Below are 72,089 nucleotides of genomic sequence, written 5' to 3'. Positions count from 1 at the left end.
TCCACAGTATGTAAATGCCTCGACAGAGAAGGCTTTCATCTGAATATGAATGGAGGAAGAAGAGACTGAGGGAGAGAGATCAAGAGAGAGAGAGAAAAGCCCGCCCCCCTCAGACAGGACACAATCAAACTGATTAAAACAACGCGATATGTCCCATCGTCTCCCATCATTTTTCTCTTCTTCATTGTGTTTAGCATAACCATAACAATAATAAATGCTATTTTGGTCATATACAGCAAACAGTTTACATGAACACAGAATTGAATTTGGTTTGTGTTTAGTCTCGTTCTTTGAAAGGAGTAACTTCTGAAGGGATCTAATGAGTGAGTTGAATTGACACCCGTCTCTATGAATGAACATCAGGAAGTCTAATCAGAGAGCAAAGCAAGTCCTAAAGACCACATCAAAATGAGACATCCCACAGGGTGTGAATCAGCCACGCTAATCGCTAAAATGTTTATTGTATTCTACTGAGTCATTTACTTTATGTTCATATCCTTATCTTTAATTATTTCTTATTTTTGTTACATTGTCCAGAAGGAACCTGCAAGTAAGCATTTGGTTGGACAGTGTATACCATGTGTATCCTGCACATACAACCAATAAAACTTAAAACTTTAAGTAGTAGTCACACGGTCACATTGACCTAGGTTTCATCCCTGCCTTCCTCCTTTGACACAGGGTTTCACCCCTGCCTTCCTCCTTTGACACAGGGTTTCATCCCTGCCTTCCTCCTTTGACACAGGGTTTCATCCCTGCCTTCCTCCTTTGACACAGGGTTTCATCCCTGCCTTCCTCCTTTGACACAGGGTTCCATCCCTGCCTTCCTCGTTTGACACAGGCTTTCATCCCTGCCTTCCTCCTTTGACACAGGGTTACATCCCTGCCTTCCTCCTCTGACACACAGGGTTTCATCCCTGCCTTCCTCCTTTGACACAGGGTTTCATCCCTGCCTTCCTCCTTTGACACAGGGTTTCATCCCTGCCTTCCTCCTTTGACACAGGGTTTCATCCCTGCCTTCCTCCTTTGACACAGGGTTTCATCCCTGACTTCCTCCTTTGACACAGGGTTTCATCCCTGCCTTCCTCCTTTGACACAGGCTTTCATCCCTGCCTTCCTCCTTTGACACAGGGTTTCATCCCTGCCTTCCTCCTTTGACACAGGGATTCATCCCTGCCTTCCTCCTTCGACACAGGGTTTCATCACTGCCTTCCTTCTTTGACACAGGGTTTCATCCCTGCCTTCCTCCTTTGACACAGGGTTTCATCCCTGCCTTCCTCCTTTGACACAGGGTTTCATCCCTGCCTTCCTCCTTTGACACAGGGTTCCATCCCTGCCTTCCTCCTTTGGCACAGGGTTTCATCCCTGCCTTCCTCCTTTGACACAGGGTTTCATCCCTGCCTTCCTCCTTTGACACAGGGTTTCATCCCTGCCTTCCTCCTTTGACACAGGGTTTCATCCCTACCTTCCTCCTTTGACACAGGGTTTCATCCCTGCCTTCCTCCTTTCACACAGGGTTTCAATCCCTACCTTCCTCCTTTGACACAGGGTTTCATCCCTACCTTCTCCTTTGACACAGGGCTTCATCCCTACCTTCTCCTTTGACACAGGGTTTCATCCCTACCTTCTCCTTTGACACAGGGCTTCATCCCTACCTTCTCCTTTGACACAGGGTTTCATCCCTACCTTCTCCTTTGACACAGGGTTTCATCCCTACCTTCTCCTTTGACATGGTACATTGTGGTTGAGCATGATGATCAGCTTGAGTAAAATCTGAATCAGAGGTCAGTGAGCAGGAGAGCAGACCTCCTGACAGGTTGAGCCCTGAATCAGAGGTCAGTGGGAGGAGAGCAGACCTCCTGACAGGTTGAGACCTGAATCAGAGGTCAGTGGGCAGGAGAGCAGACCTGCTGACAGGTTGAGCCCTGAATCAGAGATCAGTGGGCAGGAGAGTAGACCTGCTGACAGGTTGAGACCTGAATCAGAGGTCAGTGGGCAGGAGAGCAGACCTCCTGCCTGGTTGAGACCTGAATCAGAGGTCAGTGGGCAGGAGAGCAGACCTGCTGTCAGGTTGAGCCCTGAATCAGAGGTCAGTGGGCAGGAGATTAGACCTGCTGACAGGTTGAGCCCTGAATCAGAGGTCAGTGGGCAGGAGAGCAGACCTGCTGACAGGTTGAGACCTGAATCAGAGGTCAGTGGGCAGGAGAGCAGACCTGCTGTCAGGTTGAGCCCTGAATCAGAGGTCAGTGGGCAGGAGAGTAGACCTGCTGACAGGTTGAGACCTGAATCAGAGGTCAGTGGGCAGGAGAGCAGACCTGCTGACAGGTTGAGATCTGAATCAGAGGTCAGTGGGCAGGAGAGCAGACCTGCTGTCAGGTTGAGCCCTGAATCAGAGGTCAGTGGGCAGGAGAGCAGACCTGCTGTCAGGTTGAGCCCTGAATCAGAGGTCAGTGGGCAGGAGAGCAGACCTGCTGTCAGGTTGAGCCCTGAATCAGAGGTCAGTGGGCAGGAGAGCAGACCTGCTGACAGGTTGAGCCCTGAATCAGAGGTCAGTGGGCAGGAGAGCAGACCTGCTGTCAGGTTGAGCCCTGAATCAGAGGTCAGTGGGCAGGAGAGCAGACCTGCTGTCAGGTTGAGCCCTGAATCAGAGGTCAGTGGGCAGGAGAGCAGACCTGCTGACAGGTTGAGCCCTGAATCAGAGGTCAGTGGGCAGGAGAGCAGACCTGCTGTCAGGTTGAGCCCTGAATCAGAGGTCAGTGGGCAGGAGAGCAGACCTGCTGTCAGGTTGAGCCCTGAATCAGAGGTCAGTGGGCAGGAGAGCAGACCTGCTGTCAGGTTGAGCCCTGAATCAGAGGTCAGTGGGCAGGAGAGCAGACCTGCTGACAGGTTGAGCCCTGAATCAGAGGTCAGTGGGCAGGAGAGCAGACCTGCTGACAGGTTGAGCCCTGAATCAGAGGTCAGTGGGCAGGAGAGCAGACCTGCTGACAGGTTGAGCCCTGAATCAGAGGTCAGTGGGCAGGAGAGCAGACCTGCTGACAGGTTGAGCCCTGAATCAGAGGTCAGTGGGCAGGAGAGCAGACCTGCTGACAGGTTGAGCCCTGAATCAGAGGTCAGTGGGCAGGAGAGCAGACCTGCTGACAGGTTGAGCCCTGAATCAGAGGTCAGTGGGCAGGAGAGCAGACCTGCTGACAGGTTGAGCCCTGAATCAGAGGTCAGTGGGCAGGAGAGCAGACCTGCTGACAGGTTGAGCCCTGAATCAGAGGTCAGTGGGCAGGAGAGCAGACCTGCTGACAGGTTGAGATCTGAATCAGAGGTCAGTGGGCAGGAGAGCAGACCTGCTGACAGGTTGAGCCCTGAATCAGAGGTCAGTGGGCAGGAGAGCAGACCTGCTGTCAGGTTGAGCCCTGAATCAGAGGTCAGTGGGCAGGAGAGCAGACCTGCTGACAGGTTGAGCGTTCACAGGGGACCAATGAGAGCGCTCCGCCAAGTGAACAGAACAAAGTCAGACGGATTACATGGACTCATTTGTTGACTGGAGTCAATAACACCAGTCACTTAGACTCACATTTCCACCCTACGGTCGTCACTGGCCTGGCAAAGGCGCCCATTCAGAAAGTGCCATGTTGTCCTCTCGCTCCACACGCATGCTGGCTCACATAGCAGCGGGCAACATTGATTTAGTGTCTCTTTCCACTTGGCTTGCAGCATTGTCATCATCCCTTTGGTGGGGAGCAGAGGAGGGGTTTCACTTTTTACCGAAGGCTTTTATCTGCCTTTTGTCCAACCACTGTTTGGATGTAGGGAACATGGACTTTTAAAGCAAATTGCATAATGTGGATGAATAATAATAATAAAAAAACATAGCTAAATAAATTGTCACTTTGTCGACCTTAAAAACATTATTTCAAATCAAATCAAATTTGATTTGTTACATGCGCCAAAAACAACAGGTAGACCTTCCCGTGAAATGCTTGCTTACAAACCCTTAACCAACAATGCAGTGTTAAGAAAATAGAGTTAAGAAAATATTTACGAAGTAAACTAAAGTTAAAAAAGTAACACAATAAAACATCAATAACGAGGCTATACAGGGGATACCGGAACCGAGTCAATGTACGGGGGTACAGGTTAGTCGAGGTAATTGAAGTAATTTATACATGTAGGTAGGGGTAAAGTGACTTTGCTTTCTGGTTAAAGCTAATTGGACAAGAGCAGTGTATGTGTGTGTGCGCGTGGGTATTCGTTCCAGAGGAATGCTTGAGATATAGATGGGTTAGCTGACAACGGCATGAAAACGATGTGCGCACTTCAAAGGGGTGGAAGTCTGTGTATTGTTCTCAGTGGCGGTCGGTGGCTTTTATTAAGATGAGGGAGGATGATTCTTTTTAATGAGCATGGCCTTATTTCTATTACAGCACATTGGATGACTGTCATTCATATTCCATTAACCCAGCTCAATGTAACATCAATATGTTCAGGCTGCTGTCATTCATATTCCATTAACCCAGCTCAATGTAACATCAATATGTTCAGGCTGCTGTCATTCATATTCCATTAACCCAGCTCAATGTAACATCAATATGTTCAGGCTGCTGTCATTCATATTCCATTAACCCAGTTCAATGTAACATCAATATGTTCAGGCTGCTGTCATTCATATTCCATTCACCCAGCTCAATGTAACATCAATATGTTCAGGCTGCTGTCATTCATATTCCATTCACCCAGCTCAATGTAACATCAATATGTTCAGGCTGCTGTCATTCATATTCCATTCACCCAGTTCAATGTAACATCAATATGTTCAGGCTGCTGTCATTCATATTCCATTCACCCAGCTCAATGTAACATCAATATGTTCAGGCTGCTGTCATTCATATTCCATTCACCCAGCTCAATGTAACATCAATATGTTCAGGCTGCTGTCATTCATATTCCATTCACCCAGCTCAATGTAACATCAATATGTTCAGGCTGCTGTCATTCATATTCCATTCACCCAGCTCAATGTTACATCAATATGTTCAGGCTGCTGTCATTCATATTCCATTCACCCAGCTCAATGTAACATCAATATGTTCAGGCTGCTGTCATTCATATTCCATTCACCCAGCTCAATGTAACATCAATATGATCAGGCTGCTGTCATTCATATTCCATTCACCCAGCTCAATGTAACATCAATATGTTCAGGCTGCTGTCATTCATATTCCATTCACCCAGCTCAATGTTACATCAATATGTTCAGGCTGCTGTCATTCATATTCCATTCACCCAGCTCAATGTAACATCAATATGTTCAGGCTGCTGTCATTCATATTCCATTCACCCAGCTCAATGTAACATCAATATGTTCAGGCTGCTGTCATTCATATTCCATTAACCCAGCTCAATGTAACATCAATATGTTCAGGCTGCTGTCATTCATATTCCATTAACCCAGCTCAATGTAACATCAATATGTTCAGGCTGCTGTCATTCATATTCCATTAACCCAGCTCAATGTAACATCAATATGTTCAGGCTGCTGTCATTCATATTCCATTAACCCAGCTCAATGTAACATCAATATGTTCAGGCTGCTGTCATTCATATTCCATTAACCCAGCTCAATGTAACATCAATATGTTCAGGCTGCTGTCATTCATATTCCATTAACCCAGCTCAATGTAACATCAATATGTTCAGGCTGCTGTCATTCATATTCCATTAACCCAGCTCAATGTAACATCAATATGTTCAGGCTGCTGTCATTCATATTCCATTAACCCAGCTCAATGTAACATCAATATGTTCAGGCTGCTGTCATTCATATTCCATTAACCCAGCTCAATGTAACATCAATATGTTCAGGCTGCTGTCATTCATATTCCATTCACCCAGCTCAATGTTACATCAATATGTTCAGGCTGCTGTCATTCATATTCCATTAACCCAGCTCAACGTAACATCAATATGTTCAGGCTGCTGTCATTCATATTCCATTAACCCAGCTCAATGTTACATCAATATGTTCAGGCTGCTGTCATTCATATTCCATTAACCCAGCTCAACGTAACATCAATATGTTCAGGCTGCTGTCATTCATATTCCATTCACCCAGCTCAATGTTACATCAATATGTTCAGGCTGCTGTCATTCATATTCCATTAACCCAGCTCAACGTAACATCAATATGTTCAGGCTGCTGTCATTCATATTCCATTCACCCAGCTCAATGTAACATCAATATGTTCAGGCTGCTGTCATTCATATTCCATTCACCCAGCTCAATGTTACATCAATATGTTCAGGCTGCTGTCATTCATATTCCATTAACCCAGCTCAATGTAACATCAATATGTTCAGGCTGCTGTCATTCATATTCCATTAACCCAGCTCAATGTAACATCAATATGTTCAGGCTGCTGTCATTCATATTCCATTAACCCAGCTCAATGTAACATCAATATGTTCAGGCTACTGTCATCCATATTCCATTAACCCAGCTCAATGTAACATCAATATGTTCAGGTTACTGTCATCCATATTCCATTAACCCAGCTCAATGTAACATCGATATGTTCAGGCTACGACATGATATTCGAATTTCACCTATACCCATCATGAGGTTGCTACAACCTAGCATATTAATTAAAGTTTACAATGAAGGTGCATAGGTCGAGAGAACTTTGAGTAATCAAGGTGACAGACATTGACACATTCAATATACAGCCTTGCACACTCTTGCCTGCATCTCGCAGATCTAGGGTGTAATCATTAGTCCAACAGTTGCAAATGAGAGTTTCTATTGAACAAATTCAGGTATATTTATCCCTGTTTCATTCAGTTTGCTTCCGTTTAAGAAATGTTTTTCCACAGAATCAGTGGAATGAATACACCCCTGATCACACACAGTTCACTTTCATAGCAGCAACATAAAAACAGCATGATCACTTTGCTCATTGTATAATTCCTTCTCGCAACCATCTACAGGCTCTCCTCTCAACTGTTCCCTTTGCATGTGGACTTCAGTGAACAACACATCAGCTGTCAGTGACCAGGCAAAAAAAACTTTCCTAGCCAAACCTTCATATCGTGACCACTAACTACTACACACAGCCTACATCGTTGTCACGTCATAGTCAACTAGAATTACTAGCACAAACGTGTTAGTAAACCCGCTACAATCATGTAGTACAGTGTACAGTCAGCAAGCAGTTTAGCAGTTACACCAGCAGGCACCAGTGGCAATAAATTAATAAAACCAAAAGCTTGCCTTGACTTGGAAGAGTTCCAGTGTTGAATAGCCATAGCCAGCTAGCTACATAGCATCCCTCTCTGTTTGAGCCAGGCGCTTGAGTGGGCTAAACTTGCTTGCTGCATTTTCTAGCAAACTGAAAGTTTAAAAAAGACAACCAAATATAGCTAGCTCTCATTCTCTCTCTCTCGTGCTATTCTCCTTAATTTTTTAAGAAATGTATTTGTTCCAAACTTTTCAACTATTGTCTTTCTCTAGCTTTGAGTCAACTATTCTCCACATTTTATGCACTGCAGTGCTAGCTATCTGTAGCTTATGCTTTCAGTACAAGATTCATTCTCTGATCCTTTGAGTGGGTGGACAACATGTCCGTTTATGCTGCAAGAACTCTGATAAATTGGGGGATGTCCTCCGGAAGTCATAATTACTGTGTAAGCCTATGGAAGGGGGTGAGAACCATGAGCCACCTAGATTTTTTATTGAAGTCAATGTACCCAGAGGAGGACAGGAGCTAGCTGTCCTCCAGCTATACCATGGTGTTACCCTACAGAATTATGCTGAGGCAACTGTAGGCCTTCATTGCAAAACAGTGTGTTTTAATCAATTATTTGGTGACATGGATATATTTAGTATAGTTTTATCTAAAAGGGATAACTTTAAAGTTTCACTATTTTTATTTTTATGAAATTCACTGAGGAGGATGGTCCTCCCCTTCCTCCTCTGAGGAGCCTCCACTGGTTGTTGTGATTCTGGATGGCCAGATAGCTAGCAACAATGACAAGAAACTGCCATGTGGGAAATCGGCAGTGGCTCGTTTCAGCTAGTTTCATCTTGTCCTTGATACCATATCTTGTTTTGTGGTGTTTTGACAGATGTCACGTCGATGTTAAAATGGCAAACATTTGTTAGCTTGCTAACCAACAACTGTATCTATGTATTTGAGAGACAAGTGCTCATTGTGCAACTTTAGTTTTGTTTTCAATAAGCATTGGAGACAAAATATAGTTTACATGTTGTCAACAATCTAAGCCAATCCTGTCTGTTTTGCCCCATAGTTGCGCACGCGTTGCTTTTGTTGCTGAACAACCATCGAGTCTATTGTTCACACTGACGGATGATGTCTGGGCAAAAGTTTTACTGAGGAAATGAATAGGGACCAAGAGGAAGCCCTTGCCAGTATCCACCCTCTATCTGCTAAATAGGAGAAGGGAAAGATAGATGCTAGTATAAACAGTGGAACAGCAGTAAACCATCTGATTATACATGAAGCAAAGTAGAAAGTATTTACTTTACACCTACATGATTGATTACTGTTGGATGAAATGATATCATTATGTTTTTGCCCATTGGTTTCATTTGCTGTTTAGAAAAACAGATGAGAAAAGCAGAGAACTTTGTCATCCAAATATGGAGCAGCATAGTTATTAGTTGGGTGGGTAGATGTCTCCAAAATCACACTAGGGACGGGACTGTTTCCAAAACAGTCAGTGAATTATGTAGTATTCTGTCCTTACGATACGTAAGTATTACAGAAAAGTGCAAGATGTTATTTTCTTTAAAGACGTCAAATGATTACCAAGCACCTGCAATAAGCCTACTCAGATGTGCAAATGTTTTTCCTCACACCATGACTAGACCGGCCACGTTGGGTGCGCGAGCGTTGAAAAATAAATGTGCACATACATGTTATTCAATCATTTTATGCACACTGCTTGCGCGCATCAATAAGTGTCTGCATTGCCAAACGTTAACATGCTGACCACACCACTCGCGTCGCGTGAGAGAGTGTTGCAAAATAAATGAACACATACATGGTATTCAAACATTGCACCCACACTGCTCGCAGGCGTCTTCGTGGCCAGATGCTAAAATAGAAATTGGTTATATTTGTGACTGTGTGCTGCAAGTCCCATCTCCTCATTGGTTTTTAGGAGCATAGAACCACGTGGGTGATTGAAAAATGAACTGAGGTCCACACTCCAGTCCAGTTGGTGGTGGTAATGCACCTTAAAGTTTTTTGTCAACCACCATACAAAGTCCAAAGAAGAAGAAGAAGCCTGAAAGAGGAGAGATTACTAGAAACAAACTCGGTTTACCCTTTTATCTGTGGATTAATTATTGGAGTAGAGGACCTTGTGCATTTCAGGTAAAATTACAACCCAATGTTTATATCCCAGGACAAATGAGATAGCAACAGCAAGATAGGGGGCCTAGTGGTTAGTGTGTTGGGCCAGTAACCGAATCCCCAAGCTGACAAGGTAAAAATCTGTCATTCTGCCCCTGAACAAAGCGGTTAACCCACTGTTCCTAGGCCGTCATTGTAAATAAGAATTTGTTCTTAACTGTCTTGCCTAGTTAAATACATTTTTTTTAAAAAGCTAGCTAAATTGCCATAAATGCTTCATGCTTTTCGACCTGTCCCCAAATTAATATAGTTTGTTCAGAGTTTGTTTTGATGTTTCAACCTGCATGTCCTGATTGCGTCTGGTGTGGGTAAACAAAATCAACATGCACGCAATGGCGTGCGCGGACGCACTGACACGAACAGTCTAGTCAGTATGTAAAGGTGCTGATTAACTGAAAATGATGTAGGGCGATGAAACAACAGAAGCCAGCCATTCATTTTTAATGGAAGAGAAGAGAAGTGGGCGGGGACCATTGGGTGATACAAGCATGGGCGAGGGATCGTGAACAGGGCGGGAACTACATTTGGGAAAGGTGAACTGACCAATCGAAGCTCACTACAGCTTCAAGCCCCTACTGGATTGCACGGTTGGGGTCAATTCTGAATTGAGTTATGAACTACTCTTCAATTCCAATTATATTCTTGAATTTGAATTGTCCACACCCCACATGAAGCAGAAGTTTATTTGAATTTGAATTAAAGGAAGTAGAATTTAATTAAATGAAATTACAATGGATTTATTTATTCTACACATCACCACACAAATATTTAATGTTGAAACCTTTCATTTTTAAACTCATTCTCCTATAACAATTTTAGGATTTTACAGTGGCCTGGAAATATTCCAAAATCATACCGTGGGTTGTTTACAATAATTCATAATTCCCTTAATGTTTTGAAATATGAGATTTCTTTTCCAGAATGCATTACATCAAACACTGCAGTATGGAAGGCCAATTGGGAGGTCGGTTAATCCTTGAGCGAGAGGTAGCCATAGGCCTGCCGGTTTTTATTTGGTTTTATAGTAGTTAACCTCTTTATTTGGTTTTACAGTAGTTAACCTCTTTATTTGGTTTTACAGTAGTTAACCTCTTTATTTGGTTTTACAGTAGTTAACCTCTTTATTTTATTTTAAAGTAGTTAACCCTTTAGATTGTTTTACAATTGTTAACCTCTTTAGTTTGTTTTACAGTAGTTAAAAGCTTTAGTTTGTTTTACAGTAGTTAACCTCTAATTTTCAACCGGTCTATCAGAGTGTCTTTTTGTAAATATTTTGACCACGCTAATCAATAATCCTCTGGTCTAACCGACCCATGGGAGTCAGGATGGAGCTGGTCTAACCGACCCAAGGGAGTCAGGATGGAGCTCGTCTAACCGACCCAAGGGAGTCAGGATGGAGCTGGTCTAACCGACCCATGGAAGTCGGGATGGAGCTGGTCTAACCGACCCATGGGAGTCAGGATGGAGCTGGTCGAATCGAACCATGGGTGTCAGGATGGAGCTGGTCTAACTGACCCATAGGATCTAAGATGGGGCTTGTCTAACCGACCCTTGAGAGTCAGGATGGAGCTGGTCTAACCGACCCATAGGATTTAGGATGGAGCTGGTCTAACCGACCCATGGGATCCAGGATGGAGCTTGTCCAACCGACCCATGGGAGTCAGGATGGAGCTGGTCTAACCGACCCATGGGAGTCAGGATGGAGCTGGTCTAACCGACCCATGGGAGTCAGGATGGAGCTGGTCTAACCGACCCATGGGAGTCAGGATGGAGCTGGTCTAACCGACCCATGGGATCCAGGATGGAGCTTGTCCTACCGACCCATGGGAGTCAGGATGGAGCTGGTCTAACCGACCCATGGGATCCAGGATGGAGCTTGTCCAACCGACCCATGGGAGTCAGGATGGAGCTTGTCCAACTGACTCATGGGAGTCAGGATGGAGCTGATCAAACCGACCCATGGGAGTCAAGATGGAGCTGGTCTAACCAACCCATGGGAGTCAGGATGGAGCTGATTTAACCGACCCACAGAGCTGGTCCTGGATCACGGTTAGTTCGCTGTCCTCAGGCACACACACACATCCAACACGGTCCGTACACATACTTTCATGTTAATGCACACGCCTATTCAGGTTACAGAACAATTAGGTAAGCCTAGGGCTCCAAGGCTCATCGAGTATAATGTAACAGTAGGTTTGTCCAATCGGTTCCGTAATACTAGCAATACCTAGCATGCTGTCGGTATGCTAGTAACCACATGGTGAGCCATTGTGGGCGAAGCTTGAGTGGCTAGGTGATGCATCGCTGATAGTTAACATGGTTCTATTTGAGATGCTCGACACGATACAAGTCTCACCTCTCCCATTTCCTTATTAGTTTTCCTGAAAATACAAACCCATGTGGGTGCTTGATCTAACTAGGTTTCCCTTTTTACTCTGGGTCAGTTCTACAACGACCCATCTAAAGGACCATAGTAAACACGCACACCATCAACCAATGTATCACATTGCTTAGGGAATATATAGTTTGGAGAGTTTTCACACATTGGGAAGATGTCTCCTAGACATCAGATTAAAATGTTGATGTCTGGCCGACCATACAAACGATGTAGAACTGTAGAATTTAGAATGTATGTATTCTAATAAAAGACGCCTTGCCAACGAGCAAACAATGTCTAAACGGCATCTTCCTGATGTATTCTATATATGTTGTGTCTATTTTGGGAAGACGAATGTGTGCCATCACATCACAGTCAATCTCCCAGGACAAACTGCTAGCAACAGCTAACTAACTAAATGTGTATGAAAGTTTAATATGTGTTTCAACCTGCTCATAAATTAATACAATCGTTTCAGTTGGTTTTGGTGTTTTAATCTGCATGTCATGATCGCATCTGGTAGGGATAGATAAAATGATAATGCGCACGATGGCGCATGCGGATGGGCCGGTTTGGGCACAGTGTAAGAAGTCATTCTGCATTGATAATTTCTTGTTCACTTTCCCATAATGTAGACGTATTGATATTGTTAAAGTAGATCATAAATATGGTCTTTATGGTGGAGCGTCATTTTAGCTCCATCTAAACATCATCTATCATCTAGTATCATGAAATAATCTGTAGCTCTGCATGTAAATGCTACATGTGACTTTTTTGTGACTTTTATCAACCGACAACCTCAACACCAGTGCTAATGGGAATATACCAATATTCCAATAAAATACGAATATAGCAATAACATTTTAGAAGTGCTCCTTGAAATAACCGTCCACCAGATTATTCATATAGCAGCAACAGTCCAGAGAGAGAGAGTTCAGTGGGTGTTCAGGGTCAGAGTAGCTCTGTTTAGACCAGAATGGTAACTGTGGTCTAGTGTTGATGTTATGGTATGTCCTACAGTCGTTGGATTTTGGCACATAGGATGGGAACTTCCCTTTTCTGTGAGGATGTGTGAATTTCCAAGGAGCTCTGACCCAGGCTACCGTTGGAGCCGTCAGAGGACCTGGGATGAATGAGTGACACTGAGAAAAAATGTCCTCTGAGACAGACAAATGGCTCTCACTTTCACCTCTTTGACAGCACAGGATATAGTAGCAACAGACAAAGAGAAAGTGCATTTCATGGAAAAAGTCCACCAGAATAAAATAAAAAATTGTCCAACAAATAGAATACTGTTCTGTTTCAGGGACAAAACATAAATTCCAAAAGTATACGTTCTTAATTATAAAGAAACCAGTGAAAGTATTGAATTGTATTTTTGTATTTTCCTCTCTGCTGGAGCTGAGCTATGAGGATGAGGATAAGGCACTCTTGCCAATATTTACTGACTGAGTCAGGAAGTCCTGTTCAAGATCATCATCATTAATTTGTTTTACAAGTCGCCTGAGAAGAATACAGTGAGACACTAATGCAGAGTAGTGTGAAAATGGACTCTAATCTAAACCCATTTATCATAATCAAACATGTCACGTTGATATTCAGCAGGAGTAAATAAACTGGAACATTACATATATTTGTTTCCCTTGATCTTATAAAGCACATATTAAGTATCAGAGTTCATGAAGTTTATGGATAAAAACCTGCCAGTAAGTTCTGAAAGGATTTTCCTTTGTTTATCACCATTATAAACACTAAGTGAATTCATGTAATCACTGTTATAAACACTAAGTGAATTCATGTAATCACCATTATAAACACTAAGTGAATTCATGTAATCACTGTTATAAACACTAAGTGAATTCATGTAATCACCATTATAAACACTAAGTGAATTCATGTAATCACCGTTATAAACACTAAGTGAATTCATGTAATAACCGTTATACACCCTAAATGAATTCATGTAATCACCGTTATAAACCCTAACTGAATTCATGTAATCACCATTATAAACCCTAACTGAATTCACATAATCACCATTATAAACCCTAACTGAATTCATGTAATCACCGTTATAAACCATAATTGAATTCATGTAATCACTGTTATACACACTAATTGAATGCATGTAATCACCATTAAACGCTAACTGAATTCATGTAATCACCATTATAAACCATGATATCACCAACTACTTCTCTGATGGAGTTCAGTGTGTCAAATCGGAGGGCCTGTTGTCCGGGCCTCTGGCAGTCTCTATGGGGGTACCACAAGGTTCAATTCTTGGACCGACTCTCTTCTCTGTTCGCTGCCGTTCGCTGCCTGCACCCGCACGCCTGACCAGCATCACCACCCTGGATGGTTCCAACCTTGAATATGTGGACATCTATAAGTAGCTAGATGTCTGGCTAGACTGTAAACTCTCCTTCCAGACTCATATCAAACATCTCCAATCGAAAATCAAATCAAGAGTCGGCTTTCTATTCCGCAACAAAGCCTCCTTCACTCACACCGCCAAACTTACCCTAGTAAAACTGACTATCCTACCGATCCTCGACTTCGGCGATGTCATCTACAAAATTGCTTCCAACACTCTACTCAGCAAACTGGATGCAGTTTATCACAGTGCCATCCGTTTTGTCACTAAAGCACCTTATACCACCCACCACTGCGACTTGTACGCTCTAGTCGGCTGGCCCTCGCTACATATTCATCGCCAGACCCACTGGCTCCAGGTCATCTACAAGTCCATGCTAGGTAAAGCTCCGCCTTATCTCAGTTCACTGGTCACGATGGCAACACCCATCCGTAGCACGCGCTCCAGCAGGTGTATCTCACTGATCATCCCTAAAGCCAACACCTCATTTGGCCGCCTTTCGTTCCAGTTCTCTGCTGCCTGTGACTGGAACGAATTGCAAAAATCGCTGAAGTTGGAGACTTATCTCCCTCACCAACTTCAAACATCTGCTATCTGAGCAGCTAACCGATCGCTGCAGCTGTACATAGTCTACCGGCAAATAGCCCACCCATTTTTACCTACCCCATCCCCATACTGTTTTTATTTATTTACTTTTCTGCCCTTTTGCACACCAATATCTCTACCTGTACATGACCATCTGATCATTTATCACTCCAGTGTTAATCTGCAAAATTGTAATTATTCGCCTACCTCATGCCTTTTGCACACAATGTATATAGACTCCCCTTTTTTTCCTATTGTGTTATTGACTTGTTAATTGTTTACTCCATGTGTAACTCTGTGTTGTCTGCTCACACTGCTATGCTTTATCTTGGCCAGGTCGCAGTTGCAAATGAGAACTTGTTCTCAACTAGCCTACCTGGTTAAATAAAGGTGAAATAAATTAAATTAAATAAAATCAATGATGTTGCTCTTGCTGCTGGTGAGTCTCTGATCCACCTCTACGCAGACGACACCTTTCTGTATACCTCTGGCCCTTCTTTGGACACTGTGTTAACAACACTCCAGACGAGCTTCAATGCCATACAACTCTCCTTCCGTGGCCTCCAACTGCTCTTAAATACAAGTAAAACTACATGCATGCTCTTCAACCGAACGCTGCCTGCACCTGCCCGCCCGTCCAACATCACTACTCTGGATGGTTCTGACTTAAAATATGTGGACAACTACAAATACCTAGGTGTCTGGTTAGACTGTAAACTCTCCTTCCAGACTCACATCAAACATCTCCAATCCAAAGTTAAATCTATAATTGGCTTCCTATTTTGCAACAAAGCATCCTTCACTCATGCTGCCAAACATACCCTTGTAAAACTGACCATCCTACCGATCCTCGACTTCGGCAAATCCACCATTCCAGTGTTTTAGTTGCCACCATGGACTTTTTTTTGCCTTTACCTCCCTTATCTCACCTCATTTGCAGACATTGTATTTAGACTTGTTTTTCTACTGTATTATTGACTGTTTGTTTTACTCCATGTGTAACTCTGTGTTGTTGTAACGGCTGTTGTTGGTGGAAGAAGGTGAGGACCAAGGTGCAGCATGGTATGTGTCCATATTTATTCAAATGAACACGGAAATAACAAAATGACCAAAGAGAAACGACCGAAAACAGTTCTGGCTGGTGCAGACACACAACAGAAAACAATCACCCAGGAAACACAATAGAAAACAGGCTCCCTAAATATGGTTCTCAATCAGGGACGAGATCAACGATTGACAGCTGCCTCTGATTGAGAACCATACCAGGCCAAACACAGAAATAGCTAATCATAGAAAAACTAACATAGACAACCCACCCAACTCACGCCCTGACCATACTAAAACAAAGACATAACAAAAGAACTAAGGTCAAAACGTGACAGTTGTTGTACGTGTCGAACTACTTTGTTTTATCTTGGCCAGGTCGCAATTGTAAATGAGAACTTGTTCTCAACTTGCCTACCTGGTTAAATAAAGTTGAAATAAATAAAATAAAATAAAGAAACACTGAATCCATGTTATCACCATTATAAACACTAAGTGAATTCATGTAATCACCATTATAAACCCTAACTGAATTCATGTAATCACTGTATACACGCTAACTGAATTAATGTAATGACCTTCATAAACCCTAACTGAATTAATGTAAATCACCGCTATAAACCCTAACTGAATTCATGTAATCACCGTTATACATGCTAATCAGTAACTCAAAGGTTGCTGGATCGAATCCCCGAGTTGAACAAGGTAAAAATCAGTCGTTCTGCCCCTGAACAAGGCAGTTCCCTGGACCGGGTCTCCCTGCAGGGCGTTTATTTCTGTCCCTGGGGAGGGTGACAGAGTGGAAGGGCTACTACAGCCGACCTCACAGCTAATCGTGAGTTTGTGCCTTACGCTATAGAGCTAAAGGTGCACTCCAGTTCTTACCCTATAGGGTTAAAGATGCACTCCAGTTCTTACCCTATAGGGTTAAAGATGCACTCCAGGATATTATTAACATGTAGTACAAATTGAATTGGTAGCATATCATACAAGCATATGATGTACAGTGTATGTAGCATATCATAAGAGCCTATCATGGATGTAGCATATCATAAGAGCCTATCATGGATGTAGCATATCATACAAGCATATCATACAAGCATATCATACAAGCATATCATTGATGTAGAATATCATACAAGCATATCATATGAGCCTTTCATTGATGTAGCATATCATACAAGCATATCATATGAGCCTATCATTGATGTAGCATATCATATGAGCCTTTCATTGATGTAGCATATCATATGAGCCTATCATTGATGTAGCATATCATATGAGCCTTTCATTGATGTAGCATATCATATGAGCCTATCTTCGATGTAGCATATCATATGAGCCTTTCATTGATGTAGCATATCATACAAGCATATCATATGAGCCTATCATTGATGTAGCATATCATACAAGCATATCATATGAGCCTTTCATTGATGTAGCATATCATACAAGCATATCATATGAGCCTATCATTGATGTAGCATATCATACAAGCATATCATATGAGCCTATCATTGATGTAGCATATCATACAAGCATAACATATGAACCTTTCATTGATGTAGCATATCATATGAGCCTTTCATTGATGTAGCATATCATATGAGCCTTTTATTGATGTAGCATATCATATGAGCCTATCATTGATGTAGCATATCATACAAGCATATCATGAGCCTATCATTGATGTAGCATATCATATGAAAAGGATGACGTAGTACACATAAAATGGGGACCTCAATCTCGCGTTATTACTCATTTGATGTAGTGACCCTAGATGTTATGGTGACATGGTGATTACATAGACACATCATCAACTAACCATGTTGGGGTTAAAAGATGCACCTACTGCTCAACTCATTCTGCGCTTGTCACATCCAGCAAACAGTTAGTGCAGCAAATGGTGTTCCAGTTGGCTACCTGTATTTTTTCAATTGTTGAACGCTAAGATATGAGGCGGTGATAGAAAACATAGCCTAATATGGAACTCTGTAAGCAATGGGATCCCTTCTTCCTCATGACACATGTCATGTCCTAACAGCCTTGCCAAATATATTCCTGCACACAATAGTGGACTCCTTTCCTTTCCTCTGCGACCTGTGCTGCTCCTCTCCTCTCCTCTCCTCTCCTCTCCTCTCCTCTCCTCTCCTCTCCTCTCCTCTCCGCCCTCTCCTCTCCTCTCCTCTCTGACCTGTGCCGTTCCTCTCCTCTCCCTCTGACCTGTGCTGTTCCTCTCCTCTACTCTCCTCTCCTCTCTGACCTGTGCTGTTCCTCTCCGACCTGTGCTGTTCCTCTCCTCTCCTCTCTGACATGTGCTGTTCCTCTCCTCTCCTCTCCGACCTGTGCTGTTCCTCTCCTCTCCTCTCCGACCTGTGCTGTTCCTCTCCTCTCCTCTCTGACCTGTGCTGTTCCTCTCCTCTCCTCTCCGACCTGTGCTGTTCCTCTCCTCTCCTCTCCGACCTGTGCTGTTCCTCTCCTCTCCTCTCCGACCTGTGCTGTTCCTCTCCTCTCCTCTCCTCTCCTCTCCTCTCCTCTCTGACCTGTGCTGTTCCTCTCCTCTCCTCTCCGACCTGTGCTGTTCCTCTCCTCTCCTCTCTGACATGTGCTGTTCCTCTCCTCTCCTCTCTGACCTGTGCTGTTCCTCTCCTCTCCTCTCTGACCTGTGCTGTTCCTCTCCTCTCCTCTCTGACCTGTGCTGTTCCTCTCCTCTCCTCTCTGACCTGTGCTGTTCCTCTCCGACCTGTGCTGTTCCTCTCCTCTCCTCTCTGACATGTGCTGTTCCTCTCCTCTCCTCTCTGACCTGTGCTGCTCCTCTCCGACCTGTGCTGTTCCTCTCCTCTCCTCTCTGACATGTGCTGTTCCTCTCCTCTCCTCTCTGACCTGTGCTGTTCCTCTCCTCTCCTCTCTGACCTGTGCTGTTCCTCTCCTCTCCTCTCCTCTCTGACCTGTGCTGTTCCTCTCCTCTCCTCTCCGACCTGTGCTGTTCCTCTCCTCTCCTCTCTGACCTGTTCCTCTCCTCTCCTCTCCTCTCTGACCTGTGCTGTTCCTCTCCTCTCCTCTCCGACCTGTGCTGTTCCTCTCCTCTCCTCTCCTCTCTGACCTGTGCTGTTCCTCTCCGTTCCTCTCTGACCTGTTCCTCTCCTCTCCTCTCTGACCTGTGCTGTTCCTCTCCTCTCTGACCTGTGCTGTTCCTCTCCTCTCCTCTCCGACCTGTGCTGTTCCTGCCCTCTCCTCCCCTCCTCTCCTCTCTCCTGTGACCTGTGTGTTCCAGCCCTCTCCTCTCCGATCTGTGCTGTTCCTGCCCTCTCCTCTCCGATCTGACCTGTGCTGTTCCTGCCCCCTCCTCTTCTCTCCCCTGTGACCTATGCTGTTCCTGCCCCCTCCTCTTCTCTCCCCTGTGACCTATGCTGTTCCTGCCCCCTCCTCTCCTCTGTGACCTATATTGTTCCTGTCCCCTGCCCCTGCTCGACAGTGCTGTCCAAACAGACAGATAGACACACAGACACCACTGCTGGAGGAAGAGGCTGGATCACAGTAGAAGGCCTGCCCAAATGATTAGTCAGGAACACAGACCATTTCCTTGGAATCAGTGCCCATTTCCTACTTGAGCGAGTTGAGAACGAGTCCTTCCTTACTCAGGCCATTTCCCTCTCATATCCTGAGCCAACCCTTTCCAACCGCCACGCTTGTTACAAACTTAACTGTTTCAACACCAGGGAACAATGTTGGACTCGCTGTCTGGGGGTCCTGTTACAAATCGCTGCCTGCACCCTCTCCTCCATTCTGTCTTGTCATTGGTTTTAAGCCACACTGCCCACCACCAGGTGTATAGGTATTTAACTAACCCAAAATTATATCCGTCTATACTTGTTCATACACATATCTTCTCCACTTTTACTAAACAGACATTTTAGGGTTCAAAAGAATCTGGTAATTAAAGGTGCATAACAGAACATACACTTTAGTTCCACATTTTTAAAACAGAAAGATGACGCCATATAATAGATAGAGCCATAGAATTTCTAAGACAAATTGCATCATGTAGTTTCTTAAATATACTGCATATCCAATGCAATTGAAGTCTTGATGCAATTAGGGGGTTCAAAGCAAAGCTGTAAAACCTATTGTTATTCTTGGATTTTCTTTCTTGACATGGAACTCCAGAATAGAATATATAATTTGGCACACAGAAACTAGAGGCCATGGGCTCTATTTTAACAAACCTAACAGCTCAAATAAACCAGAACAGCTCAAATAAGCAAATAGAAACAACAGTCCATCATTACTACAAGGCAAGAAGGTCAGTCAATACAGAATATTTCAAGAACTTTTCAAGTTTCTTCAAGTGCAGTTGTAAAAACCATCAAGCGCATGAAACACATGGCTAAAGGTCAATCAGATTTGTGAACATGGTCCCTAGCTGTGTGTTGCCGCTTTCCATGTTGTCTGTAGCTTGTGAGGTATGGAAACACTTTGTTGCTTTTATGAATTTTGTCTTGCTGCTTTTTGTTATATGTTGCTCTGTCTGTATGCTATGTCTTGCTTGTCCTATGTTGCTATGTTGCTATGTCTATGGTGCTATTGTCTATATTGTAATTGTTTTTAATAACCTGCCCAGGGACTGCGGTTGAAAATTAGCCGGCTGGCTAAAACCGGCACTTTTACTGAAACGTTGATTAATGTGCACTGTCCCTGTAAAAATAAAATAAAACTAAACTAAACTAAAAACTGGCTCTCATGAGGATCGCCACAGGAATGGAAGACCCAGAGTTACCTCTGATGCAGAGGATAAGTTCATTAGAGTTACCAGCCTCAGAAATTGCAGCCCAAATAAATGCTTTACAGAGTTCAAGTAACAGACACATCTCAACATCAACTGTACAGAGAAGACGGCGTGAATCAGGCCTTTATGGTCCAATTGCTGGAAAGAAACAACTACTAAAGGACACCAATAAGAAGAAGAGACTTGCTTGGGCCAAGAAACACAAGCAATGGACATTAGACCGGTGGAAATTTGTCCTTTGGTCTGGAGTCCAAATTGGAGATTTTTGGTTCCAACCGCCGTGTCTTTGTGAGACTGAGTCGGTGAACGGATGATCTCTGCATGTGTATTTCCCACCGTAAAGCATGGAGGATGAGGTGTGATGGTGTGGTGGTGCTTTGCTGGTGACACTGTCTGTGATCTATTTAGAATTCAAGGCACTTAACCAGCATTGCTACCACAGCATTCTGCAGCGATACGCCATCCCATCTGGTTTGGGCTTAGTGGGACTATAATTTGTTTTTCAACAGGACAATGACCCAACACACCTCCAGGCTGTGTAAAGGCTATTTTACGAAGAAGGAGATTGATGTAGTGCTGCATTAGATGACCTGGCACCAGTAAGCCAGTGACAGCAGCCTTATTTAGTACTAACTGAAGTTTATGTAGTGCTTTGTCCGGGTATCCGGAAATAAAGAGCATTGCTAGAAGTAACAAAAGCATGGATTAATTTTTCTGCATCATTTTTGGACAGAAAGTTTCTGATTTTTGCAATGTTACGTAGATGGAAAAAAGCTGTCCTTGAAATGGTCTTGATATGTTCATCAAAAGAGAGATCAGGGTCCAGAGTAACGCCGAGGTCCTTCACAGTTTTATTTGAGATGACTGTACAACCATTAAGATTAATTGTCAGATTCAACAGAAGATCTCTTTGTTTCTCGGGACCTAGAACAAGCATCTCTGTTTTGTCTGAGTTTAAAAGTAGAAAGTTTGCAGCCATCCACTTCCTTATGTCTGAAACACAGGCTTCTAGCGAGGGCAATTTTGGGGCTTCACCGTGTTTCATTGAAATGCACAGCTGTGTGTCATCCGCATAGCAGTGAAAGTTAACATTATGTTTTCGAATGACATCCCTAAGAGGTAAAATATATAGTGAAAACAACAGTGGTCCTAAAACGGAACCTTGAGGAACACCGAAATGTACAGTTGATTTGTCAGAGGACAAACCATTCACAGAGACAAACTGATAGCTTTCCTACAGATAAGATCTAAACCAGGCCAGAATTTGTCCGTGTAGACCAATTTGGGTTTCCAATCTCTCCAAAAGAACGTGGTGATCGATGGTATCAAAAGCAGCACTAAAGTCTAGGAGCACAAGGACAGATTGCCATTAAAAGGTAATTTACCACCTTCACAAGTGCGGTCTCAGTGCTATGATGGGGTCTAAAACCAGACTGAAGCATTTCGTATACATTGTTTGTCTTCAGGAAGGCAGTGAGTTGCTGCGCAACAGCCTTTTCAATTTTTTTTTGAGAGGAATGGAAGATTCGATATAGGCCGATAGTTTTTTATATTTTCTGGGTCAATGTTAGGCTTTTCCAAGAAAGGCTTTATTACTGCCACTTTTATCCGGTGGATAGAGAGCTGTTTATTATGTTCAACATAGAAGGGCCAAGCACAGGAAGCAGCTCTTTCAGTAGTTTAGTTGGAATAGGGTCCAGTATGCAGCTTGAAGGTTTAGAGACCATGATTATTTTCACCATTGTGTCAAGAGATATAGTACTAAAACACTTGAGTGTCTCTCTTGATCCTAGGTCCTGGCAGAGTTGTGCAGACTCAGGACAACGGAGCTTTGAAGGAATACGCAGATTTAAAGAGGAGTCCGTAATTTGCTTTCCAATAATCATGATCTTTTCCTCAAAGAAGTTCATTAATTTATTACTGCTGAAGTGAAAGCCATCCTCTCTTGGGGAATGCTGCTTTATAATTAGCTTTGCAGGTTTGTTCTTATTTTCCTCAATTAGGTTGGAAAAATAGGATGATCGAGCAGCAGTAAGGGCTCTTCGATACTGCATGGTACTGTCTTTCCAAGCAAGTCGGAAGACTTCCAGTTTGGTGTGGCGCCATTTCCATTCCAATTTTCTGGAAGCTTGCTTCAGAGCTCGGGTATTGTCTGTATACCAGAGAGCTAGTTTCTTATGAGAAATGGTTTTAGTTTTTAGGGGTGCAACTGCATCTAGGGTATTGCGCAAGGTTAAATTGAGTTCCTCAGTTAGGTGGTTAACTGATTTTTGTCCTCTGACGTCATTGGGTAGACATGTTTCAAGCAGACCACCATAGTCCCTGTGCCCAAGAAAGAGAAGGTAACCTGCCAAAATGACTACTGCCCCATATCACTCACGTCAGTAGCCATGAAGTGCTTTGAAAGGCTGGTGATGACTCACATCCTATGGAAGGCTTGGGTTTTAAAAATATGAAATGGAAAACAAACAATTGTTCAGGAAAATAACTTCTAAATAGAAGGTTCACTGGTATTCACAGAGGCTCTCATCTCTTGTTTCATGATGGGCATGGACACGTTTAGCCTACATCATGGAGGGGCTTTTATGCACGTCCAACGACTGGCTAAAATAATGATTGATGCATTCAAAGATGGCCACACTATTCCAGTAGATGCATATTAGCACATATGCTAATATGCTAAAATATGCAACAAATAGTTTAAATAATATTCTTCTCATGAACCGTAGGACCAAATGACACCAAATTCAGAATGTAGGTCAATGGGACATGTCTTAACATAGCTTTTCTCAAACTAAGGGTCAATAGATGGCATATTGACCAAATAATTATCAGATTTTCCTTGTCCACTTGCCCACTGTAAATCCAGTGGGCTATCAACTTAAAACTTGTCATCGCTATCATGGACATCCATAAGATGAACAAACACTGAATTAGGTATTGATATCTCAAAAAACAAAGAGACTATTAACAACTCATTCTTTGCATATGTTACGCTAATGCAAAACATTTTTTTCTCAAAATAGTTGCTGCATTCAAATATGGCCGCACTGTACCTATAGATGCACGTTTTGTGGAGCGATGGGTAACGATGCTTTGTGGGTGTCAGTTGTTGATGTGTGCAAAGGGTCCCTGGTTCGCGCCCAGTTAGGGGCGAGGGGACGGATTAAAGTTATACTGTTACACACAAATGCTAAAAAAATACTTTCAAAATCTTCTTCTCATGAACCATAAGTAAAATGGATTCCATATTTGGTATATAGACTCAATGAATTAGGCTCTAATGAATTTGAGGATGATTCGTTGCTGCAGTCAAAGATGGCCAAGCTACATCACTAGATGGCACCATATCACTCCAGGGCTGTAAGAACTGAACAGATTGACATGGGGCCATGACATTTTGTATGTACACCTTTTGTATATGTCCTTAGAAGCTGAGGGAATATAGAGTAACTGCAAGCTTAGGTGGCTGCACCAGAACAGTTGGTGCTTCTATAGATGTTATTGGCACCATAGGATACAACAGCAATGACTATTTATCAATATGACTTTGTCTCATGCAAATTAATATTAGATTTAAATTATGCAGACAAACAATGTGAAATATTGTGATGAGCATATCGGTATAATCACATATTGTTGTAGTGAAAAGTGGATATTTTATTCAGTAAAATTATAAACTGGAATCCTACCATATTACAGCTGTGAGAGTGTATTGAAGTATTTTGGAACGCTAATGTGGAGTGTACCAACTGGGATTTAAATCATATACACAAACAGATTATAGTATTATAAATATTTCACAATGTTTGTTAATGTTGGCATTGTCCAATATGAAAGAGCTGCGAAACAAGGGTATTTTCTAAGATAAAAATTAAATTAAATTATAAGTGAAACAAAAAAATTGGGATTATTATGTGCACTATTGCTGCTGTATTAGAAAACGTGAACTGGAAGTACTTGCACAGGTTTGTAATTTACAGCACTAGACTAAACTTCACTTGCATCATCCTTGGGGTATTAAGAGATAAACGCTTTCACTGCTTGTTTTGTTATCCAACTGATCGTGTCCTTTCTGTCACCCTGTGAACCCCGTGCATTGCTGCTCACAGCTATATTTGCAAAGTCACTTCAGTACACACAGTTCCAACTTGTTTTCTTCATATCAAAAGTGATTTATTTTGATCTTAAAATTCCATCTCTCGAGCTTGCCAATAAAAGTTGTTTAGTTTTATTCCTACTAGCCAAATAGAGAAAACGGCTCAGGATGGGAAAAAGCGGCTTGTCACTTGTTTATAGTTGGCAATGTGGACTGACCGAGTGAGTCCTGGGGGAAAAAGTTGGGGAGCGTGGCCCACATGCTGGCCAGCGATAGCGAGCTGGCCCGATTGGGTTTATGAAGTGGAAAGTTTAATGAAGTAGCAAGCGAAGGAATGGTTGGGACAGTTCTCTCTGCACAGATGGCCCTTTGTAACTCCTGACACCGGCCAGCTGCTCCTGCTTCAAAATGATGGCGCTGGGGGGAGCGGGAAGAGGGCCCTGCCTTCTAAGCTTCCTACAGTGGCTGGGGCTGATCCCCTGACCCCTGGTGTTAGACAGGGCCACTGAATGTTTTCTCTCTTCTCAGTGGGTCTCCAGCCCCTGTCTATGGCGCCTCACTCTCACCACAGTGGCCTGCTCGGGGGGACCGCCCCCTTTGGCCACCCGGTCTCAGCCACACCACACCAGAGTGCTTCTGTTTGGTCACTTCTTTCTCTGAAAGACTAACTGGATGAAGGGTGTTCTCAGGCTGAAAATCAGACCGTTGTTGGATCTATTTTGATCTAAACTCAGTAAATGGCCAAAGGTGCTTCCACATTTTCCAGCATTTTGATCCCGGCTCAGCGTTTCAAATCAAATATTGGTCATAAACACATGGTTAGCAGATGTTATTGCGAGTGTAGCGAAATGCTTGTGCTTCTAGTTCCGACAGTGCAGCAATATCTAACAATTCCACAACAACTATCTAATACACAAAAATCTAAGTAAAGGAATGGAATAAGAATATATACATATATGGATGAGCATTGACAGAGCGGCATTGGCAAGATGCAATAGATGGTATAAAATACAAGTATATACATATGAGATGAGTATGGCAAGGTATGTAAACATTATTAAAGTGGCATTATTAAAGTGACTAGTGATCCATTTATTAAAGTGGCCAATGATTTCAAGTCTGTATGTAGGCAGCATTCTCTCTGTGTTAGTGATGGCTGTTTAACAGTCTGATGACCTTGAGATAGAAGCTGTTTTTCAGTCTCTCGGTCCCAGCTTTGAGGCACCTGTACTGACCTCACCTTCTGGATGCTTCCGGAGTGAAACGGCAATAGCTCGGGTGGTTGTTGTCCTTGATGATCTTTTTGTCCTTCCTGTGACATCGGGTGCTGTAGGTGTCCTGGAGGGCAGGTAGTTTGCCCCTGGTGATGCGTTGTGCAGACCACACCACCCTCTGGAGAGGCTTGCAGTTGTGAGCGGTGCAGTTGCCATACCAGGCGGTGATACAGCCCGACAGGATGCTCTTAATTGTGCATCTGTAAAGGTTTGTGAGGGTTTAGTCCTTTAATTCAGTTACCTTTGCCTTGTTTGGTACAAGAACAATGGTGGCCATCTTGAAGAATGTGGGGACAGCAGACTGGGATAGAGAGAGATTGAATATGTCCTTAAACACACCATCCAGTTGCTCTGAGGAAGCGGTTAAGGATGCCGTCTGGGCCGGCAACCTTGCAAGGCTTAACACGTTTAAATGTCTTACTCACGTCAGCCACAGAGAAGGAGAGCCCACAGTCCTTGGAAGCGGGTAACGTCAGTGTATTATCCTCAAAGCAAGACATCAGTGTCAATGACGTGGCTGGTTTTCCTTTTGTAGTCCGTGATGGTCTGTAGCCCCTGCCACATACGTCTCGTGTCTGAGCCGTTGAATTGCGACTCCACTTTGTCTCTATACTGACATTTCAGTTGTTTGATTGCCTTGCGGAGGGAATAACTACACTGTTTGTATTTGGCCATATTCTCAGTCACCTTTCCATGGTTAAATACGGTGGTTCGTGCAAATGCCGCCATCTAGCCACAGTTTCTGGTTAGGGTAGGTTTTAATAGTCACATTAGGTACAACATCTCCTATACAGTTCCTTATAAACTCACTCACCGAATCAGTGTATATGTTGATATTATTCTCCGAGGCTACCCGGAACATGTCTCAGTCCGCGTGATCAAAACAATCTTGAAGCGTGGATTCCGATTGGTCAGACCAGCTTTGAATAGTCCTTAGGACGGGTACATCCTGTTTGAATTTCTGCTTATAGGAAGGGAGGCGCAAAATGGAGTCATGGTCAGATTTGCCGAAAAGAGGGTGGGGGAGGGCCTTGTACGCATTGCGGAAGTTAGAGTAGCAGTGATCCAGTGTTTTTCCAGTGCGAGTGCTACAGTCATCAAGCTGATAAAATTTAGGTAGCCTTGTTCTCAAATTTGCTTTGTTAAAATCCCCAGCTACAATAAATGCAGCCTCAGGATATGCGGTGGATATGTGGTTTCCAGTGAAGTTCCTTGAGGGCCGTCGTGGTATCAGCTTGAGGAGGGATATACACGGCTGTGACAATAACCTAGAAGAATTCTATTGGGAGATAATACGGTTGGCATTTGATTGTGAGGAATTCTTGGTCAGGTGAACAAAATAACTTGAGTTCCTGTATGTTGTTACAATTACACCATGAGTCGTTAATCATGAAACATACACCCCCGCCCTTCTTCTTCCTGAAGACATGTTTATTCCTGTTGGTGGGATGCACAAAGAATCCAGGTGGCTCCAGGTGGCTCTACCGACTCCGACAGCATATCCCGAGAGATCCATGTTTCCGTGAAACAGAGTATGTTGCAATACCTGATGTCTCTCTGGAAAGCAACCCTTGCCCTAATTTTGTCTACCTTGTTATCTAGAGACTGGATATTTGCAAGTAATATACTCTGAAGCGGTGGGTGGTGTGCGCACCTCCGAAGTCTGATCAGAAGACTGCTTCTCCGGCGGTGTTGTTTTGGGTCAGCCTCTGGAATCAGTTCAAATGCCCTAGGTGGTTCGGACAAAGTATCCGCTTCGGGAAAGTTGTATTCCTGGTCGTAGTGCTAATAAATTGATGTCGCAATGATATCCAATAGTTCTTCCCGGCTGTATGTAATTACACTTAAGATCTTCTGGGTTAACCATGTAAGAAATAATACATAAAAAACTAAATACTAGAAGCGAGGCAGCCCTCTCTGTTCGGCACCTTCTTTTTCATCCTGGGCCCAGTGTTTTGATCCCAGCCGAGCGTTTTAATCCTAGCCAAAAGTTTTGATCCCAGCCCAGTGTTTTGATCCCAGCCCAGTTACATGTTTTTCTACAGTCTGTTATTCCAACAGTAATCATGTCACTGACCCACAGGAGCCTGTTTTACCATGCACATGAAAGATAAAAGTATTTTCATTGCTTGTGAATGAACCGTACCACATACCAGCTTCACTGGTAGCCTACTGTAGATTAAACTGTTTATTGGGTTGGTAAACATTCTGTAGTAGCCGCAGACACCGGTGACCTTGTCTTAGCCGTGTCTGAATCCTGGCTTAGGAAAACCACCAAAAACCCTGAAATCTCCATTGCTAACTATAACGTTTTCCACCAAGATAGAACTGCCAAAGAGGGCGGTATTGCAATCTACTGCAAATATAGAAAGTAATACAGAACTCTGCAGGCTAAGTCTGTACCCAAACAATTTGAGCTTCTACTTCTAAAAATTCACCTTTCCAGAAAAGTCTCTCACTGTTGCCGCTTGCTATAGACCTCCCTCTGCCCCCAGCTGTGCCCTTGATACTATATGTGAACTGATTGCCCCCCATCTATCTTCTGAGCTCGTGCTACGAGGTGACCTAAACTAGGACGTGCTTAACACCCCGGCCATCCTACAAACTAAGCTTGATGCCATCAATCTCACACAAATTATCAATGAACCTACCAGGTACAACCCCAAATCAGTATACACGGGCACCCTCATAGATGTCATCCTAACTAATTTGCCCTCCAAATACACCTCTGCTGTTTTCAATCAAGATCTCAGCGATCACTGCCTCATTGCCTGCATCCGTAAAGGGTCTGCGACCAAACGACCACCCCTCATCACTGTCAAACGCTCCCTGAAACACTTCTGCGAGCAGGCCTTTCTAATCGACCTGGCCGGGGTATCCTGGAATGACATTGACCTCATCCCATCAGTAGATGATGCCTGGCTATTCTTTAAAAGTGCCTTCCTCACCATCTTAAATAAGCATGCCCCTCTCAAAAAATATAGAACTAGGAATAGATATAGTCCTTGGTTCACACCAGACCTGTCTGCCCTTAACCAGCACAAAAACATCCGGGGGCGTTCTGCATTAGCATAGAATAGCCCCCGTGATATGAAACTTTTCAGGGAAGTTAGGAACAAATATTCACAGGCAGTTAGAAAAGCTAAGGCAAGCTTTTTCAAACATAAATTTGCATCCTGTAGTACTAACTCAAAAAAGTCTGGGACACTGTAAAGTCCATGGAGAATAAGAGCACCACCTCCCAGCTGCCCACTGCTCTAATGCTAGGAAACACTGTCACCACGGATAAATCATTTACATTTAAGTCATTTAGCAGACGCTCTTATCCAGAGCGACTTACAAATTCCACTATAATTGAGAATTTCAATAAGCATTTCTCGACGGCTGGCCATGCTTTCCACATGGTTACCCCTAACATGGTCAACTGCCCGGCACCCTCCACAGCAACCCGCCAAAGCCCCCACCATTTCTCCTTTACCGAAATCCTGATAGCCGATGTTCTGAAAGAGCTGCAAAATCTGGACCCCTAAAAATCAGCCAGGCTACACAATCTGGACCCTCTCTTTCTATAATTATCTGCCGAAATTGTTGCAACCCCTATTACTAGCCTGTTCAACCTCTCTTTCGTATCATCTGAGATTCCCAAAGATTGGAAAGCTGCCGTGGTCATCCCCCTCTTCAAAGGGGATAACACTCTAGACCCAAACTGCTACAGACCTATATCTATCCTACCCTGTCTTTCTAAGGTCTTTGAAAGCCAAGTTAACAAACAAATTACTGACCATTTAGAATCCCACCATACCTTCTCCGCTATGCAATCTGGTTTCAGAGCTGGTCATGGGTGCACCTCAGCCACGCTCAAGGTTCTAAACGACATCATAACCGCCATCGATAAGAGACATTACTGTGCAGCCGTATTCATCGACCTGGCCAAGGCTTTCGACTCTGTCAATCACAACATTCTTATTGGCAGACTCGACAGCCTTGGTTTCTCAAATGATTGCCTCGCCTGGTTTACCAACTACTTCTCTAATAGAGTTCAGTGTGTCAAATCAGAGGGCCTGTTGTCTGGACCTCTGACAGTCTCTATGGGTGTGCCACAGGGTTCAATTCTCGGGCCGACTCTCTTTTCTGTATACATCAATGATGTTGCTCTTGCTGCTGGTGATTCTCTGATCCACCTCTACGCAGACGACACCATTCTGTATACTTCTGGCCCCTCCTTGGACACTGTGTTAACTAACCTCCAGACGAGCTTCAATGCCATTCAACTCTCGTTCCGTGGCCTCCAGCTGCTCTTAAACGCAAGTAAAACTAAATGCATGCTTTTCAATCGATCGCTGCCCGCACCTGCTCATCCGTCCAGCATCACTACTCTGGACGGCTCTGACTTAGAATACGTGGACAACTACAAATACCTGGGTGTCTGGTTAGACTGTAAACTCTCCTTCCAGACTCACATTAAGCATCTCCAATCCAAAATTAAATCTAGAATCGGCATCCTATATCGCAACAAAGCATCCTTCACTCATGCTGCCAAACATACCCTCGTAAAACTGACCATCCTACCGATCCTCGACTTCGGTGATGTCATCTATAAAATAGCCTCCAACACTCTACTCAACAAACTGGATGCAGTCTATCACAGTGCCATCCGTTTTGTCACCAAAGCCCCATACACTACCCACCATTGCGACCTGTACGCTCTCGTTGGTTGGCCCTCGCTTCATACTGCCAAACCCACTGGCTACAGGTTATCTACAAGTCTCTGCTAGGTAAAGCCCCGCCTTATCTCAGCTCACTGGTCACCATAGCAGCACCCACTCGTAGCACACGCTCCAGCAGGTATATCTCACTGGTCACCCACAAAGCCAATTCCTCCTTTGGTCGTCTTTCCTTCCAGTTCTCTGCTGCCCATGACTGGAACAAATTGCAAAAATCTCTGAAGCTGGAGACTCATATCTCCCTCACTAGCTTTAAGCACCAGCTGTCAGTGCAGTTTACAGATTATTGCACCTGTACTTAGCCTATCTGTAAACAGCCCATCTACCTACCTACCTCATCCCCATACTGGTATTTATTTATTTATTTTGCTCCTTTGCACATTCATCTTCTGCCGATCTACCATTCCAGTGTTTAATTGCTATATTGTAATTACTTCGCCACCATGGCCTATTTATTTCCTTAACTTAACTCATTTGCACTCACTGTATTTAGACCTTTTGTTTTCTATTTTGTTCTACTGTATTATTGACTGTATGTTTTGTTTATTCCATGTGTAACTCTGTGTTGTTGTATGTGTCGAATTGCTACGCTTTATCTTGGCCAGGTCGCAGTTGCAAATGAGAACTTGTTCTCAACTAGTCTACCTGGTTAAATAAAGGTGAAATAAAAAATTCAAATCAATCAGCATGTGTCAAACGTAAACCCCTCGACCCTGTCCAACTATAAATATATTACTCATCCTGTCTCACAACAGTTTAGGTATCCAAACCTGAACTAATACAGTTACAGGGGTTTAGGGGACTTATAGACACCTTTCAATGTCACATGCACAAGTACAGTGAAATGGCTTTTTGCACACTCTAAACCCAACAATGCAGTAATCAATAAATAATTCCAATTATTCTGCTGACTTCCCAATATGTTCTGTAGAAATGTTTTCACTATATGAAAGTGCCTTCACTGAGTTTTTTTGAACAAAGGCTTTTCGGCATTGTTCACAATCCAGCATTAAGTTCTGTTCTATTTCATCCCATGATCAAACATCACTTCACAGTTATACACCTATGATCAAACATCACCTCACAGTATACACCTATGATCAAACATCACCTCACAGTATACACCTATGATCAAACATCACTTCACAGTATACACCTATGATCAAACATCACTTCACAGTTATACACCTATGATGAAACATCACTTCACAGCATACACCTATGATGAAACATCACCTCACAGCATACACCTATAAACAAAAGTGCTCCTCTCCTATGTTCTGTTCTATTTCGTCCCATGATGAAACATCACCTCACAGTATACACCTATGATGAAACATCACCCCACAGTATACACCTATGATGAAACATCTCCTCACAGTAAACACATATGACGAAACATCACCTCACAGTATACACCTATGACGAAACATCACCTCACAGCATACACCTATAACCAAAAGAAGTGCTCCTCTCCTATGTCTCCACAATGTTTTCTGTATTTTAAATATCAGTAACAATTGAAAACAACAGGTAACTCATATCAAACAGGTCAGGGTCAGGGATGATAATCCCCTATTCCTTATCAGGGGATAGTTTGGAGGACTGTGTAAATGACTCCGGTTTCTGCCCACACCCAGCCCACTGACAGACAGACACACACATCAGAAACGGTAGGTTGGCAGATGACGTCCATAAATAGTTGCTACTTGAATTAGTGCACAGACAGATACAGGTCTGGGATGTGGTGTCCAACCCACAGCTGCCTATTCGGTGGACTGTAACAGGGATTGTAACAAGGACTTGTGAAGTGAGAGAGGACAGACAGAGAAAGAGAAATGCATCCCAAAAGAGAAGTGTGTTTTTTTTGGACAACACAAACCTCAAGCTGGCTACAACACAAACCTCAAGCTGGCTGCAACACAAACCTCAAGCTGGCTGCAACACAAACCTCAAGCTGGCAGCAACACAAACCTAAAGCTGGCAGCAACACAAACCTAAAGCTGGCAGCAACACAAACCTAAAGCTGGCTGCAACACAAACCTAAAGCTGGCTGCAACACAAACCTCAAGCTGGCTGCAACACAAACCTCAAGCTGGCTGCAACACAAACCTCAAGCTGGCTGCAACACAAACCTCAAGCTGGCTGCAACACAAATAATTCTAGAAATACAGCCATGAAACAAAATAGAGAAATGCACTGCATTTCACATAGAACACCAATAAAACAGCATACCCATACATCTTGTTATCTCTACCCCATCATGGCTTCACAGTTTGTACCAAAAGCCTACAATCCGCATTGTTAGAAGGCAGCTATAGAAATGGCTAACGCAGATCGTCAGGCAAATGCTTTGGCCCTGTTGCTCTGCTCTGCCCTCAGAAGGATCTGCCTTCCTCCCTGAGAATGGCCACAGAAACACTGGGAGTTCCTAGTGACAGCTGGTTGGCTGCATCCCTTCCTGCAGACCCCCTTATCTTCTCCCTGGGACCAGGGTAAATGAGTGATTCCAGAGGTCAAAGGTAGCACTCCCTTTCCCAGGAGTCCACCCAGCCCGAACAACATTCCCTTGAAACAGGAAGGGAGGGCATTGTCCATATGTTGTCTTCAATCACAGGGCGCCCCAAAGGTGCTTCAGCAGCTCAGTGACAAAGCGAGCCCACTGTTCCAAACAGGACTGTGAAACTGTTCCAGAGGCCGAAGAAACTGGAATGAGCTGTAAAATGAAGCCTGCCGGCCCACCCCTAATGCAGCAGCACGGACACTCAGCAGAGAGAACAGGGTTTACATCAAAGTCTAACTTATCACAGGCCTCCTTCCCACACTGTGGAGGAACTGACAGGCCGGACAGCACATCTAGGTGTTTATTACTTATACCGATACTAACTATAAACAACTCCCATTTTACAGCTGCCCCAAAATTAACAGGCATTTAACACACTGAGGAATATAGTGTATACTAAAAATACATTTGATTAAACAGTGGACATTACAGTACAGGTGGTAGTCAGTTATATCATGCTGCTGCTAAAGTCCAGGATTCAGTCCATAAGGTCTAAACTGACACCAGAGGGAATTTCACACGGACGGATACAGGCTGCAGAACTAAAGGGGTGAAGTGGCCACCAGTGCTGAACAAAACATCTACAGTCTTCCCTGCTGAGGGGAACCTTGTGCAAAGATTCTTTGTAAGTGTTGGCTGTGCAGGGTTACTGGTCCTGTCTGTGCAGCCAGTCACTCACATCACTCAAGCATGTGGTGCAACCGGAGAGCAGCTGTAGCCAGCTGTTGGTCAAAGCAGTGACTGGTGACTACTGGAGAACCCCTGTCTAGGTCCTGTGGGTGACTACTGGAGAACCCCTGTCTAGGTCCTGTAGGTGACTACTGGAGAACCCTTGTCTCAGTCCTGTGGGTGACTACTGGAGAAACCCTGTCTAGGTCCTGTAGGTGACTACTGGAGAACCCCTGTCTAGGTCCTGTGGGTGACTACTGGAGAACCCCTGTCTAGGTCCTGTGGGTGACTACTGGAGAACCCCTGTCTAGGTCCTGTGGGTGACTACTGGAGAACCCCTGTCTAGGTCCTGTAGGTGACTACTGGAGAACCCCTGTCTAGGTCCTGTGGGTGACTACTGGAGAACCCCGTCTAGGTCCTGTGGGTGACTACTGGAGAACCCGTCTAGGTCCTGTGGGTGACTACTGGAGAACCCCTGTCTAGGTCCTGTGGGTGACTACTGGAGAACCACTGTCTAGGTCCTGTGGGTGACTACTGGAGAACCCGTCTAGGCCCTGTGGGTGACTACTGGAGAACCTCTGTCTAGGCCCTGTGGGTGACTACTGGAGAACCCGTCTAGGTCCTGTGGGTGACTACTGGAGAACCCCTATCTAGGTCCTGTGGGTGACTACTGGAGAACCCCTGTCTAGGCCCTGTGGGTGACTACTGGAGAACCCCTGTCTAGGCCCTGTGGGTGACTACTGGAGAACCCCTGTCTAGGCCCTGTGGGTGACTACTGGAGAACCCCTGTCTAGGCCCTGTGGGTGACTACTGGAGAAACCCTGTCTAGGCCCTGTGGGTGACTACTGGAGACAGTATAGGGAGATCTGCCAACGCTTCAAACACTACGTGGTTTATCATGAGTTTAGGCCTTATTCTGGTGATAAAATATACCTGGCTAAAGATACCTCACTGGAACAAAACCAGTAAACCCACAAACTCCCTGCTTTACCCTTTACCTCAACCGACACCCCTTCATTAACTGCTTCACTCAAGGCTGGTGAGACAGAACGGCGGTGAAAGGTGCCTACCGTATGGCCAGTCCTCACTTAAGCAACTCGTCCACCAGGGCGGAGGCACTCTGGTTGTGGAGAGGCACCTGTTGTTAGGCAGTAAAATATGCATGAGGAAGGTCTGACAACCATGATGCGGTCTGTGCTCAGCCTGGTTTAACAGCCTGGCAACAAAAGAGGACCATTACACCTGGTTTAACAGCCTGGCAACAAGAGAGGATAATTACACCTGGTTTAACAGCCTGGCAACAAAAGAGGACCATTACACCTGGTTTAACAGCCTGGCAACAAGAGAGGACAATTACACCTGGTTTAACAACCTAGCAACAAGAGAGGACCATTACACCTGCTTTAACAGCCTGGCAACAAGAGAGGCCCATTACACCTGATTTAACAGCCTGGCATTAACAGCCTAGCTATCTACCGCAAGTCAAACAGCAGAGGGGTCTTTTAATTTAAAAGTGTTTGTATTTTCCATGAGCTTACTCAATTAATAATTGATACAATAATTGATGGGGTGGCAGCTAGCTTAGTGGTTAGAACGTTGGGCCAGTAACCAAAAGGTTGCTAGTTCAAAATCACAGAGCTGACAATGTAAAATTCTGTCATTTTGCCCCTGACCAAGGCAGTTAACCCACTGTTCCCAGGCTGTCATTGTAAATAAGAATTTGTTCTTAACGGATTTGCCTAATTAAAAAAAAAAGTACATAAAAAAAGACATAGTAGCAAGTGATCCAGTGTTTGCTTTGACCCAAGAGAGAGAAGCAAGCCAGAGGAGTGATACAGCCTGGTAGAGTTTCTCACAACCAGCAAGGCTCAGACAGCCACAGGCTGTTATCTCTCTGACAGCTGCTGCTGGCTTTATGAGAGGATCAGTTTTATTTCATGACACATTGTTTAAAAGTATTTTAACACATAAAAGTGTTGCAATCGATCAAAAAAGATGGTACTTTCACTCCCACTTTATAAAGTGTGTCCCAGAGTCTGTCCATAAATCCTGGTCATAAAGAAAGCTTGTGAAGGACGTCCTTATTTCAGTAGGCCAACGAGACTCCAGGGTAATACAGTCTGGAAGACTGCAATAAAAAAATCTGAGTTTCACATGTTATGCTGAAAATCATTGACCAAAGAGATCGCTTTGACATCTGACAGCAATAAAGAAGAAGTCTGCAGTGAATAAAAACAGAACAATTACTAATTTCCAAAAGGTTCCATCAAATTTCCCAACAAAAAGGTTGCAAACATTGGCTCACTAGTTAGGTACATCTCTTCTCCCCAGAACATTGGTTTGCTGGGTTCCCAAACATTGTCTCACTGGTTAGGAACATATCTTCTCCCCAGAATATTGACCCACTGGTTAGGAACATATCTTCTCCCCAGAATATTGTCTCACTGGTTAGGAACATATCTTCTCCCCAGAATATTGCCTCACTGGCTAGGAACATATCTTCTCCCCAGAATATTGACCCACTGGTTAGGAACATATCTTCTCCCCAGAATATTGTCCCACTGGTTAGGAACATATCTTCTCCCCAGAATATTGTCTCACTGGTTAGGAACATATCTTCTCCCCATAATATTGTCTCACTGGTTAGGAACATATCTTCTCCCCAGAATATTGCCTCACTGGCTAGGAACATATCTTCTCCCCAGAATATTGACCCACTGGTTAGGAACATATCTTCTCCCCAGAATATTGTCTCACTGGTTAGGAACATATCTTCTCCCCAGAATATTGACCCACTGGTTAGGAACATATCTTCTCCCCATAATATTGTCTCACTGGTTAGGAACATATCTTCTCCCCAGAATATTGTCTCACTGGTTAGGAACATATCTTCTCCCCATAATATTGTCTCACTGGTTAGGAACATATCTTCTCCCCAGAATATTGCCTCACTGGTTAGGAACATATCTTCTCCCCATAATATTGTCTCACTGGTTAGGAACATATCTTCTCCCCAGAATATTGCCTCACTGGCTAGGAACATATCTTCTCCCCAGAATATTGTCTCACTGGTTAGGAACATATCTTCTCCCCAGAATATTGACCCACTGGTTAGGAACATATCTTCTCCCCAGAATATTGTCTCACTGGTTAGGAACATATCTTCTCCCCAGAATATTGACCCACTGGTTAGGAACATATCTTCTCCCCAGAATATTGTCTCACTGGTTAGGAACATATCTTCTCCCCAGAACATTGGTTTGTTGTGTTCCCAAACATAGAAGTAACAGAGTATATTATTTCCTAAATACAAAGCGTTAACTGTTACAAAATCTGGTGCAAACCTTCAAGAGCAAGAATCTTTCACGCTATTGAATATGGTATTTGTTCACTATACAGCATCTTCATACCAACCAGGGAAATTGACAGAGAGCAAAGATGGCTCAACCAAAAGCTTTTGGCTTCCATCTAGTGGTCATTAAGGCTAAAGCATAGCAAGTTCTTACTGCTCTCCAGGTTTAGACCAGCATGCCTAAAATGGCATTCCTCTTCTTGCCCATATGACAGAAAGTAGAGGTCTACCGATTAATCGGAATGGCAGATTAATAAGGGCCGATTTCAAGTTTTCATAAAAATCGGAAATCGTTATTTTTGGACACCGATTTGGCCGTCTTTGTTTTTTTTTTACACCTTCATTTATCCATGATTTAACTAGGCAAGTCAGTTAACACATTCTTATTTTCAATGACGGCCTAGGAACGGTGAGTTAACGACAGATTTTTGAGCTTGTCAGCTCGGGGATTCAATCTTGCAACCTTTTGGATACTAGTCCAACACTCTAACCACCTGATTACATTGCACTCCACGAGGAGACTGCATGTTACGCGAATGCAGTAAGAAGCCAAGGTAAGTTGCTAGCTAGCATTAAACTTATCTTATAAAAATCAATCAATCATAATCACTATATATTGAATATTGAAGACTCCTGTTAAAAGGAACCACCAGCTTTCATATGTTCTCATGTTCTGAGCAAGGAACTTAAACGTTAGCTTTTTTACATGGCACATATTGCACTTTTACTTTCTTCTCCAACACTTTGTTTTTGCATTATTTAAACCAGATTGAACAGGTATCATTTTATGAGGCTAAATTGATTTTATTGATGTATTATATTAAGTTAAATTAAGTGTTCATTCAGTATTGTTGTAATTGTCATTATTATATATAAATATATATATATATATATATATATAAATAGGTCAATTCATCGGTATCGGCTTTTTTTGGTCCTCCAATAAATCGATATCTGCGTTGAAAAATCATAATCGGTCGACCTCAAATAGAAAGTATCTAATTTCAACTGTTTGCTCATATACATTGCAAGTAAGAGGGCAATTTATACAAGTTCACAACAGACCAAGCCAGGCTTCAGTTGTTGAACGTTGATATGTTAACTGAATGGGCTCCTAAAAAAAAAAAAATAACATAGGTTGTTGAGTGGAACACTGACCATTCTATGCCATGTGGCGAGCATTCACATGCATATCGTTAGTGTCTTGCTGCTGCTTCGAACTGCCTATTGGACTCCACACTCTCACCTATCAGATGACGGGGAGCTGCGTACGTCTCTCTCTTAGTGTGGTCTACCTGTTCGCCACGTGGCAGCTGCTATAAGACTTCACACCAGGGCCCAAAGGGACCATAAGAGGCAAACTGATCTCTTTGGCTCTCACCTGAACAGAGCTGTTCAGATGCTTCACAAGGCCACCTCTCCCAAGTGACTAATTGGTCACACTTAAGCCAGTCCTTACGCATGAGCAGCTATTGTGGTGCCTGCTGTCTGTGTGGATGTATTGACTGTGTTCTTACATATGTCACAACAACAACGTGTGGTTGATTTAGAGTTCAATTGTAACTTATCAGAAATGAATAGGCAGTATTAGGTGGCACTACTTTAAAGAGAAGTTATTGGGGCACAATGGTAGGAAGGGCATTTTAGGGACATCATCTGTGTTTTAATACAACTTCAGGGCAGGCATGGGTTATATCATTTTAAAAAACATTTACTGGCAAAAAAATGTTTTACTTCAGTGGCAATAACATTTCAAATATAGTTAAGACAAAGCAAATCCATAGATATACACAGGATTACAAAACTTAATCTTAACGCGAAGTATCAAAACAGTTAGCTTATTGATTTGATCACATTCTTTTTATGTGCAGATTTAGACTTCAGTTGTTTTTTTCTTCCTCTTTTCTTCTTGGGGGTTGAGGACTCCTTGTTGCAACACTCACAAACCCAGCAACCTGAGGAGAAAAACCATGTGGACCAGCTGTAATACGTAACATCAACCCAAAGGCTAGAAAGCAGACGACATTGTGGGATCCATCAGACTAAAAGGCATTTAAGACCAGCACTTTCTGACATTTGATTTCAACACTTCTAAAGCATTTAGACCAGATTCCGAACATTAACTTTCTGATGTTTAATTTGCAGCAACGCTAATTATAGCAAGTTGAGGTAACACACAACCCTTCATGACTGCACAAAAAAATAATCTTTAATGCCAGTCTTGGAAAACTCTAAAAACAGATTTCTTATTTAGCATTATTCACCAAGTTCAGATGGCTATTCAAATTAATGTTATTTTCACATAAAACCAGAAATTCAAATCACCCCAGACCTCCATAAAAGACGACATAAGCTACAATGAGAGAGAAAGACAGAGTGCAACAGCAAGACAGAGCTTATTTTTTATACCCTCCCATCTTTCAAGTAATCACTGATCTAATACATGTTGATAGGTGTAAGCAACAATTCCATCACAAAGGTTTCACTAAGGAAAGAAGGAATGATGCATCCTTAAAGTATTTGAACAGACCCAGAGAGAGAGAGCTCACCTAGAGGGATGGAGTCCAGGCCCACACAGAAGGAGTGGAAGCCCCGGTCACACGTGTCACAGAACATCATCTCCTCCTCATGGTGGGGATGCTTACACACCGTGCACGTCTTACACTCCATGCACTGCCACGGGTAGGTCTTAATCAGACCCACCAGCTCCTCACCCATGTCCAGGCACGATGGGTGAGCTGGGACGGACACGCACATAAACGCTCACACCACAGCACTTCTCCAAAACACTGTATAATTCCAATTTGTGATCCCAACAATTCAGATTAAGTTATGTTGCTCATATCTTAGAGGCTTTATGGTCATTATGAACAAGCCTGTGCAATTTGTCAGTTTTAATTAAAAAAACAAGCAGTTCCACTTACCACTATTCTTGCACTGTGTGCAGTGAATGAGAGCTTCTGGCTTTCCTTCCTTGTTGGACTCCTTACCCTTCTGGCAAATGCCACAAATAGCGTTGGGCATGACCTTAGGCTGCAAGGACAGAACAATGCTATCATGTTTAGCAACCAGGCTAGTGCACCATGTGACACAGGGCTTCTGGGCAACACACATTGTACAAGGTGTTACATCCTAAAAGGCCTGACAGGAGGTATACATGAATTTCCTCACAATAGATCCAATCTTGTTAGCTGAGTCTTACTTCACAACCCAAAACAAGAATGACTAGGAAAATCCTTGTCATTTTTAAGAACCTCCCACAAACCCTTTCTAGTCATGGGGACTGGGAGTCTATGATTCTCAGATCTCAAAATCTCCAAAGGCAAACACAAAGAGGTCAAGTTGATTTAAGATCCATTTGGATGTGCCATGGTGTCTCCCACAGCTGCTCATAACAGGTTAAACAGTTGAATGTCCCTCCGGTAGATGCCGAGCTGTTTCCACACATTGTGGTCCCACATTTATAGAAAGGTAGCGAGCCAAAGTGATTTCTGACAGGAGGAAAACTCTTTCCCTGCAGGTATTTCATTACATGACCTCATTACAGTCTCTGTGCTGCGAACACAATCAAAACATCTCTGTACATTCTATTTGTTTGAAATCTTTATTTCAATTGTGAACTGTGTCTAAAGACTGACATATCAAAGGTGTTCCTACTAAAAAAGTATTAGATTAGATAAAACAAACAACGAAACCTGTGGGAGGGTGAACCGGAGGTTAGAGACACACAGTTGAGTTAATAAAAGGATCCTTCTCCACAGAAAGAGGGGTGCCAACTAAACTTGGATAAATATTTATCCAAAGGAAGGTATGACACCTTTGCCATTACACTCAAATCATGCATGTAAGACATGACATTCTAAGAGAGAGAAGTGTACAAGTCAGGAACAAATTTAACACAAACTGTACCAACTTAGGCAGACAGTCTGCACAAATATTGGGAATGACAAGTGTGCAATCAGTTAGGAGGATATAGCCCATGAGGGATGAAGTAGGTTTCTATGTGTTCGTGGAAATATAATCATTTTTCAAAATGTCAAACGTTTGGTGTTGCCATCCTGAAATGTTGTCTTTGACTGGTGCAAAACAAGAAGAGGAGGCTACATATTTTGTGTTAGGCTTCAGATGGCTACCCCTGCAGTGTAGTGCCAACTAAGGATATTCATATCATTATCAGTATGAAAATAAACACATATTTTGTGTTAGGCTTCAGATGGCTACCCCTGCAGTGTAGTGCCAACTAAGGATATTCATATCATTATCAGTATGAAAATAAACACATATTTTGTGTTAGGCTTCAGATGGCTACCCCTGCAGTGTAGTGCCAACTAAGGATATTCATATCATTATCCGTATGAAAATAAATACATTTTTTGTACAGCTCCTGAACTCTAACTTGCATTAAAATGATAATAAAGTCAACTTTAAGGCCATGTTATCTATAGCTAGGTAATTATTCTGCAAGTACTGTATTGACTTTAGCCTTAAATTCAATGAGCGCCGATTAGAAAGTTAGTGATCAATTCCGAACACATCTAAGATATATAGTTTATTTGTATGCATTACATACTAACAATAAATGTTTAAACTTCTAAAGTTTGGTTTACACTCAAAATAAATTATTCAAATTCCCTTTGGAAACATGCTGATTGGAAAGTTAACAGACAAATCATTCCCTGTGGAAAGTTATGAACAATCCACAGCAATCAATGACCACATCCGGATGTAGTGTAGTAATACCAGTAATGCTACATTTGGCCTTACTGCTCTTGATGTCATTCTCAGCAAACTAACTTTTATTAATCTCCCATGTTGCCTTGCAGTAAGACAGAGAGTAAATTACCAGAAGGTAGATCATGTTGATCCCAGAAAAGCCATACTCCTACCTGAACACAACAATAACTTTCAGAGGCAATCGAAACTCTCTTTTTTTTTAAAGCCAACATATAGAAAGTGTATTAACAGGCCTCTGGCACCGTAACATTGTGTTCTCCAGTCTCAAACAAAGAACCGTATGTAAGGTTATTTCAAACAACTGCAGAATACTGCATTAAAAGTACTGACAACTTGAATTATAAAACGTTCAAAACACTCAAGTATAACTGTAGTTGAAGTGCTACTACTAAATAAAAATGGATGCATCTTATAAAGTCTGTATCATAACAAGAAATACTGTGTGGTTTAAAAACAATTAATCTAACAGCCTAATCTAAATATATCTGCTCACATGTCTCAAAGGGATAGTTCATCCAAATGATATATTGGTTTCCTTACCCTGTAAACAGTCTATGGACAGGGTATGACAACAATCCAAGCTTTGGTTTCCTTACCCTGTAAACAGTCTATGGACAGGGTATGACAACAATCCAAGCTTTGGTTTCCTTACCCTGTAAACAGTCTATGGACAGGGTATGACAACAATCCAAGCTTTGGTTTCCTTACCCTGTAAACAGTCTATGGACAGGGTATGACAACAATCCAAGCTTTGGTTTCCTTACCCTGTAAACAGTCTATGGACAGGGTATGACAACAATCCAAGCTTTGGTTTCCTTACCCTGTAAACAGTCTATGGACAGGGTATGACAACAATCCAAGCTTTGGTTTCCTTACCCTGTAAACAGTCTATGGACAGGGTATGACAACAATCCAAGCTTTGGTTTCCTTACCCTGTAAACAGTCTATGGACAGGGTATGACAACAATCCAAGCTTTGGTTTCCTTACCCTGTAAACAGTCTATGGACAGGGTATGACAACAATCCAAGCTTTGGTTTCCTTACCCTGTAAACAGTCTATGGACAGGGTATGACAACAATCCAAGCTTTGGTTTCCTTACCCTGTAAACAGTCTATGGACAGGGTATGACAACAATCCAAGCTTTGGTTTCCTTACCCTGTAAACAGTCTATGGACAGGGTATGACAACAATCCAAGCTTTGGTTTCCTTACCCTGTAAACAGTCTATGGACAGGGTATGACAACAATCCAAGCTTTGGTTTCGTTTCCAAAGGAACCGTTTCCAAATGCTAATGTTTTAGCATTTGTGACACAAAGCCGCTTCAAGTCATGGGACTGACATTAGCATTTTTCACACATCACGCCCAAATCATCAGAAATGGATTGTAAAGTTCCATGAAGTCACTTATAAATTATTTGAACATGAAAAGGTTAATAAAAATTGGTCCCATGAGTTTAAATGGATTTGTGCCACAAATGCTAAAATGTGGAAACAATGCCTTGGAAACAAAACCAAAGCATGGATTGCTGTCATACCTTGTCCATATACTGCTTACAGGGTAAGGAAACCAATGTCATTTTGTAATTTGGGTGAACTATCCCTTTAATTAGTCTGTTGCCAAGTAGACAGAAAAGAGGTATATTAAGACATTCAAAGAATACAGTGAAAAATGTACAAGTCTTCAGGACCAATCGAAAGTGCTGTGAAGAAAAAGTTCCAGATGTGACAGAACTACTCCAAAATGTTATTGCTTATAACGTCTGATATAGAACCATCAGTGTTTCAACCAATAATGTATATAAACCCTGGATTGCTGATGCTATGTTTTGCCAATGAGAGGCTTTGATGTCACCAGTCAACCATATTGGCACTGCCCAGAAGAAGCAGTCTTCCATAGGAATTCCACAGTATTTCAATGAGAATGTAATTACATGTAAATATGTTGTTGTTGTTGTAGTAGCAGGGACAGTAACAGTACTTTCACAAAATAATAATACCTTAAAGCTAGAATCCTTAGTAGATATATCAATTTTGGGATTTCAATTCATTATCTATACCCATTGATTATCATTTATAAATGCCTCATGAGCTTAGTTCAACTGTTGTACACCATCAATACCCAAAATAGAAGCTTGTTTTACTCCAATGTTTGTAAACAAAGTAAATTGTAAACAAAGTAACTGTGACCAAGAGACTGAAAAACAGCTTAAATCTCAAGGCCATCAGACAGTTAAAAAGCCATCACTAGCCGGGTACCACCCGGTTACTCAATCCTGCACCTTAGAGGATCCTGCCCTATAAACATAGATATGTAATCCCTGGTCACTTTAATAATGTTTACATACAGTATTCTATTCTACTGTATTTAGTCAATGCCACTCCGACATTGCTTGTCGTAATATTTATATAGTTCTTAATTCCATTATTTTACTTTTAGATGTGTGTATTGTTAGATATTACTGCATTGTTGGAGTTAGGAACACAAGCATTTCGCTACTCCTGCAATAACATCTGCTAAATATGTGTATGTGACCAATACAATTTGATTTGAACACTGTATAGCCTCAAAATGGTTGAAACTATACGTTTGGTATAATGGATGGTCAGTCCTTGCATCCATAGCTCTGTCTATGAATTTGAGAGTGGTTACATTTCTCCAGGCCCATCCCTCAGATTTTTACCAAAACAGAGACAAGGTGTATGCTTTTTTATTGTTTCAATTAAGGATTCTAGTTTTAAGGACAATGTTTTTATACTTTTTTTATGTTAAGTCATCTAGTGTATATACTGTATATAAATCATTCGTTTTAACCATACGGTTGACATGGAACCATCAGTATATTAACCATATGGTTGATCTGGAACCATCAGTAGCAAACTGGACCAAGTGAAAGAGGGAAGGCAGAACAAGTCCACAGACTTGAGTGTTGCCCCAAATAAGAACTATTGCCACCTGGTGGAGTATGTGTGTGAGGGAAGTGACAGGGCCAGAAAACAAAGGAGAGTCTCTCTATTGAAAGTGCTGAAGAATCTGGAAGGGGTAGTAGAGAAGGGGAAAGAAGTGCTGTTGGAAAGTCAGGGGCTTTTTTCTTCTACCTTGTACCCAGGGACAGATTTGTGTTGGTTGGGGCGTGGGGTGGCATCTTTAGCCGGGGTGGCAGTCCTGTCCTTGGCCTTGCCCTTTGACTGCACTCCACTGTCCTGACTGTCCCCATCTGAAGTGTTTCCAGATGAGCTGTCCTGTAGACACAATTCAGTTCTTACTATTCAAGCCAGCTGCAAAAGAGCTTACATTGAATCAACTTACAGAGCATCTCTAGGCATTTACTGGTAATACAATACAACATGTCTTCGCATCTCTAGCTCTGAAATCAAGTGAATTGTGTAAAACCAGTTCAAGGATCCAGTTCCTTACTGAATTTTTCTTGCCCTCTTCTCCCTTGTTGTCATCTGCATGGTCCGAGTCCCCATCACTGTCCAGGGCAGGCAGCTCCGGGTCCAGGGGGGGCTCGAACAGGGCTGTGTTCAGGGGCAAGTAGCGCAGCTCGTTGGGAGAGTACCTGTATCAAACACAGGAACATCAATTTATCAGCTACTCAAATATCTTTAGAGGTCAGGACCTGCATTCATGAGACTAGTTTTTTGGTTAGTGAACCTTACCTTTTGTAGTAGTCCTGGAACTGCCCAGGGATGAGGGCCACTGGATAGGGTCCAGTCTTGGTTCTCTCTGGAGGAAGGACTTTATACCTCCCTTGGGGTACTTGGATAATCTGTTAGAAAGTTAGTTGAAACTTTTACTCCTTCAATTGCAAGTTCAACTCCACATAGATAATAGTTAATGAATGTACAGATACAGTGTACAAAACATTAGGAACACCTTCCTAATATTGAGTTTACACCCCCTTTTCCCCTTAGAACAGTCTCAATTTGTCAGGGCATGGACTCCACAAACTGTCAAAAATGTTCCACAGGGATGCCGGCCCATGTTGACTCCAATGAATCCCGCAGTTGGGTCAAGTTGGCAGGATGTCCTTTGGGTGGTGGACCATTCTTGATACACATGGGAAACTGATGAGTGTGAAAAATTCAGCAGCATTGCAGTTGACACAAACGTGTGTGCATGGTACCTGCTACCATACCCCGTTCAAAGGCACTTAAATATTTTGTCTAGTCTATTCACCCTCTGAATGGCACACATACACAATCCATGTCTCAATTGTGTCAAGGCTTAAAAATCCTTCTTCAACATGTCTTCTCCCCTTCATCTGCACTGATTGAAGTAGATTTAACAAGTGACATCAATAAGTGATTATTGCTTTCACCTGGATTCACCTGGTTAGTCTATGTCCAGGAAAGAACAAGTGCTCCTAATGCCTTGTACACTCGGTGGATCTACTCAAACATGGCAGGGGAGTTCTTATAAACACAAAAGACTAATGAAGCTATATGTCTTTATTCGTGGAATTAACGTACATGTGTCTGAAGGTCAAAATAGGCCCTTCTCTCTTCCATCCTTTCCCTGTTGAAGTTACTGTTGAACTCAGCAGCTTTCTTGGCAGCTTTCTGTATGTACTCTGGCACTTTACTGGCTTCAACCTTCTGAGGCCTTTGTTGCTGCATTTTCTAGGAGATCAAAAAAAAATGAATAAAAACTTACCAACAACATATTGAATAACCATGTCAACTTTAAATGAAAATACAGTTCAGGAGTTGTCCTTGTTTTTGGTCACATTAGATGTTGAGAGTCTATATACCAGCATTCCCCATATGGGGGGGCTGGCAGCCTAACTCACTATTTGGGAGACAGAGATACTAACGAATATCCACCAACAAACTTTATTCTAGAGCTGGCTGAATATGTTTTGACCTACAGCTATTTCAGGCTTGATGATGAATATTACCTCCAAACGAATGGAACATTGATGGGCTCCACAATATAAAATTTAAAATCCATCACTTATTGTGTATAGGACAGGTTGCAATTTACGCGATAAATTGGTTCATGTCAATTGCCAGCCAAAAAATAAATTTCAGCCAGGTTCTTTTACACCCTCTTCCAAATGGTAGCTATAAATGCAGAGGATGCGCACAGTGCAACAATATAATGAAGTGTGAATATTTCTGCCGCCCACATACAGGAAAACAGTTCCAAATAAATGACATTATTAAATGTCCATGTGGGCTGTGCTATGTAGGTAAACCCTCTCGTTCTCTCAAACAGAGAATCTGTGAACATAAGTACATTTTAATGACCTAAAACATGACATTTCTACTTTTAGATTTTGTGGCATAGAAAAAGTTAAGATATCAGACATGGGAGGTGATATGAATAATACTCTGAGTAAAAGAGAATGTTTTGTGATTTTCACCCTCCAGACATTATTTCCTAAAGGTCTTAATGATGAAATGCCTACATGTGTTATGTTGTACATTTTAACATGAATTATGCCCCTATTTCAGATTACTCTGATGTTTTTCATATGATGTACACAATGATTAATGGAAACTTGCTTGGTAGGTCGATGTCCTCATTGTGGTTTAACAGACGTGTTTAATACGTCTTATTTACCCACTTTATTTGAATATTTATGAAATGCATATTGTTATATTTGGTAGCACTTATTTGTTTTCCTTCGCCTCCAACCCCTTTTGATGCGTGGAACGGATGTGGGTGGGGCTAGGTCTACATAAGGGTGCAATTTATTTATTTTTACTCACAAAAGCTCTGACGAAGGTCGTGAGGCCGTTACGTAAGCTTATTAAAGATCAGTGATACTATCAAGAGCTGTGTGCAGTTTCCTTTTTACCGCATCTTGTTTTTGAAAGAAAAGCTCATTTTTTGTCCATTAAAATAGCATCAAATTGATCAGAAATACAGTGTAGACGGTGTCAATATTGTAAATGACTATTGTAGCTGGAAACGGCTGATTTTTTAAACGGAATATCTACTGGCACATTATTAGCAACCATCACTCCTGGCAGCTTCGTTAAATATTACCCGCAAAACACCAGTCTCAACATAAACAGTGTAGAGGCGACTCCGGGATGCTGGCCTTCGAGGCAGAGTTCCTCTGTCCAGAGTCTGTGTTCTTTTGCCCATCTTAATTTTTTCTTTTTATTGGCCAGTCTGAGATATGTCTTTTTCTTTGCAACTCTGCCTAGAAGGCCAGCATCCCAGAGTCGCTGTTCACTGTTACATTTACATTTAAGTCATTTAGCAGACGCTCTTATCCAGAGCGACTTACAAATTGGTGCATTCACCTTATGACATCCAGTAGAATAGTCACTTTACAATAGTGCATCTAAATCTTAAAGGGGGGTGAGAAGGATTACTTATCCTATCCTAGGTATTCCTTAAAGAGGTGGGGTTTCAGGTGTCTCCGGAAGGTGGTGATTGACTCCGCTGTCCTGGCGTCGTGAGGGAGTTTGTTCCACCATTGGGGGCCAGAGCAGCGAACAGTTTTGACTGGGCTGAGCGGGAACTGTACTTCCTCAGTGGTAGGGAGGCGAGCAGGCCAGAGGTGGATGAACGCAGTGCCCTTGTTTGGGTGTAGGGCCTGATCAGAGCCTGGAGGTACTGAGGTGCTGTTCCCCTCACAGCTCCGTAGGCAAGCACCATGGTCTTGTAGCAGATGCGAGCTTCAACTGGAAGCCAGTGGAGAGAGCGGAGGAGCGGGGTGACGTGAGAGAACTTGGGAAGGTTGAACACCAAACGGGCTGCGGCGTTCTGGATGAGTTGTAGGGGTTTAATGGCACAGGCAGGGAGCCCAGCCAACAGCGAGTTGCAGTAGTCCAGACGGGAGATGACAAGTGCCTGGATTAGGACCTGCGCCGCTTCCTGTGTGAGGCAGGGTCGTACTCTGCGGATGTTGTAGAGCATGAACCTAAAGGAACGGGCCACCGCCTTGATGTTAGTTGAGAACGACAGGGTGTTGTCCAGGATCACGCCAAGGTTCTTAGCGCTCTGGGAGGAGGACACAATGGAGTTGTCAACCGTGATGGCGAGATCATGGAACGGGCAGTCCTTCCCGGGAGGAAGAGCAGCTCCGTCTTGCCGAGGTTCAGCTTGAGGTGGTGATCCGTCATCCACACTGATATGTCTGCCAGACATGCAGAGATGCGATTCGCCACCTGGTCATCAGAAGGGGGAAAGGAGAAGATTAATTGTGTGTCGTCTGCATAGCAATGATAGGAGAGACCATGTGAGGTTATGACAGAGCCAAGTGACTTGGTGTATAGCGAGAATAGGAGAGGGCCTAGAACAGAGCCCTGGGGGACACCAGTGGTGAGAGCGCGTGGTGAGGAGACAGATTCTCGCCACGCCACCTGGTAGGAGCGACCTGTCAGGTAGGACGCAATCCAAGCGTGGGCCGCGCCGGAGATGCCCAACTCGGAGAGGGTGGAGAGGAGGATCTGATGGTTCACAGTATCGAAGGCAGCCGATAGGTCTAGAAGGATGAGAGCAGAGGAGAGAGAGTTAGCTTTAGCAGTGCCTCCGTGATACAGAGAAGAGCAGTCTCAGTTGAATGACTAGTCTTGAAACCTGACTGATTTGGATCAAGAAGGTCATTCAGAGAGAGATAGCGGGAGAGCTGGCCAAGGACGGCACGTTCAAGAGTTTTGGAGAGAAAAGAAAGAAGGGATACTGGTCTGTAGTTGTTGACATCGGAGGGATTGAGTGTAGGTTTTTTCAGAAGGGGTGCAACTCTCGCTCTCTTGAGGACGGAAGGGACGTAGCCAGCGGTCAGGGATGAGTTGATGAGCGAGGTGAGAAGGTCTCCGGAAATGGTCTGGACGATGGTCTGTTGACGTTGAGATTGGTGTTTTGCGGGTACTATTTAATGAAGCTGCCAGTTGAGGACTTGTGAGGCGTCTGTTTCTCAAACTAGACACTAATGTACTTGTCCTCTTGCTCAGTTGTGCACAGGGGCCTCCCACTCCTCTTTCTATTCTGGTTAGAGCCTGTTTGCGCTGTTCTGTGAAGGGAGTAGTACACAGCATTGTACGAGATCTTCAGTTTCTTGGCAATTTCTCACATGGAATAGCCTTCATTTCTCAGAACAAGAATAAACTGACGAGTTTCAGAAGAAAGTTCTTGGATTCTGGCCATTTTAAGCCTGTAATGGAACCCACAAATGCTGATGCTGCAGATACTAAACTAGTGTAAAGAAAGCCAGTTTTATTGCTTCTTTAATCAGGACAACAGTCTTCAGCTGTGCTAACATAATTGCAAAAGTGTTTTCTAATGATCAATTAGCGCTTTAAAATTATGAACTTGGATTAGCTAACACAACGTGCCTTTGGAACACAGGTGTGATGGTTGCTGATAATGGGTCTCTGTACACCTATGTAGATATTCCATAAAAATCATCAGCCATTTCCAGCTACAATATCCATTTACATCATGAACAATGTCTACACTGTATTTCTGATATAATGTTATGTTATTTCAAAAACAAGGATATTTAGAAGTGACCCCAAACCTTTGAACGATAGAGTATAAAAAATAAAAAAAATACAATTGGACTTGAGTTCCCCAAATATATAAAAATACACACACATACACAGAAGTCTTGGCTTGAGTTGCACAAATATTATTTATATATAAAATATTCAGGGAACTTAAGTCCAAGACTTCTGTAACAAGATATAGAAATCTGCAAACACAAAGCTAACTTTGCATCAATTAATATGTCAATGTTGCTGAGCATACTACCTTGAGTACTAACGTTAGTGGTACTCTGAACAGAGTACTAACATAGTGATACTCTCTGAACAGAGTGCTTACAGAGTACTCTTCTGTTATCCTCTGGCGCTCCCTCTCTTGGAGGATTACAGAATACTCATCATGTTTTCCTGGGTACTCCTTGATCATCAAATCAATCACTTCATCACTTCGTAAAGCAGTCAAGCCTGGAAAAAAATATTCACAATTAATTATTGTATCCACGAGTAGCCCAATTCCCCAAAACAACTCTTGGGGAGGCTTGAGGCCCTGGTGGTTTATGCTGAACTCTAAGCTCTTCCTGATTACGCAACAATTCCATGTTTTTCACTTCTCACCCAATGTGCACTGTGTCTCTGTGATGACATTTTGCTCCCTCAGATATAGCTTCTCCTTGTGGGAGAGGTCTCTCCTTTCCAAATCTAAAAGAGGAATGTATTGATTGATTGAATTGATTAGGTCATTAAAAGTAGTAGACTGCTCCAGCCAGAGACAACATTAATGATTGAGGAAAAAACAATCAAACCTGGAGGCTTATTTCCATTGAGATATGGCATGGTTAGTCAGAGATTGACCCGTATGATCTACAGATAGGCTATAACAAGACTACTAGCCTAATAATCAAATTGACACACAATGATCCTACTACACCATACAAGCCGAACATTTAGTTACATTACCTGGATATTTTCGCTTGAATGAAGTGACTCCCAGATATTCACTGACTTGTTCTTGTAACATATAGTACTCCCCACTACCGTCTGACGGCCATCTGTACTCGGTCAGATTTTCTGCTGAGAAGTATGTGGGCCTGGGGAAACACATATGACTGAAAAGTTAAGAGCAGGGTAGAAGTATTAAGCCTGTTTGAAAGATGGACTCAATGTTATTGGGCACGTAGGCTGCGTTTAGACAGGCAGCCCAATTATGATATTTTTGACAAAGCAGATCTGATGTGAAATTATCTGATTTGTCAAAAGACCAATTAGTGGAAAAAATATCAGAATTGCGCTGCCTGTGTAAAAGCAGCCAGAGTGTTTGTAATGGGGATTGGACATGGTCTATTAGGAAGTAGTGATGAAAATATTTCAAACTACGCCTTCAGATACAAACTGACCACATACCCAAGTTCCTGACTGGAGGTGTCGCAACTTCTGGAACTGTCACCTGAACCCATGCGCTGTCTTTTTGGAGCTTGACTGCCATCATTGGACACTTCCTCGATGTCATCCTAAAATGATAGCCAATACAGTTAGAATACACAAAACACCTGAACTATTACTACATGTTAAAGTTTTCTCCAAAAATAATGTTTTTGGGATGTTATCAGATCTCACGGGGTGAGATCATTTCCTCTGTTGTGTCGATCCAGCAAGCACCATTCCCCTCTCATTCGATAAAGCTGGCCTAGAGGTAGCCCGATTGCCTTCCACTGTGTACAGCAAAAGGCATGCACATATACATAGAAACCACTAAACATCGCTTGTCTGTCACAAATGATGAATTAAATTATATTTGAACTTACTCTGCCGATTGTCCATGGGGTTGGTCCATCAGCTGGTCAAAATGCAAGACAAAATATCCACAAGAAATCATTATTAAACGAATTCAAGACGCGAGTTTGTGGCAAACAAGATTTGTTTGCTCATTACACATCGCCCGTGCACAAGATGGAAGTACATGCACGCGACAAATGCATACTAACCGAAGTATTGGAGGTGTTTACATGGTTGTTCTTATGTACCTTGGCACAAAGTCGGGTAAATATCACTTTCCTGCGGATATTTTGTCTCTAATTTCGACCAAATTCAGTACCAACAGCACAGGAAGAGTAAATTAAAATGTACTTGTATTAAACATTCTGCATTGTAACCCCATCCCTGGGTCTCTCCTATTTTCAGTTCGCTACAGCTACCGTTAACTGCAAAAAACACCCAAACAGGACTGTTTTATCTCCATCTCTTCATTCAAAGACTCAAATCATGGACACTCTTACTGACAGTTGTGGCTTGTTCGCGTGATGTATTGTTCTCTCTACCTTCTTGCCCTTGCTGTTGTCTGTGCCCAATAATGTTTCGTGCTGCTGCCATGCTAAGTTGTCTTAGGTCTCTCTTTATGTTGTGGTGGCTCTTGTCGTGATGTGTGTTTTGTCCTATAATTTTAATCCCAGCACGGGAGGACTTTTGCTTTTTGATAGGTCGTTATTGTAAGTAATCATTTGTTGTTAACTGACTTGTCTAATTAAATAAAAAAATAAAGGACACTTCAAGTTTTTGCTGTGTTTTGTTTCAGACTGTATACCAATAATTGTTATCACAATCTGATTTAGGCATTCCTAGAGGAAAAACAGAGAGCATTGGATTTGGACTGTGGTCTAACGACACATGCACGATGTACGATGCAAACAAAAACAATGAGCAGAGGTATAGGGCTCCGGGCAGCCGAGCGGAAATGGAGGAAAACTCGCCTCCCTGCGGACCTGGCATCCTTTCGCTCCCTCCTCTCTACATTTTCCTCTTCTGTCTCTGCTGCTAAAGCCACTTTCTACCACTCTAAATTCCAAGCTTCTGCCTCTAACCCTAGGAAGCTCTTTGCCACCTTCTCCTCCCTCCTGAATCCTCCCCCCTCTCTGCAGATGACTTCGTCAACCATTTTGAAAAGAAGGTCGACGACATCCGATCCTCGTTTGCTAAGTCGGCACCGCTGGTTCTGCTCACACTGCCCTACCCTGTGCTCTGACCTCTTTCTCCCCTCTCTCTCCAGATGAAATCTCGCGTCTTGTGACGGCCGGCCGTCCAACAACCTGCCCGCTTGACCCTATCCCCTCCTCTCTTCTCCAGACCATTTCCGGAGACCTTCTCCCTTACCTCACCTCGCTCATCAACTCATCCCTGACCGCTGGCTACGTCCCTTCCGTCTTCAAGAGAGCGAGAGTTGCACCCCTTCTGAAAAAACCTACACTCGATCCCTCCGATGTCAACAACTACAGACCAGTATCCCTTCTTTCTTTTCTCTCCAAAACTCTTGAACGTGCCATCCTTGGCCAGCTCTCCCGCTATCTCTCTCAGAATGACCTTCTTGATCCAAATCAGTCAGGTTTAAAGACTAGTCATTCAACTGAGACTGCTCTTCTCTGTATCACGGAGGCGCTCCGCACCGCTAAAGCTAACTCTCTCTCCTCCGCTCTCATCCTTCTAGACCTATCGGCTGCCTTCGATACTGTGAACCATCAGATCCTCCTCTCCACCCTCTCCGAGTTGGGCATCTCCGGCGCGGCCCACGCTTGGATTGCGTCCTACCTGACAGGTCGCTCCTACCAGGTGGCGTGGCGAGAATCTGTCTCCTCACCACGCGCTCTCACCACTGGTGTCCCCCAGGGCTCTGTTCTAGGCCCTCTCCTATTCTCGCTATACACCAAGTCACTTGGCTCTGTCATAACCTCACATGGTTTCTCCTATCATTGCTATGCAGACGACACACAATTAATCTTCTCCTTTCCCCCTTCTGATGACCAGGTGGCGAATCGCATCTCTGCATGTCTGGCAGACATATCAGTGTGGATGACGGATCACCACCTCAAGCTGAACCTCGGCAAGACGGAGCTGCTCTTCCTCCCGGGGAAGGACTGCCCGTTCCATGATCTCGCCATCACGGTTGACAACTCCATTGTGTCCTCCTCCCAGAGCGCTAAGAACCTTTGCGTGATCCTGGACAACACCCTGTCGTTCTCAACTAACATCAAGGCGGTGGCCCGTTCCTGTAGGTTCATGCTCTACAACATCCGCAGAGTACGACCCTGCCTCACACAGGAAGCGGCGCAGGTCCTAATCCAGGCACTTGTCATCTCCCGTCTGGATTACTGCAACTCGCTGTTGGCTGGGCTCCCTGCCTGTGCCATTAAACCCCTACAACTCATCCAGAACGCCGCAGCCCGTCTGGTGTTCAACCTTCCCAAGTTCTCCCACGTCACCCCGCTCCTCCGCTCTCTCCACTGGCTTCCAGTTGAAGCTCGCATCCGCTACAAGACCATGGTGCTTGCCTACGGAGCTGTGAGGGGAACGGCACCTCAGTACCTCCAGGCTCTGATCAGGCCCTACACCCAAACAAGGGCACTGCGTTCATCCGCCTGCTCGCCTCCCTACCACTGAGGAAGTACAGTTCCCGCTCAGCCCAGTCAAAACTGTTCACTGCTCTGGCACCCCAATGGTGGAACAAACTCCCTCACGACGCCAGGACAGCGGAGTCAATCACCACCTTCCGGAGACACCTGAAACCCCACCTCTTTAAGGAATACCTAGGATAGGATAAGTAATCCTTCTCACCCCCCTTTTAAGATTTAGATGCACTATTGTAAAGTGACTGTTCCACTGGATGTCATAAGGTGAATGCACCAATTTGTAAGTCGCTCTGGATAAGAGCGTCTGCTAAATGACTTAAATGTAAATGTAAATGTAGGTAAAGACAGTTTCAGGTTGGATATTCCACGGATATTCGCCTGTAATTTTCCTTACTTCCACCAACAGCAGTTAGGGACCGTCAACATAGTGACAATTCACATTTTTCAAATTTCAATAGCTCTTTAACCATTACTCCTAAAAAACTTTCAAAACTGGTTGTAGCTAACCCGATGGCATAGACACACGTTGCACACACAATGTGTGTTACGTCTCGCACTATTTTAAATGATTTATTTATAGTTTTGAATTTCAATAGCTTCTTGGTCATGTGACCTACTGACTTCAAACAAGGTTCAGTGTCCACTCAGTGGGCCTACATATCGGCCTACATATTACACACCCTTTACTTTGTTGATTTTCATCTCACACGTTTTTACATGAATTTTTCCAAATGTAAAATTTAAATAGCTCCTTGGTCATGTGACCTAATGATCTCAAAAAAGGTTCAGAATGTCCACTGACTATGCCTTCATAAATCGCACACTTTGATGTTCATCTACTTTCATCCCATGCTATTCGACTTAAATCTGTAAGCCTGAGACCCACACTCAGAAGTAATTTGGAGAAAAAGAGTATCTGACTGATAGACCCCCTTGTACGCTCAAACTCTTCCAGGACATTACAATCTCACATCACAGGATATTTGATGGTCCCTAGACTCCTTTCTAACAGTCCTCAAGCTTCAATAGGATAGTCGATAACTGTGTAACGGTTGAAATTCAGAGTCAACGTTATCATTTTAGTAAGTCTTATGGTCGGGTATAAAATGTTGTCTCCAGTTTCTTGCTTTCTCAGGTCCTGCTGAGTGGACTGTATTGATGCCTTTTCAGTCTAGCTCCAGTCAGGTGTCATTATGTTATAAGCACCACGCCACCCCACTCCTATTTCATAACACCCTCTCACCTTCTACCATTTGTCTACACTCCAAGAACCATGAGAGCCCACTAGCTGTAGACGCCCCGAGATCCATGACAACTGAGATTCCCATATCCATAGCCTTCTTAGCTTGTCGGTCTAAAAGCGTTTTTCTCCTTACTTTGTTGAAATATCAAAGACAAAGTTGTGTGTGACTCTGGTAAGTCATTTCAAGTGAAAGCCTAATTTTCCCTGGTACAAAAATGTATACTACTAACGAGTTCTGTTTATTTTGACTATGCAGCATAAAAATCTTAATGGGAGCTGAAAAACACTTTCACAGCTGTATGTTAATAAAGAAATACTACAGCTCAGTGCAATGGTAAATGTTAAGTCAGCTGTGGGATATGGACAGTAGAGGGGGATGCTGTTGTACTGACAGTAGAGTCATCGCTATTTCAGGACTTTTCTTTTGATGAGAGTCACAGCACTGGAGAATAACCTGGTTCTGGTCCAGATGTACCGGACTCAATTGCCTCTAAAATAGAAAATAAAGATGTGTTTGCTTGTACACTGGTCATCCTTATGCTCTCCATGCAATACTTGCTGTTGTTTGTAATAGTTATTGTCATGTTTTTGGAAATACGTATTTTTTTTTATTTATTGTATTTTACCTTTATTTAACTAGGCAAGTGAGTTATGAACAAATTCTTATTTTCAATGACGGCCTAGGAACAGTGGGTTAACTGCCTTGTTCAGGGGCAGAACGACAGATTTGTACTTTGTCAGCTCGGGGATTTGAACTTGCAACTTCTCGGTTACCACTACTCTAACCACTAGGCTACGCTGCCGTCCCAGTATAACTGTCCTTTGTCGTTGGCATACAGCTGCATGGTACTGTGACAGTTGTCATGTTGTCCATTAAGCTGGTCACAGCACTGTGGCGAAGAAACAATTGCGAGGTGGTGGTTGCGGTTGTGAGGTCTACAGATAAAAAGTCCTCTCTCCTTCTCCATTTCAGTTTAAAACTCTGCAGCCCCACAAATGCTTGTGGGTGAGGTAATAAATAGTAGTCATAACATGACAATAAGCATTTTTTTAATCACAATTCTAAAAATAGTGTAAAAAATGTTGAAGTGTAAAGGATGAACATAGAAGTACATTAGATGTGCACCTAACCAAGTCTGACATGTAATATCACTATGTAGATAACTGGAATTGGAGTTGAATGTTTGTGATGTACACTTGAATATTTACAGTCCTTATGTCACTTAAGTAAATATTGAATGTGTCATCACGTAAACACAGTATTGTCAGCAATAAGACACTGACTACATAACACCTTATGTATGATACTTAATCTCCCTAACAAGGCATATACAGTGGGGAGAACAAGTATTTGATACACTGCTGATTTTGCAGGTTTTCCTACTTACAAAGCATGTGGAGGTCTGACATTTTTATCATAGGTACACTTCAACCGTGAGAGACGGAATCTAAAACAAAAATCCAGAAAATCACATCTTATGATATTTAAGTAATTAATTAGCATTTTATTGCATGACGTAAGTATTTGATACATCAGAAAAGCAGAACTTAATATTTGATACAGAAACCTTTGTTTGCAAATACAGAGATTATACGTTTCCTGTAGTTCTTGACCAGGTTTGCACACACTGCAGCAGGGATTTTGGCCCACTCCTCCATACAGACCTTCTCCAGATCCTTCAGGTTTCAGGGCTGTCGCTGTGCAATACGGACTTTCAGCTCCCTCCATACATGGCCCCATCCATCCTCCCCTCAATGCGGTGCAGTCGTCCTGTCCCCTTTGCAGAAAAGCATCCCCAAAGAATGATGTTTCCACCTCCATCCTTCACGGTTGGGATGGTGTTCTTGGGGTTGTACTCATCATTCTTCTTCCTCCAAACACGGCGAGTGGAATTTAGACCAAAAAGCTCTATTTTTGTCTCATCGGACCACATGACCTTCTCCCATTCCTCATCTGGATCGTCCAGATGGCCATTGGCAAACTTCAGACGGGCCTGGACATGCGCTGGCTTGAGCAGGGGAACCTTGCGTGTGCTACAGGATTTTAATCCATGACGGCGTAGTGTGTTACTAATGGTTTTCTTTAAGACTGTGGTCCCAGCTCTCTTCAGGTCATTGACCAGGTCCTGCCGTGTAGTTCTGGGCTGATCCCTCACCTTCCTCATGATCATTGATGCCCCACGAGGTGAGATCTTGCATGGAACCCCAGACCGAGAGTGATTGACCGTCATCTTGAACTTCTTCCATTTTCTAATAATTGCGCCAACTGTTGTTGCCTTCTCACCAAGCTGCTTGCCTATTGTCCTGTGGCCCATCACAGCCTTGTGCAGGTCTACAATTTTATCCCTGATGTCCTTACACAGCTCTCTGGTCTTGGCCATTGTGGAGAGATTGGAGTCTGTTTGATTTAGTGCGTGGACAGGTGTCTTTTATACAGGTAACGAGTTCAAACAGAGGCAGTTAATACATGTAATGAGTGGAGAACAGGAGGGCTTCTTAAAGAAAAACTAACAGGTCTGTGAGAGCCGGAATTCTTACTGGTTGGTAGGTGATTTACATTTACATTTTACATTTAAGTCATTTAGCAGACGCTCTTATCCAGAGCGACTTACAAATTGGTGCATTCACCTTATGACATCCAGTGGAACAGCCACTTTACAATAGTGCATCTAAATCTTTTAAGGGGGGTGAGAAGGATTACTTTATCCTATCCTAGGTATTCCTTAAAGAGGTGGGGTTTCAGGTGTCTCCGGAAGGTGGTGATTGACTCCGCTGTCCTGGCGTCGCGAGGGAGTGTGTTCCACCATTGGGGAGCCAGAGCAGCGAACAGTTTTGACTGGGCTGAGCGGGAACTGTACTTCCTCAGTGGTAGGGAGGCGAGCAGGCCAGAGGTGGATGAACGCAGTGCCCTTGTTTGGGTGTAGGGCCTGATCAGAGCCTGGAGGTACTGAGGTGCCGTTCCCCTCACAGCTCCGTAGGCAAGCACCATGGTCTTGTAGCGGATGCGAGCTTCAACTGGAAGCCAGTGGAGAGAGCGGAGGAGCGGGGTGACGTGAGAGAACTTGGGAAGGTTGAACACCAGACGGGCTGCGGCGTTCTGGATGACTTGTAGGGGTTTAATGGCACAGGCAGGGAGCCCAGCCAACAGCGAGTTGCAGTAATCCAGACGGGAGATGACAAGTGCCTGGATTAGGACCTGCGCCGCTTCCTGTGTGAGGCAGGGTCGTACTCTGCGGATGTGGAGGTGATCAAATACTTATGTCATGCAATAAAATGCTAATTCATTACTTAAAAATCCTACAATGTGATTTTCTGGATTTTTGTTTTAGATTCCGTATCTCACAGTTGAAGTGTACCTATGATAAAAATTACAGACCTCTACATGCTTTGTAAGTAGGAAAACCTGCGAAATCGTCAGTGTATCAAATACTTGTTCTCCCCACTGTATACAGTTGAAGTCGGAAGTTTACATACTCCTCAGCCAAATACATTTAACTCAGTTTCACAATTCCTGACATTTAATCCTTGTAAAAAGTCTCTGTCTTTGGTCAGTGTTACAGAAATTAAATTCCTCTGTTTTAATACCCAAAAATGTATACATAGTCAATATTGATAAAAATTCCCTTAACAGTCAGTTAGGATAATTTTATTTTAAGAATGTGAAATGTCAAAATAATAGGAGAGAGAATTATTTATTTCAGCTTTTATTTCTTTCATCACATTCCCAGTCAAATGTTTCTGGTAGCGTTCCACAATAAGTTGGGTGAATTTTGGCCCATTCCTCCTAATGCTAATGTAACTGAGTCAGGTTTGTAGGCCTCCTTGCTCGCACACATTTGCGACCCAGCTTTAACTTCCTGACTGATGTCTTGAGATGTTGCTTCAATATATCCACATAATTTCCATTCCTCATGAGGCCAACTATTTTGTGAAGTGCACCAGTCCCTCCTGCAGCAAAGCACCCCCACAACATGATGCTGCCACTCCCGTGCTTCATAGTTGGGATGGTGTTTTTCAGCTTGCAAGCCTCCCCCTTTTTCCTCCAAACATAACGATGGTCATTATGGCCAAATAGTTATATTTTTGTTTCATCAGACAAGAGAACATTTCTCCAAAAAGTATGATATTTGTCTCCAAGTGCAGTTGCAAACCGTAGTCAGAATTTTTTATGGTGGTTTTGGAGCAGTGGCTTCTTCCTTGCTGAGCGGCCTTTCAGGTTGTCGATATAGGACTTGTTTTTACTGTGGATATAGATACTTCTGTACCCGTTTCCCCCAGCATCTTCACAAGGTCCTTTGCTGTTGTTCTGGGATCGATTTGCACTTTTTGCACCAAGTCCATTCATCTCTAGGAGACAGAACCAGTCTCTTTCCTGAGCGGTATGACGGCTGCGTGGTCCCATGGTGTTTATACTTGCATAATATTGTTTGTACAGATGAAAGTGATACCTTCAGGCGTTTAGAAATTGCTCCCAAGGATGAACCAGACTTGTGGAGGGCTACAATTTTTTTGAGGTCTTGGCTGATTTCTTTTGATTTTCCCATGTCACGCAAAGAGGCACTGAGTTTGAAGGTAGGCCTTGAAATATATCCACAGGTACAGGTCAAATTATGTTAATTAGCCTATCAGAAGCTTCTAAAGCCATGACATCATTTTCTGGAATTGTCCAAGCTGTTTAAAGGCACAGTCAACTTAGTGTATGTAGTTGTGTGGGACAGCCATATGTTCAGTTCATGCCTATGATTTCAGAGTTCAACAAAGCCAACAACTTCTTCATGTGTGCCACTGATAAAGAACCTGGATGTGGCCCAAAGACTGACTGGGTTAGTAACTTTATTTAACATGTTTATAATCTTTTGACAACAGTGACGGCATGTAAGACCATTTATGATATAACACAATAGATGGCTAATTCGTCGTACTGCATTGATATTTGACATTATTTATAACATGTTACAAGTTGTTTTGTTTTGATTGAATGTTTTGCATGCCAACTGAGGTTCCATGTGCTGTGCCTAGGAATGAAGACAACAGAGTTCAACAGAGTAAAGAACACAAACTGGAAGTGCAGTATTTGTTGTTGAAAATGTATGCTATACCCCATCCACACTGAAGAGGCTCTGACATGTACATCAACCAGGGATAAAGAGAAAGTTAACACAGTGAAATGTTTCATACTTAATTGAAGTAAAGTGTCTGACATGTTGGAAAGATGAAAGGTATACAATTTCTGTGTAATTTGTCAATATTAAATGTTTATTCATTGATATACTGGCCACCATTACTGTGGTTACATGTTCAGTATATGTATTGAAAAGCAAACCCACTGCAGCCTACCTTACTAGCTCACTCTCATCCCTGCTTTGGACAATGAATAGCATGCATCTCATACTTTGCCCTTTATGGTTGATATTAACGATGAAAGGAGATACGTCTCTCTCCTATTGTGTACCGCTGTTAAATACTATGGTAAAATAAAATAAAAACAGGGAAAATAAGTACTTAGAACTACCATTTATTGTAGATAAATATTAAAGAAAAGGGTAAACACAACACTGGACTGAACCCCCTAATTGTCAAACTAATTAATGTACAACAATATAGAAGATACATGACTAGAGGTTATGCAATGGGTGTATATCCACTGCACACTTCTTAGGTGTGTAATTGACATGACCAAGGAGCTATTGAAATTTAAAACTATCAAAAATGTACATTACATCGAGTGATTTTACAGAACACAAACAAGAGTGTGCAATAAGAGCGTCTGCTAAATGACTTAAATGTAAATGTAAGGGTAGTCAGTGTACATTCTGCACCTTGTTTGAAGTCAGTAGGGCACATGACCAAGGAGCTATTGACATTTTTTTATTTTTTAACATTCATGTAAAATCATGTGAGATGAAAATGGACAATCTAGAGTGTGTGCAATATAGAAAGAATGGAAGTCAGTGTACATTATGAAACTTGTTTGAGTCAAGTAGGTCACATGCTATTGAAATTTGAATGTAAAAAAAAGTTTGTTTACGCTCCCTACCTAATTCAACTCGGAATACAGAATGCTGCTCACATTTCCACATGTTTTTCGATTTGGAAAGCGAATGAATGTCCAAATCGTGTAAATAATTCCCGTGCAATGTTGTGCGCAATTTTTCCAACATCATGACACTTATTTGGAGGTTTGAACGCGCGAATATCCAACTTGAAACTGTCTTTACCTCGGTAAAGAATGATACGCTGACAGTACTAAACAGCTAAGATGTTAGATGCTATGCTAGCTATGTAAATTCAGGTAACGTTATGGCTAGCTAGTACCGTAAACTGTCTAGTCGTTAACTAACGACGACACAAAAGTTAGAACACATCGACCCACAACAGCTAGATTGCTATCAATTGTATTTAACTAGCGAAACGGCAGTAGGTTGAATTAAACAGTTGTGTTGTCAGCTAACTAACGTTAGCTACCTTAGCCTGTTGTGTCTTCAACACAATATGTGTGGCCAGCAATGTGTAACGTTATACTGGTATTTCTGATCCGATATATTTGCCAAGTTTACCTTTATAGACTGAGCTCCCGGGGTTGCAGGGTTGCTATCGCAAGGTCTGGTTGGGAGAACAGTAGCCATGTTTAGCGGTTACTGTGCTGCTAGCTTCAGAGATGCACACCAGGATAATAATGTTACCGACTGCAAACAGAGACAAGGAACAAATCTTCTTCAAGTGGCGGTAAAGCAAGTCTTTGGATGGGGAATACATGTTTGCCAACATTGGCTACATCGTACAAATTCATAAAAATGTGCTTTTAGGTCTTCATTTAAGGGTTCGGCACAAGGTTTGCAGTGTGGTTGATGTTATGTTTAACATTTAAATTGAAGAAATTAAATTGTAGTAATTAGCGGGGTTTATCCATAATTATGACTTGGTGATTTGGTAACTAATGACAACGAATTGTGATTGGTTAAACAGTTTTGATAGATTCAAATTGTGTTTTTTGTTTTATTAGTTTTATTGGTACACACCTCCAACGAAATGCTTAACTTGCAGGTAGGTTCCTTCTTGACAATGTGGCAAGCCTAGTGGTTAGAGCGTTGGACTAGTAACCGGAAGGTTGCGAGTTCAAACCCCTGAGCTGACGTTCTGCCCCTGAACAGGCAGTTAACGCACTGTTCCCAGGCCGTCATTGAAAATAAGAATATGTCCTTAACTGACTTGCCTGTTTAAATAGGTAAAATAAATTAAATAAAAATGCAACAAAAATAAAAGATAATATTAACAAAGTAAATGGCTACAATACACATTTTAGCATAAGTATAATACAAGAAGGCACAATTTATATTAATTTACAATATTAACACGTGTTTTGGGGAAGGGGGATAGGGTGGTGAGTGTTTTTTAAATTGTGCAGTATTTAGCAATCTTAACACTCTTGTAGCAGCAGTTGTGATGTGTGTGTTGCATGAGTGTATACATGTGTGTGTTTGGTCAAACACTTAAATGGTTCCAATCGTTTTTTCACCATTCATTTTCCCTATAGGGGATTATATAACTACTTCAGAAAAGGTCTGTTTCATCAATGCTAGAAAAAATACTCAATTGTCATAGATTCAACGTAAATGAGTACAAATGTGCTTAACATGTCACATAAGTTCAATGGACTCACTGTGTGCAATAAGTGTTTAACATGATTTTTGAATGACTACCTCATCTCTACCCCACATATACAGATAATTGTAAGGTCCCCTCCGTTGAGCAGTGAATTTCTAACACAGACTCAACCACAAAGACAAGGGAGATTTTACAATGCCTCGCAAAGGTCACCTATTGGTAAATGGGTAAAAAAAAGCAGACATTGAATATATCTCTGAGCATGGTGAAGTTATTAACTAACACTTTGGATGTACCAAGATACAGGCGTCCTTCTTAACTCAGTTGCCGGAAAAGAAGGAAACCGCTCAGGGATTTTACTGTGAGGCCAATGGCGACATGAACACAATTACAGAGTTTAATGGCTGTGATGGGAGAACTGAGGATGGCTCAACAACATTAACATTTAGGTTAGTATTGTGGAGTTACTACAAAGTGAAAAGGGGGAAGGAAGCCTGTACAGAATAAACATTTTCAAAAACATGCATCCTGTTTGCAATGAGGCACTAAACTGAAACTACAAAAAAATGTGGCAAAGTAAATAACTCCTGAATACAAAAGCGTTATGGTTGTGGCCAATCCAACACATCACTGAGAACCACTCCATATTTTCAAGCATGGTGGTGGCTGCATGATGTCATGGGTATGCTTGTCATCGGCAAGGACTAGGGAGTTTTTTTTTTAATAAAAAATAAATGGAATAGAGCTAAGCACAGGACAAATCGTAGAGGAAAACCTGGTTGTCTGCTTTCCAACACACTGGGAGACAAATTCAACTTTCAACAGGACTATTACTGAAAACACAAGGCCAAATATACACTGGAGTCTCTTACCAAGATGTCATTAACTGTTCACGTGGCCGAGTTACAGTTTTTACAAATCGGCTTATTTAGCAGATGTTATTGCAGGTGTAGCGAAATGCTTGTGTTCCTAGCTCCAACAGTGCAGTAGTATTTAACAAATCAACCAACTTGACAGAGCTCATAGAATTTTTAAAAGAATGTGCAAATATTGTACAATCCAGGTGTGCAAAGTTCTTAGAGACTTACCCAGAAAGACTCACAGCTGTAGTCACTGCCAGAGTTGATTCTAACATGTATCGACTCAGGGGTGTGAATACTTATTTAAGTAAATTAGATAATTCTGTAAATTAATACATTTGCAAAAATGTCTAAAAACATGTTTTCACTTTGTCATTATGGGGTATTGTGTAGATGTGAGAAAATATATTGAATCCATTTTGATTTCAGGCTTTAACAACAAAATCTGTAATAATTCAAGGGGTCTGAATACTTTCTGAAGGCACTGGACACTCATATATAGGCTATACGAATTATGCATTAATATATGAACTTCTAACTTACACATCACTGTCTTTTTCACTGTTCCCTTACTTAATTCATGCAAGGGAACAAAAAGGGGTTGTGTCTTCATCAGAGCATCGTTATCTCTTTATTTTGTCTAGTATAGCCATTTAGCTTAGATAGCATGGCATAGAAAGCATGGAACTAACAACCAGTTGGCTTGGCTGGCAAAAAGCACCTTAGATTTGTGTTGGGACTATATCTTATGGAAGGAAGGAAATAGTATGAATCAATTCATCAAAAATAACGTTTTTAATGAAAATAAGTCAATCATTATTTGAATATGTCGGTAACCGTTGTATAAAAGTGATAATGCCCTCCAAGCTTGTTGGAGGTTATATTGGCACGGTTTGCTGGCCCTTGACATATATAATCTACACACCACGGCTTCTTGGGCATTATCACATAAATCCACCCATTTCCCAAGTCCATCATGGCACAGGGGCCACCACACTCCTTCCCGGTATGCTGCCAGCTGCAACCACTTTTTCATGGCCGACTCCACATCGCTTTCAGACGCTCTATATGTTAACGGATTCTTCCCGGACAACAGCTAATGAACAAGAGCACAAGTGGTTGCAAAGATGTGAAAAGGCAGTTGCAACAGGGAGAACGGAATACTGTAAAATGCCATGGTAATTGCACTGCAGGAAGCTATGTGTCGCGTTGAGACATTTGTAAATATGAGAAATCCTTACCAATCAAAACCTCCCTCAGTAGAAAGGGATGCAAGAGGGATTTTTCTATTTACTCCTCTTCAATTCATGTTTTTTTGCCAACGTGTTGGAAATTGTGCGCCTCATTAAACGCCAGACAGCATCTTTCACGTCGCATCCCCCAATTAGGCTCAAATGGTTCATCTAAAGGAAAAAACATTTTAATAATGTATCAATTGACATAAAACTTTAAGCCACAAGTGACTGCTTTTCCCCAGGTGAGAGATGCATGGTTCTAAGAAACACATATGATTATTCTGAGCATCAAAACATTATGCTTTTATCCTACATCAAGTTGAAACGTTTTTACAGGGGAGTGAGACGCCTTTTCATAAACAATATTTTGTGGACATAAATCATACTTTTTTTGTCTTGCTTAACTGAACAATGATTTTATTCTCAAACTCGCATTGAACCTCTCAAAAAGAGCATAAGATACAAAGTGGAATGAAACTCACCAGTTTAAGTTTGAAGTCAGCCCCCTGAAGATCAGTTTCCAGGCTCTGGAGACCTTGCTGATCCTTCATCTATAACACAACAAGGTGGAGAAGAATGAGGTAAGTGTATATTGCTGCCCACCAGGAGCAGGGGATACATGGAAGATGTGTCTACCCACTGGGCACAAACAGGTTGAATCAACGTTGTTTGCATGTCATTTCAATGAAATTATGTTGAATCATAGTGGACGTCTGTGCCCAGTGGGTATCCTCGGTGTAGAATGGGCACATCCTTCCCATCTCTCCCTCCACTGCTGGTACTGAAACATGAGTGAGGTATTGGCATATGTAAATGGAATACACTATATATTTTATTATCATCATATACACTGATTTTACAAAACATTAGGAACTGCTCTTTCCATGACATACTGATCAGGTGATATCTATGATCCCTTATTGATGTCACTTGTTAAATCCACTTCAATCAGTGTAGATGAAGGGGAGGAGACAGGTTAAAGAAGGATTTTTAATCCTTGACACAATTGAGACATGGATTGTGTATGTGGGCCATTCAGAGGGTGAATGGGCAAGATAAAATATTTAAGTGCCTTTGAACAGGGTATGGTAGTACGTGCCAGGCGCACCGGTTTGTGTCTCAAGTACTGCAATGCTGCTGGATTTATCACGCTTAACAGTTTCCCGTGTGCATCAAGAATGGTCCACCACCCAAAGGACATCCACCACCCAAAGGACACAACTGTAGGAAACATTGGAGTCAACATGGGCCAGCATCCCTGTGGAACACTTTTGACACCTTGTGGAGTCAATGCCCCGACGAATTGAGGCTGAGGGAAAAGGGGGGTGTGCAACTCAATATTAGGAAGGTGTTCATAATGGTGGTACACTCAGTGTATATATTATGTATTGCTGCTCACCAGAAGGAGAGACGGGTAAAATGTGTTGATCCTTTGCAAACACCCAATTGTCCTGGTCAAAGCACTGTCTTTTGAGATTGGAGTGAGCTGTAATGTACTTCTCAGCAGATGTATGCTTCCTTAATTCATGTTTCTTCATCATTTTTGTTAAGCCATAAACTGCAGTTACGACATTTGATTTTCCTCTTGCTTGCAGGTCTCATAGCTGGACACGCTGAACCTGGGTCTCTCGCAGTTGCACTGGTTACATCTGCACTGGTGACATCTGGGTCTCTCGCAGTTGCACTGGTTACATCTGGGCCTCTCGCAGTTGCACTGGTTACATCTGGGCCTCTCGCAGTTGCACTGGTTACATCTGGGCCTCTCGCAGTTGCACGGGTTATATCTGCACGGGTTACATCTGGGCCTCTCGCAGATGCATTTGTTAAATCTGGGCCTCTCGCAGTTGCACTGGTTACATCTGGGCCTCTCGCAGTTGCACCTGGGTCTCGCCCATATACTGACTCACATTGTAGAATGTGTTTGGTAAAATCACTCCTATTTACATAGATCTTGGGGCAGTATGGGCTGTGAAAATGCTTTGCTGCTCTCTGCACTCCAAATGGCACATGAATATTGTGAACTCTGAAATGGGGGGGGGGAAATAATCAGCATCCAGGACCCAAAGTTCCCCAGTTGATAAAAAGCATGGTATCATGTGCTAAACTAGCATAATTAATGGATGAGATTACCTCTATGCAGCACAGCCTTCAATCTGTGAGACTCAATGTGTGCCGACATACTGGCATAGTCTCGGGGCTTGAAAATGGAGAGCTGGCAGAAGGGGCAATGATACAATTGGTACTTCTGGAACTTGGATAAAACAACACGGCCATCAGCTGCTTTCCGCACAGTGATATGCTGTCAAACACAAATGACAAATATCCTGAACAACAATATAAACACAACAATTTCAAAGATTTTACTGAGTTACAGTTCATAGAAGACTTAAACAAATTCATTAGGCCCTAATCTATGGATTTCACATGAATGGGCAGGGGTGCAGCCATGGGTGTGCATAGACCCACCCACTTAGAAGCCAGGCCCAGCTAATCAGAATGAGTTTTTCCCCACAAAAGGGCTTTATTACAGAGAGAAATACTTCTCAGCAGCCTCCCGAGTGGCGCAGCGGTCTAAGGCACTGCATTGCAGTGCTAAATAAGGCGTCACTACAGACCGGGGTTCATTCCCAGGCTGTGTTACAACCGGCCGTGACCTCCATAGGGCGGTGCAGCATAGTCCGGGTCACCCCCAATTGGCCCAGCATCATGTTTTGGAGGACGCGTGACTCAACCTTTGCCTCACTAGGGAGTTGCAGCTTTGAGACAAGATCATAATTGGATTGCAATTGGAAATCAAGAAATTGGGGAGAAAAAGGGAGTGCAATACAACAACAACAAAAACACACAAAAAGTATTTTTTTAAATACTCCAGCACCCCCCTTCCCCCTCCACAGACAATCCCGCAGATGAAGAAGCCAGATGTGGAGGTCCTGAGCTGGCGTGGTTACACGTGGCCTGCAGTTGTGAGGCATGTTGGATTCTAAAATGACGATAGAGAAATTAACAAAATTCTCTGGCAACAGCTCTGTTGGACATTACTGATTTTTGTGCATTTGGAAAATGTATGCTTTCTTTTATTTCAGCTCATGAAACATGGGACCATCACTTTACATGTTGCGTTTATATTTTTGTTCCGTATAGTTTAGCAAGTCAGCTAGGTGAGTTAATAATGTTGCCTCACTGTGTATCATACATCATGAATAAGGAGTTAGCGTAACTTTGCGTTCAAACAGGTCTGCAACGAATGGGCCTAAAGCCAATGTTCCCTCAAAAACAATTCGACACTGAGGAAATTTCAGGTCTGCTAAGCGCAAACTTCACAGTTGTGAAAATTCTGTGCAACGTCCAGCGCTGAACACTGAGGCTGTATCCGCTTTATGTTAGTTTTAACAGTGGCCAAGTAGGCTACTGAGGCTATTTGATCATAATGTAGACCTACCAGAGTGGCTACCAGAGTGGCCTACCATAAAAAATAATGGAGAAAATGCATCCCATAACATTTTAACATGGAAATAGCTGTTCTATCATTTAGCCTACAGTAGCAGCCAATGTGTGGTGCTCAATGTAGGCCTACATTCCATGAGACTTGCAGGACTTGACAACATGCAGGGCTTGACAACCAGTTTATCCACTTGTCCTTCAGACAAGGAAGTGACTGAAAATGTTGTGTTGTTTGATAAGAGAACCCACTTTACAAAATAAAATGCATTATTTTTCCCATATCATTGTTACAGAGAATCAGACAAATTATGCTACCCTCTGTCTATTGGCTACTTATTCAAGCCTGTCTCAAAATACAACAAAAAAAACAGGCTTTTCAAAAATGTCTAGCAATGCACACGTTTTGTGCTCTTGTAGGAAGCAAACAAATTATCTATAACCTCGTAGCATCACTACTCTGGACGGTTCTCTGGACGGACTTAGAATATGTTGACAACCTCAAATACCTAGGTGTCTGATTAGACATTTCCAATCCAAAATTAAATGTAGAATCATATTCCTATTTCGCAAGAAGGCATCCTTCGCTCATGCTGCCAAACATACCCTCGTAAAATTGACAATCCTTGACTTTGGCGATGTCATTTACAAAATAGCCTCCAACACTCTACTCAGCAAATTGGATGCAGTCTATCACAGTGCCATCTATTTTGTCAACAAAGCCCCGTATACTACCCACCACTGCGACCTGTATGCTGTCGTTGGCTGGCCTTCGCTTCATATTCGTTGCCAAACCCACTGGCTCCAGGTCATTTATACGTCCTTGCTAGGTAAAGCCCCACCTTATCTCAGCTCACTGGTCACTATAGCAGCACCCACCCATAGCATGCGCTCCAGCAGGGGTATATTTCACTGATCACCCCCAAAGCCAATTCCTCCTTTTGCTGGCTTTTCTTCCAGTTCTCTGCTGCCAATCAAATAAAATCAAATGTATTTATATAGCCCTTCGTACATCAGCTGATATCTCAAAGTGCTGTACAGAAACCCAGCCTAAAACCCCAAACAGCAAGCAATGCAGGTGTAGAAGCACGGTGGCTAGGAAAAACTCCCTAGAAAGGCCAAAATCTAGGAAGAAACCTAGAGAGGAACCAGGCTATGTGGGGTGGCCAGTCCTCTTCTGGCTGTGCCGGGTGGAGATTATAACAGAACATGGCCAAGATGTTCAAATGTTCATAAATGACCAGCATGGTTGAATAATAACAAGGCAGAACAGTTGAAACTGGAGCAGCAGCACAGTCAGGTGGACTGGGGACAGCAAGGAGCCATCATGTCAGGTAGTCCTGGGGCACGGTCCTAGGGCTCAGGTCCTCCGAGAGAGAGAAAGAAAGAGAGAATTAGAGAGAGCATATGTGGGGTGGCCCATCCTCTTCTGGCTGGGTGGAGATTATAACAGAACATGGCCAAGATGTTCAAATGTTCATAAATGACCAGCATGGTCGAATAATAGTAAGGCAGAACAGTTGAAACTGGAGCAGCAGCATGGCCAGGTGGACTGGGGACAGCAAGGAGTCATCATGTCAGGTAGTCCTGGGGCATGGTCCTAGGGCTCAGGTCCTCCGAGAGAGAGAAAGAAAGAAGGAGAGAATTAGAGAACGCACACTTAGATTCACACAGGACACCGAATAGGACAGGAGAAGTACTCCAGATATAACAAACTGACCCTAGCCCCCCGACACAAACTACTGCAGCATAAATACTGGAGGCTGAGACAGGAGGGGACAGGAGACACTGTGGCCCCATCCGAGGACACCCCCGGACAGGGCCAAACAGGAAGGATATAACCCCACCTACTTTGCCAAAGCACAGCCCCCACACCACTAGAGGGATATCTTCAACCACCAACTTACCATCCTGAGACAAGGCTGAGTATAGCCCACAAAGATCTCCGCCACGGCACAGCCCAAGTGGGGGGCGCCAACCCAGACAGGATGACCACAACAGTGAATCAACCCACTCAGGTGACGGACCCCCTGCAGGGACGGCATGAGAGAGCCCCAGTAAGCCAGTGACTCAGCCCCTGTAATGGGGTTAGAGGCAGAGAATCGCAGTGGAAAGAGGGGAACCGGCCAGGCAGAGACAGCAAGGGCGGTTCGTTGCTCCAGAGCCTTTCCGTTCACCTTCCCACTCCTGGGCCAGACTACACTCAATCATATGACCCACTGAAGAGATGAGTCTTCAGTAAAGACTTAAAGGTTGAGACCAAGTTTGCTTCTCTGACATGGGTAGGCAGACCGTTCCATAAAAATTGAGCTCTATAGGAGAAAGCCCTGCCTCCAGCTGTTTGCTTAGAAATTCTAGGGACAATTAGGAGGCCTGCGTCTTGTGACCGTAGCGTACGTGTAGGTATGTACGGCAGGACCAAATCAGAGAGATAGGTAGGAGCAAGCCCATGTAATGCTTTGTAGGTTAGCAGTAAAACCTTAAAATCAGCCCTTGCTTTGACAGGAAGCCAGTGTAGAGAGGCTAGCACTGGAGTAATATGATCAAATTTTTTGGTTCTAGTCAGGATTCTAGCAGCCGTATTTAGCACTAACTGAAGTTTATTTAGTGCTTTATCCGGGTAGCCGGAAAGTAGAGCATTGCAGTAGTCTAACCTAGAAGTGACAAAAGCATGGATTAATTTTTCTGCATCATTTTTGGACAGAAAGTTTCTGATTTTTGCAATATTACGTAGATGGAAAAAAGCTGTCCTCGAAATGGTCTTGATATGTTCTTCAAAAGAGAGATCAGGGTCCAGAGTAACGCCGAGGTCCTTCACAGTTTTATTTGAGACGACTGTACAACCATTAAGATTAA

The 72,089-nt window shown here is 42.9% G+C and overlaps 1 protein-coding gene and 1 long non-coding RNA gene across 3 annotated transcripts; both read right to left on the bottom strand.

Moving 5' to 3' along the window:
* Positions 1-38,912: 38,912 nt before the first annotated feature.
* On the bottom strand, positions 38,913-62,972 carry LOC118374340 (PHD finger protein 10-like). Its single transcript, XM_035760719.2, has 12 exons — positions 62,653-62,972; positions 51,860-51,966; positions 51,416-51,546; positions 51,074-51,157; positions 50,799-50,923; positions 46,484-46,633; positions 45,671-45,780; positions 45,426-45,570; positions 45,107-45,250; positions 40,200-40,308; positions 39,825-40,013; positions 38,913-39,230 (listed from the first exon to the last, which is right to left on the bottom strand). The coding sequence occupies exons 1-12, from the start codon at positions 62,719-62,721 to the stop codon at positions 39,109-39,111; spliced, it is 1,485 nt and encodes a 494-aa protein (XP_035616612.1). The 5' UTR covers positions 62,722-62,972; the 3' UTR covers positions 38,913-39,108.
* A 2,373-nt stretch (positions 62,973-65,345) lies between these two features.
* LOC118374348 (uncharacterized) lies at positions 65,346-69,285 on the bottom strand. Of its 2 annotated transcripts, none has more exons than XR_004823587.2 (5): positions 67,926-69,285; positions 67,195-67,818; positions 66,278-66,346; positions 65,802-65,963; positions 65,346-65,656 (listed from the first exon to the last, which is right to left on the bottom strand). It is a non-coding gene; the product is annotated as an uncharacterized LOC118374348 (long non-coding RNA). The 2 variants fall into 2 exon arrangements; XR_004823588.2 differs by having other exon boundaries at positions 65,855-65,963.
* Positions 69,286-72,089: the final 2,804 nt, after the last annotated feature.

The sequence above is a fragment of the Oncorhynchus keta genome, chromosome 2 (assembly GCF_023373465.1).
Source record: "Oncorhynchus keta strain PuntledgeMale-10-30-2019 chromosome 2, Oket_V2, whole genome shotgun sequence".
Taxonomy (NCBI): domain Eukaryota; kingdom Metazoa; phylum Chordata; class Actinopteri; order Salmoniformes; family Salmonidae; genus Oncorhynchus; species Oncorhynchus keta.
The sequence above is the reverse complement of the archived record's forward strand: the minus strand, read 5'-3'. Positions and strand labels throughout refer to the sequence as shown.

Bases quoted from the DNA above. Each gene is read 5' to 3' on its own strand.
- LOC118374340 (XM_035760719.2), bottom strand. From the start codon at position 62,721: ATGGCTACTGTTCTCCCAACCAGACCTTGCGATAGCAACCCTGCAACC. The intron at 45,571-45,670 runs GTAAGGTTCACT...TGTTTGATACAG, and splicing joins TTCCAGGACTACTACAAAAG to GTACTCTCCCAACGAGCTGC. The intron at 40,309-45,106 runs GTAGAAGAAAAA...CTGTCCTTGCAG, and splicing joins AATCTGTCCCTGGGTACAAG to CCTAAGGTCATGCCCAACGC.